This window comes from Henckelia pumila, chromosome 4, assembly GCF_033568475.1.
Source record: "Henckelia pumila isolate YLH828 chromosome 4, ASM3356847v2, whole genome shotgun sequence".
Classification (NCBI taxonomy): domain Eukaryota; kingdom Viridiplantae; phylum Streptophyta; class Magnoliopsida; order Lamiales; family Gesneriaceae; genus Henckelia; species Henckelia pumila.
Genome location: NC_133123.1, coordinates 162,298,644 through 162,370,732, shown reverse-complemented (window position 1 = coordinate 162,370,732; position 72,089 = coordinate 162,298,644). Strand labels below are relative to the sequence as shown.

The 72,089-nt window shown below is 35.3% G+C and overlaps 3 protein-coding genes and 1 pseudogene across 3 annotated transcripts; all 4 read right to left on the bottom strand.

Moving 5' to 3' along the window:
- Positions 1 to 24,875: 24,875 nt before the first annotated feature.
- On the bottom strand, positions 24,876 to 27,707 carry LOC140864082 (putative late blight resistance protein homolog R1A-10; annotated as a pseudogene).
- A 7,910-nt stretch (positions 27,708 to 35,617) lies between these two features.
- On the bottom strand, positions 35,618 to 37,512 carry LOC140864081 (uncharacterized). Its single transcript, XM_073267991.1, has 2 exons — positions 37,339 to 37,512; positions 35,618 to 37,135 (listed from the first exon to the last, which is right to left on the bottom strand). Exons 1-2 carry the CDS (start codon positions 37,447 to 37,449, stop codon positions 36,830 to 36,832), a joined length of 417 nt encoding a protein of 138 aa, XP_073124092.1. The 5' UTR covers positions 37,450 to 37,512; the 3' UTR covers positions 35,618 to 36,829.
- Positions 36,409 to 36,792, bottom strand: LOC140862255 (putative disease resistance RPP13-like protein 3). Its single transcript, XM_073265260.1, has one exon. The coding sequence runs from the start codon at positions 36,790 to 36,792 to the stop codon at positions 36,409 to 36,411; it is 384 nt and encodes a 127-aa protein (XP_073121361.1).
- A 19,688-nt stretch (positions 37,513 to 57,200) lies between the features above and the next one.
- On the bottom strand, positions 57,201 to 59,233 carry LOC140862254 (putative late blight resistance protein homolog R1B-16). Its single transcript, XM_073265259.1, has 3 exons — positions 58,973 to 59,233; positions 58,058 to 58,921; positions 57,201 to 57,641 (listed from the first exon to the last, which is right to left on the bottom strand). Exons 1-3 carry the CDS (start codon positions 59,231 to 59,233, stop codon positions 57,201 to 57,203), a joined length of 1,566 nt encoding a protein of 521 aa, XP_073121360.1.
- Between the last annotated feature and the right edge of the window lie 12,856 nt (positions 59,234 to 72,089).

Sequence of the window (72,089 nt, the reverse complement as noted above, 5' to 3'; positions counted from 1 at the left end):
TAGTTTTTGTCCGATTTTTGAAGGGATTGTTCGATTGACTCATGGCTGGATTTAATATTTTTGTTTTTGCCGTTACTTTTTGTTGGCTTTATTGGTTTTTAATTTTATTATAGGATATGCTCAGTTTGTCGTTATTTTTATTTGTGTGCAATTTATTTTAAACTGCTTTGTGACTATATGTTGATCCGTATGTTTTTTGTTCATCTCTTCTTGAATTTATTTGTCGATTGCATTTGGTGATATATGATTTTGCTCTATTTGTGTATAAATTAGTTGTTTTGTTGAAACAATATTCTTGAATGTTGATCCTTTTGTTTTTTTTTTTTTTTCATACACACTTTGAGTCAAGCAAAGCTTAATTTTAAAGTTTTTATATGATGAGCTCCTGAAAAAAAGATACATCTTCTTGATATGAGTAGTACATATGAAATCTTTTAATCTCTCCTCAACTATGCAGTCTCATACCTACACAATCTCAGAATCCGTCTCATTCCAGCACGGTATCGGTTCATTCATGTCTCCCTCCGCATAGAAGCCTACTAGGAGCCGCTCATTGTCCGTGCAACCTCTTGGCACCGGCGATCACTCTCCTGCCTCATCAGCCCCGTGCATCACAACTACGGTGTTTGTCACTCTTTAATGTAGTGATTGAATTACATAATTTTGATTTGGATATTTTCAATATGTTTGGGAATATTATAATGTAAATTATTTATTTGTATTTCGTAAATTGATGTCTATGTATAAAAGTGTTGATGCATCATTTTTCATTGATGAGCTATATTGTGCATATAAACAAAGACGTGTGTGTCTCTCCGTTACCAATCACCATAGAATCATTTGCACAAATACGTGAAAATTACGATATAAAATGTCAAAATTTAGATAATGTATGCTTTAAATTGCGAAAATAATAGAAATTTAAATAAAAATTTTCGGAGGCTATCAGGCATGGTGTTCAACTGATCTCACGTATATATTTAATTTTAGTAATAAATGTGAAAGAAATTATTGCAATTGTTATATCTATCAATTAAATGTCACGAGAAATAAGATATTTGACAGAAAATAATGTAAAATGATAATGGTAATAAGTTTGATTTCTCAAAATTTATTTATTAAATTTTCATGAGTTAATAATATTTTAATAAGAAAAAAAAAAATTCTACATAGTTATGCTCAAATGCAAATGTTTTTTATGCTTAATTGTAGTCAAATTATACCATATTTGTGAGCTATTATTCCCGAATTATCTTTTTTTGTGCCAATAATATTGGTCATAGGGTCATGTGTTTTGTAGACCAAAATCACAGTAATAAGCCTATTTCTCAACTTTTACTCGTTAAATATTCATATTGGTTTATACAAGACAAATTATCTTACATATTTATGCTCAGGTTCTAATGTTTTATGCTTCATTATAGCCATATTATATAATATTTTCTCTTACGAGATAATATGCTCGAATTATCATATTTTTTATGTCAATAATATTTTTGGCAGGGTCTCGTTGGTAGACAAAAATAATGGTAATAAGTTTTATTTCTCAAATTTTATTAATTAAATTTTCATATGAGTTAATAATATAAGACAAAAAAGTTTTTATACATATTTAAGCTTAAATGCACACAATTTATGCAAAAAATTTATGATATACACTTATTTTCTTATTGCATTTTATCATTTTGTAATTGTGAGGTTGGATCAAAACTACCCCTAGTTTGTCTTTGATACTTAAATATTAACTATTTTACTTAATTGTAGGCGATATAGTACGACGAACTATACCTTAATTTTGATATTTATGCCAATGATCTTATTATGAGTGACATTTATTTGGTAGGTGAAATTATTAGTAAAAAATTGTTTTCTTCTATTCCAGCGTTATGTATTTGATATTTATGCCAATGATCTTATTATGAGCGACAGAATTTTGACGAACTACACCACAAATTTAATATTTTATGTCAATGATCACATTGTTAGTGACATTTACTTAGAATATAAGAATACTTTTAGGTTGTGTTTGGATGAAAATATTTCAAATTCATGGATTTTAAATATATTCAAATGTATTTTTGTTGTTTAGAGAAGTAACAACATAAACTTCAAATCTACTCTTTTCATATTTATATGATATTTCATATTAGTTAGGATAGATTATAGGTCCACCAAATAATTGATTCATTTGAAATGCATCCTACTTTATATAACTAATGTGTAAATAAGTAGTGTATAGATTTAGAATTTGATCTATTCTTTCATTGATAACAATTAAATAGAATCAAAATTCATGGATTTGAAATCCTTTCGTCCAAGTGCAACCTTAAAGAATTATTTTCATATTTCCTTTTATCATTATGTAAATATGATGTTGGATCAAGACTACCACAATCTCCCTCTACTTTTGTACTTAAAACGATCTCAAAATATGAGAACGATGATTATAATTTAGTATAAATCATGTTTACACACATCACAGAATAAAGCAATACCACACATAACTAAACAAAACAAATATACTTCCAAACAACCCGAGACACGCCCCGATATACTTTTAATTAGAATGCAGATATGTATACTAGGATAGACACAACTCAGGTATTGCTCCCTCTAGAAGCATCATCTCTGGTCTCGTGATTACCTTAGGTAGCTGCCATTATCGACACACACAAAATAGTAGCCCTTGGGGGTTAGCAAATGCACCGGATTGTAATTGCAACAAAAAAAAATCTGTTTAGCAATTAACTGGGAAGTTTTATTATCGTACTCAAACTATCAGAACTAATTTACGACAAGGTTAAGCGTTTCATCAAAACCCATAAATTTTTAATCACATGGATTTCTTACGGTCACAAGCCATTTTTGTTTAAATAAGAAAAAAAGTTAAAATAAGAAATTTGCAATAGGGTCTCTTACTTAGATGAATTTAACCAATTCACAATACTCATGTAAGACACAATTTTAGAATATTCTTCAACCTAGTGCACGAATTTAAGGGCAGTTACCAATATTTTTGTTGTAGCTGAAAAATTCAATAACAAATAAAATTTTTCAGCTAAAACCTTTCGGGCCTTCTACCTTTAAAAAAAGAAAAAAAAATTTCCTATTTTCCTTCATTTTTCTTTGTTTTATGATGCTTCCTTTTTCCTTCACTCAAAGGAAGTATCTTATAGTTGTCAAGCTTGCTCCACGCTGAAAGAAATTTTAATTCCTTGAAATTTCTACCTTGAAATTAATTAGATTGCATTTGAATTTTGCCTTCTAGATAAAGATAGGATCTAGTATAAATATTCTATGCTCTCGATATTGATTAGGATAGATATTTATCTAGAATGAATATTATATCTTGATTAGAAAATTAAGTGATTTATGTTTATAAAATATTATCAAGATATGATATGATAGATTAAATATTATATTCTTTTATCGAAAATCTATAGATAAATATTTACCTAGATTCATTAATATCTTGATAAGGAATTAATGGTTATCATTGTTCTCAAATATTATCGAGATATTATTATTTGTGTTCAAAAGAGTCTTATTCCTAACAAAGACTTATTTCCTTAATTGTGTAGGACTCTACAAGGAAATCCTTTTATGCTTGGACTCTCATCTATAAGTAAAGGATTTCTGAGCACAAACAAACGTATACTTCAGAGGAGAATTCATAGAGCTTTCAGAAAAAATCACATTGAAGAATTCGAAGATTCTGAAGATATTTTGTAGTCATCGTTACTAAGTGTCCCCTTGCTGCCGTTCGTGTTGAAGACATCAGAGACAACACTGTGGGAACTGTGTTGTTGAAGATCTTTACTGTCTCTTCAAATTTAGGCTACGGGAGTTGCATCTGATTTTTTTTATACTCTGATTGTATTTTAGGATGCAAATTTGATTTCTCAACTTGTTGAGAAATTTAGGATTTAATGATTTTTCGTAAAATCACTAGGATTATCTTTGTAAGACTGATCTTACGTTTACTGGTGATATTTAGCCCTAAGGCACCCGCACGAGTTTTTATACTAGTGCAAAATTAATTTCTTGTGTTATTTATTTTTGTTTATTTTCCGCTGCCCTGTGTTGTCGTTGATGTTGTGACACCGCGGACAACACTGACTATTTATTTTAACCTACAATTACAATACGATTTCTATCAAGTGGTATCAGAGCCAACTCTTGACCTTACTAAGAGAGATTCTGGTTATTTTTGTTTTGTAGGTTTATTATGGACGTGCCGTTTATTGACGTCAGATTCCGACCACCGGAAGTCAATAAATCAGATTTATGTGATGATTCAATTTCCTTGATCGCACAAAAGTTTGAAGATTATTTGAAGAGAAGAGACAAACAGAAAGTTGGACAACAATTTAAGCACTGTAGTGACCCTTATCCGGATCACCTACTAAACAGAACTTAGACATGAAATTAACTTAATAAAACAGATATCAGAATAAACTGCGGAAACCATAAATATTATACAATCCCAAGTAAAGGAATCTGTAAATACCCAAATATAATACAACCCAATCGAAATAACAACAGAATAAAACCTAGGCAAAGCTCCAGCTGGTCGACAACTGCCTAGCCCCTCTTGGATCCACTCGCCTCGTCCAATCGCAAACCTGCCCCATGGAATAGGGTGTCCAGAAACACAGAGTACGAGACGTGAGCATAAAACGCTCAGTACGAGAGTATGAGTATACATGCATGCAAAGTGAACTCCCTATAAACTCGAGGTCAAGGATCAGATAACAGAGACAGATCGGGCCCTGGTATGTAGCACGCTGTGCCGTCGCTTCAGAAGGTGGCTCCCATACCATAATACCAGTGGATTTACCGGACCCAAAAGTCATGGAAGTTCATCCACTAACAGGATAGGGTACAACCCTACTAACAGACATCTCGAAGGAGATAGATCAGTATGCAAATGAATGCAACATAAATCAATGACATATAAACCATGCAGTCACATAATACATGCATACTCAGTCAGGATATCTCGAACAGTACTTTCGTACCTCAAATACTAGGCAAGTGCTATCAGCCCTAGGTCCACGCCTATAATCCGCGCTACACTGCCAAATGATATTACTATCATTATAGTGCTCTAAAAGCCTTAACTAAGCTAAAGCATACTCCTAAATATTTTTATGAAGCGAAAGCTATACCTTCATCCGTCGTTAGCCTTTTGCTGTCGAGTGCCTCAAAACTAGGCCACAGCTCCGCTACGACGCCTGGATCGCTATGCCACTTCCGGATTCCCCACGGGATGCCTAGAATTCCCTAGATTTGAGCTGGAAGGCTAAGGAATCGAGAGAGAAGAGGTGAATGGTGCTCTTCAAAAATGAGCTCGGCACCCCCTATTTATAGACGGCGATCGGAGCTTCCGAACTGCGATCGAAACGTCCGAACACGATCGGAACGTCCGATCCTGCCATCGGAGCTTCCGATCTTGCATTATCCGCCACGTGTCAAAATATCACTGGTTGACTTCGAATAGGGCGATCGGAGCTTCCGATCCTGCCACACGTCATGCAAGACGTAATATCGATCAAAGCTTCCGATCCTGATCGGAGCTTCCGATCTCACCTTCGGAGCTTCCGATCCGTCCGATACCAAATTGGTTTAATTAACATAATTAATCTCTTAATTACCAATTTCGGGTACGGGGTACTACATTCTCCCCCACTTAAGATATTTCGTCCTCGAAAATAGATCTTAAGTACTGAATGCAATACAAGGTACAGAAACCTTCCTTATTCAAATCAAACGTTTACAACCGAATACAACTCAAAACTGAAATCAAAACAACTCAGAATGGTCTTCATGTTGGAAAACGTGTTCAGATCAATTAAGAATTGATACCCGGTGCAGCGGAAGTTTAAAAATTTTATTTTATTATATGAAACGATTCCATATATGGGTATCAAAACTTTTACGATTAAATTTGTTCAAATAAATAATATAAACACAGTTAAATTTTTACCTCGTCAAGCAAAGGCTTGTTTGTGGACTCCAACAGAATTTAATCTGCTCTTCTTGTAAATCCCGGGAACCGATGACAGTCACGAACTACCTCCGGAATTAGGTCCACGAATGAAAAACAAAAACCCTCTGATTGACTACACTAGAAATCAATCAGAAGTTTTACGTAGAGAATAAACAGATATGATCTGTTAATTCGATTTGTAATTTTTCACAAAAATCACAAGTCGAATTTTCTCCAAAAGGGACAGAGGAATTTTCGAAAATCCTCTTGAAAATTATATGTAGTGTTCGAAATTTCTAGACTGAATTCTCTGATGAATTTCGAACACTTCTTACATATTTATAGATAATTTCTAGACTAGATTAAGTTATAATTATATTAGGACTCTAACTCCTTAGGGCCCACAATCCATAACTTAGTCCAACAAGCCAAGCCCGTTGTTTTAGAAATTAATATAAAATTCATTGTGACTCCGATTGATAAACTGATTTCACCAATATGCACAGAAACCATTTCTGCATCTTTTAAAGTCAAGATAATTTTTCTGAATCCGAATTCAGTGATTTCCAAAAATGCTCATCCCTATGTCATTTTAGGAAATCTCACTCCTTTTTAATTAAGAAGTCCAACTTCTCTTTCATTAAATTTAACTCTTTAAATTTAACTATCTCTACGGGGTTTTAGTAATCCATTACTTGTGTAACCCTCAATGGTTCTGGAATACAGCTAGCCGTGGGCTCACAACTCCTTGTGACTCGGAACAACAATTTTCGACTTACCCATCGAATCATGGTAAGAGCGCCTAGCAACATCTCCCCATGATTCCCTAGGTATTACTGATAGTGCCTGCAAGAACCAGTAGATTTTGGTTAGCGTACAGTACGGTCCCTTCAACCAAATATCCCGATCGAATCAACAACCATTGGTGCATCGTGAGTTGTTCGAGATTCGATAACTATGCATAACATCTTGGAGATCTATTAGTGACATCGCATGTGTTACTAGGAACACCAAGTAACCTAAAACACATCATGTACTCTGGCCAGAGATTCGTCACACTAATATCTCCTCAGATCGCATAGGACATCCACACTCGCGAGTATGTAGTGAATCCTTGACAACAAAGCATCGACTCCTATATGTGTCGTAACTGCACCCAATCCCGACACCTGATGACCCCAATAGAGTCGGTAAACGAGTCAAAGTACAGTACTAGCATATAGAGTCTCAATGATGTTTCAAGTAATAAGGACTAATGGTGTACAACCAAAATCGCGGACTTTATCCACTCGATAAGTGATAACCACTTGGATAGTTCGAATAGGGTAGTTCGATCATTCATCATATGAATATCCATTTGCATACTTTGAACATCTCTATGTTCCATACCAATGAAACGTGGTACTCGGCATCGCAAATGCTAGTCTCAATCTCGAGCGATCCTTATCCTTATTTGCGGACGGCTCAATTGACTAGGAACTGTTTAGAATATACAGTGACTATAAGATGTGTTTCATGATAGCCATCCCCATGTGCTACCACATCTTACATACACTATAGTATATTCAAGGTCTTTATCAAAACAACAATAGTATATCATAATATAACATTATGAAGAAAGATAAAGTCAATGCCATTATAAAAGTGTAAATTATATTAAACAAAATATTGTTTATACATAGAGTCACAAAAGCCCTTAACCACAAGTTGGCTAATCGGGAACCCACTCTTTCAATCTCCCACTTGCCCTAAAGCCAACTAGTCATACTACGTAATCCCATTGCTTCGCGATGTTTGTCAAACAATGGTCCTGGCAAGGGCTTAGTAAGCGGATCAGCGATATTGTCTGTAGAGGCCACTCTCTCGACAATGATGTCTCCTCTTTCCACGATCTCCCGGATGATGTGGTATTTTCTCAGTACGTGTTTGGACTTCTGATGAGACCTTGGTTCCTTTGCCTGAGCAACGGCACCCGTGTTGTCACAGTACACCGGGACTGGACCAACAGCTTCAGGAATTACACCCAACTCTTGGATGAATTTCCTTATCCAAATCGCCTCTTTAGCAGCAGCTGATGCTGCAATGTATTCTGCCTCAGTGGTGGAATCTGTTGTGGTGTCCTGCTTGGAAATCTTCCAAGAGACAGCACCGCCATTGAGCACGAATACAAATCCAGAGGTTGATTTTGAGTCATCCACGTCACATTGGAAGCTAGAGTCGGTATAGTCTTTCAAATTCAATTCTCTCCCTCCATAAACCATGAATAAATTCTTAGTCCTTCGCAAGTACTTAAGAATATCCTTCACGGCTTTCCAATGCATTTGACCGGGATTGGCTTGGTATCTGCTCGTGACGCTCAAAGCATAGGCCACATCCGGTCTGGTAGATATCATCCCATACATGATACTACCTATGGCTGGCGCATATGGCACGTGTGTCATCTTCTCTATCTCTTCGTCAGTCTTGGGACACATAAACTTGGATAGAGAAACTCCATAACACATAGGTAGATGTCCTCTCTTGGACCTATCCATTGAAAACCTTTTCAATATGGTGTCGATGTAGGTTGATTGAGTGAGTCCTATCATTCTTTTAGATCTATCTCTATAGATCTGAATTCCTAGAATATAGGATGTCTCACCTAAATCCTTCATCGAGAATCTACCTGATAACCATATCTTTGTTGACTGCAACATCCCTACATCATTCTCCATGAGTAGGATGTCATCAACATAAAGTACTAAGAATGTTACCGCATTCTTAACTACTTTCTTGTACATGCATGGTTCCTCCGGGTTCTTGATAAAACCAAAATCCTTTATCGTTTCATCAAATTTCTGGTTCCAACTTCTTGATTCTTGTTTGAGACCATAGATTGATCTCTGAAGCTTGCATATCTTATGCTCGCTTTCCATGGATGTGTATCCTTCAGGCTGCATCATATAGATCTCTTCCTTAATGTTTCCATTAAGAAATGCAGTCTTTACATTCATTTGCCATATCTCATAGTCATACCATGCTGCTATGGCAATAAGAATTCTTATGGACTTGAACATTGCGACTGGTGAAAAGGTTTCATCATAGTCAACTCCTTGTCTTTGAGTATAACCTTTTGCCACCAATCGTGCCTTGTAGGTCAATACCTTTCCATCAGGCCCAAGCTTTCTCTTGTAGATCCATTTGCACCCAATTGGAACAATTCCATCGGAAGGATCTACTAAAGACCAAACTTGGTTAGAATGCATCGAGTCTATTTCCGATTGCATAGCTTCAAGCCATAAATTCGAATCCGCATCAGAAATTGCTTCCTTGAAGTTTCTTGGATCACATCCAATGTCGGGTTCACTTTGATCCCCTTCAAGAAGAAGACCATATCTAATAGGAGGCCTAGAAGTCCTCTCGGATCTCCTAGTAATAGGCGTGTCTTGTGATGATTCTTGAGGTGTAGGATCGCTATTTTGTATCTCGGGTTCTTCTCGAATTTCTTCGAGTTCCATCATCTTGCCTTTCTTATCCAATAAGAACTCCTTCTCCAAGAAGGTGGCATTCCTTGAAACAAACACTTTTGTTTCAGCAGGATGATAGAAATAATATCCGATTGAATTCTTCGGATACCCTACAAAATAACATAAGGTGGATCGACTATCCAACTTATCTCCCACTGTCTGCTTCACGTAAGTAGGACATCCCCAAATCCTCAAGTACAAATACTTAGGAGCTTTGCCATTCCATAACTCGTATGGTGTTTTATATACTGCTTTAGTGTGGACGTTGTTTAACAACAATACCGCCGTTTCAAGCGCGTAGCCCCAAAACGAAGGTGGGAGCTCAGTGAAGCTCATCATGGATCGAACCATGTCCAACAAAGTTCGATTGCAACGCTCCGAAACACCATTCAGCTGAGGTGTCATATGAGGAGTCCACTGAGAGAGAATCTCATTCTCTTTTAGATAGTCCAAAAACTCGGTACTTAAGTATTCTCCACCTCGATCCGATCGAAGTGCCTTAATACTTTTATCTAGTTTGTTTTCTACTTCAGCCTTGAATTCTTTGAACCTTTCAAATGTTTCAGACTTATATTTCATTAAATATAAATACCCATACCTAGAATGATCATCAGTAAAGGTAATGAAGTAGGTATTGCCACATTTAGTACCAATCCTAAATGGACCGCAAACATCTGTATGGATCAAATCCAACAGATTTTGACTACGCTCAGGTTTTCCTTTGAAAGGAGATTTAGTCATTTTTCCCTTTAGGCAGGACTCACAAGTAGGTAGAGAGTTAATATCAGACATATCAAACATGCCCTCTCCCACTAGCTTGTTCATCCTCATTGAGGAAAAATGACCTAGCCTAGCATGCCAAAGGTTTGCCGGGTTTTGACTATCGTTTTTCCTTTCAATTGTTGTTACCGGTTTATCAACATAATTAATTGGAACGTCTTTTAATTTTAAGCTATATAGATCGTTTTCAAGTTGTCCATTTCCAATCAAACATTCATTCTTGTAAATATTGCAAATCTCATTCACAAAATTGCAAGAAAAACCATCTCTATCAAGCATAGAAATAGATATAATGTTTTTGACCAAATCCGGAACATATAAAACATCTCTCAAAAATAACTTAAAATTGTTCTGCAAAACTAAATAAATGTCTCCTATAGCTTTGGCTTCGACTCTAGAACCATTCCCGAGCCTTAGCTGGGTCTCACCCATCCTTAGCTTACGACTTCTTGTCATCACCTGCAAATCATTGTAAATATGAGATCCACATCCGGTATCCAATACCCAAGAATAAGTATTAAGCGAAACATTTATTTCAATGTAAAACATACCCTTTGCAGTTCACAACTGTTCGAGGTATTCCTTGCAGTTACGTTTCCAATGACCGGGTTTCTTGCAGTAATGGCAAACGTTTTCATCTTTTATCCCAATTGAAGCCTTGGCCTTTCCCTTCTTATTTGGTACAATCTTCTTGGGCGGGGCAGAACGTTTCTTACCCTTTCCACTTGGTCCTTTCTTAGAGTTAGAAGAGGAGCCAACCAAGAGTACCGGTTTATCCTTCTTTAGTGTGGCTTCATATGTGACAAGCATATTGACCATCTCTTCAAGGGTGGCCTCTATCTTGTTCATATTGAAGTTCATCACAAAACCGTCAAACGATGAAGGAAGTGATAGAAGCAACAAGTCCGCGCTAAGTTCATGCTCCAAAGTCAAGTCGAGTGTTACCAACTTTTCAATGAGCCCAATCATGCGCACCCCATGCTCACGGACCGAAGTCCCATCTCGCATGCGGCTCGTCATGAGCTCTCTGACAGTGGCATACCTCTCCAACCTTAACTGAGCTCCAAAGAGTTCCTTGAGGTTCTTGTGAATGTCAGCAGCATTCACGGCATCCTCGAATCTCCTTTGAAGCTCATCAAACATCGAAGTCTGCATGTAGCATTTGGCCTTGATATCATGGTCCCACCATAAATCAAGTTTGGCCAACTCTTCCGGACTTGTATTAGCCAGGGCTTCCTTTGGAGGCGGCTTCTCTAACACGTAGAAAGCTTTTTCCAAAGTAAGAATAATTTTCAACTTACGGAACCATTCCGTATAGTTTGCGCCAGTCAATTTGTTTTGTTCGAGAATTGAAAACAGTGGATTGCGAGAAGTCATTGTAATAGTACACTGAAAATGAAATAGACAATAATCAATGATTGTTTAATTAATTTACTAAGACATAAAATATGACGAATTTTAATTTTATGAATTACACTCCCACTATTTTAACGATTTCACTACCCTCTAGTGAAAACGGGAAACTGTTTTTCTTAGTGAGAACATGGAGTCCAATTGACAAATCATGATCCCGAATAATATCAGCCAACCATAATTTTCAAAAGGTAGAGCCCAATTACTTCCAAAGTAACCCCCATGTTTTTACCTCATGTCCAATAAGGGCCCAATAATATGATGCCGTTTATTGTGACATGTCAAGATAACCCATCAATATTAAGTTGTGATGGACGGTCGCCATGTGGATCCCCAATAATATGAGCCAATCTCATGGGAGTTCCACCCAACTTACAACATGTGTCGATCCAATGTACAGCTTTCCGACGAACGGGCCCCTCCCAATAATATGAGCCGGACCGTATCCGCGGGTAGCATCTCATACATTGATCGTTGATGGAAGGTAGGAATATTTAAAAAATATTTAAATTCCCTTTTATTAATCTTGATATCAATTTTAAATCATATTTAAAATGAGGGATTTTTAATTTTGAAAATTTGTCTCATCATGCAATTTATGTATGCTTGCGGGATTCATACAATTTAGTCTAAACATGCATACATCAATAATATCATATATTATTTAAGGATGATCGATCCCATTAACTAATCGACCCGTGGTTGCCAATCACGAGTCTAAGTCCAATCCTAGGTGATATGCAAGTATGCAATGAAATCCTATTACATTGTGCTTCCAATTTACATTTCTTCGGTCTTCATTGTCTGCTGGGCCAACCATTTCTTCAAATATTTGTCTCCCACTAAGTTTAATAAATTTACAATAAATTTCGATGACAAATATGGGATACATTTTTAGGGGTGGGAACGGGCCATAAACCAGGCCCACTTTTATTACATATGACAATCATATTGGGCTATAAACCAAGCCCATTAATAAACACCAACAACAATAAGACAAATGTAAATCACCTAACATACACCTAAAACATTTGTCATGGCAATCGATCATCCTTTATCCATTAATTAATTCAATAATTAAATAATTGGATAAACATGCAAAGGCATCATAATTTAAAAGATAAAATCATATTTTATCTTATCCATCCATAAGATCATATCTTATCATCAATTGTACCAAAATAATTAATTTTATAAAATTTAATTTAACGTATAAAATTAATAAATTTTCCAAAAATTCAAATTTATCCAAAAATCAATTTTAAAATTTTTGGACTCGAACAATTCGATCCGATGCCTCGTGAACCAATCAAAAACAATTTTCGATCGGATCAAAAACTAGAATTTCAAAAAAATTAAAATTTTAATTAAAAATTAAAAATAATTTTTCCGGGCTGCCCGGGACAATCCCGGGCAGCCCGCGCCCCAATAAAGGGGCCCGGGCAGGGCAGCCCGTCGCTGCCCTGGGCAGCGATGGACTCGCTGCCCCGGGCAGCGACAATCGCTGCCCGATTTGCCCATTAAAATTCAATTTTAAATTTTCGTTTTGTTTCAAAAATCGAGGCTTAAAAATTTTGTACAATCGATTAATTTAATCGTTTGATCTGAGCAACCTGGCTCTGATACCACTGTTAAAAAACGGTGTTCAGATCAATTAAGAATTGATACCCGGTGCAGCGGAAGTTTAAAATTTTATTTTTATTATATGAAACGATTTCATATATGGGTATCAAAACTTTTACGATTAAATTTGTTCAAGTAAAAATAAAACACAGTTAAATTTTTACCTCGTCAAGCAAAGGCTTGATCGTGGACTCCAACAGAATTTAATCTGCTCTTCTTGTAAATCCCGGGAACCGATGACAGTCACGATCTAACTCCGAAATTAGGTCCACGAACGAAAAACAGAAACCCTCTGATTGACTGCACTAGAAATCAATCAGAAGTTTTACGTAGAGAATAAACAGATATGATCTGTTAATTCGATTTGTAATTTTTCACAAAAATCACAAGTCGAATTTTCTCCAAAAGGGATAGAGGATTTCAAAAATCCCCTTGAAAATTCTAGAGTGTATTTTCAAAAATTGCAATATACAATGTGTCTAATTTTCGAACCCAACACCTTTATTTATAGATAATTTCTAGTTATAATTGTATCAGGACTCTAACTCCTTAAAGCCCACAATCCATAACTTAAGCCCAACAAGCCAAGCCCGTTGTTCTAGAAATTAATATAAAATTCATCGTGACTCCGATTGATAAACTGATTTCACCAATGTGCACAGAAACCATTTCTACATCTTTTAAAGTCAAGATAATTTTTCTGAATCCGAATTCAGTGATTTCCAAAAATGTCCATCCATATGTCATTTTAGGAAATCCCACTCCCTTTTAATTAAGAAGTCCAACTTCTCTTTCATTAAATTTAACTCTTTAAATTTAACTATCTCTACGGGGTTTTAGTAATCCATTACTTGTGTAACCCTCAATGGTTCAGGAATACAGCTAGCCGTGGGCTCTCAACTCTTTGTGACTCGGAACAACAATTTCCGACTTACCCATCGAATCATGGTAAGAGCGCCTAGCAACATCCCCCCATGATTCCCTAGGTATTACTGATAGTGCCTGCAAGAACCAGTAGATTTTAGTTAGCGTACAGTACGGTCCCTTCAACCAAATATCCCGATCGAATCAACAACCATTGGTATATCGAGAGTCGTTCGAGATTCGATAACTATGCATTACATCTTGGAGATCTATTAGTGACATCGCATGTGTTACTAGGAACACCAAGTAACATAAAACACATCATGTACTCTGGCCAGAGATTCGTCACACTAATATCTACTCAGATCGCATAGGATATCCACACTCGCAAGTATGTGGTGAATCCTTGACAACAAAGCATCGACTCCTATATGTGTCGTAATTGTACCCAATCCTGACACCTGATGACCCCAATAGAGTCGGTAAACGAGTCAAAGTTTAGTACAAGCATATAGAGTCTCAATGATGTTTCAAGTAATAAGGACTAATGGTGTACAACCAAAACCGCGGACTTTATCCACTCGATAAGTGATAACCACTTGGAAAGTCCGAATAGGGTAGTTCGATCATTCATCATATGAATATCCATTTGCATGCTTTGAACATCTCTATGTTCTATACCAATGAAACGTGGTACTCGGCATCGCAAATGCTAGTCTCAATCTCGAGCGATCCTTATCCTTATTTGCGGACGGCTCAATTGACTAAGAACTGTTTAGAATATACAGTGACTATAAGATGTGTTTCATGATAGTCATCCCCATGTGCTACCACATCTTACATACACTATAGTATATTCAAGGTCTTTATCAAAACAACAATAGTATATCATAATATAACAATATGAAGAAAGATAAAGTCAATGCCATTATAAAAGTGTAAATTATATTAAACAAAAGATTGTTTTACATAGAGTCATAAAAGCCCTTAGCCACAAGTTGGCTAACCGGGCACCCACTCTTTCATGTTCTCCATATACATTCCAATAGGGATGTTGTATGAATAGTATAAGGCTGAATACTTTGCAGCCTATATTGATTCAGGAGCAAGAATTTGTACAGCAAAAATAGGAGTCTTCCCTACAGATTGTGAAGAAGAATTGCCAAAAATTGCTGGATGAGATTTATCGAAAATAATTCTTATTCTTTTCAGAGGAATAAAATAAGCAGAAATCCTTATGGGAGGCGCAGGTCAGACTCCTTGGTACAAGGTAAAGACACCACCAATATATTTCCATGATACAGGAGCCGATATCTTGTTGGAAAATAACTTTTTACAAATTTTTAAAAAGTACACACAAGATAACGAGTTAAGACGACTTATGTTTACTACCATTTGTGAACATAAGATTATCGTTCAACGACTCAAAATGGCCTTTTATCGACAAATGCCGATAATGTTCCGCAACCAGCGTGGTGATAAGGGACAACGTTTTCACCCAAAAATGAAAGATCCAAGAAGGTTTGGAGAAACCATGTTGAAAATAACAACAGAACAAGAACTCCAAACAGAGGATATGGAGCTTCTCAAGGTAACTCTGAATCACAGAGATATAGAGTTAGAAAATAAGGTATCCCTTGAAGATGTCAAAAGGAGGCTCAAAGAAAGTTATAACGAGCATCCTTTGGCATGGTGGGATAGAAATCAACTCAAAGTCAGCCTTACACTAAAGGAAGGCAAAGAGTATGAATTCGTTAGATATAAGTCTATCCCGATGAACATAACAGATCAAAGGGATATGAGAATGATTATCAAGGAACATTTGGACCTTGGTTTAATCAAAGAAGGAGTTTCACCATATATCAGCCCAGGTTTTCTGGTCAAAAATCATGGTGAAATAAAAAGAAAGAAACCCAGGCTAGTTATTAACTACCAATGTATTAATAAAGTCCTGGATTTCGATGGGTACTTCATATCCAGTAGAAAACATCTAATTAGCTGTGTACAAAATGCTAGAGTGTTCTCGAAATTTGATTGTAAGTCTGAATTTTAACAGATTCATATGGAAGAAGGCAGTAAGAAATTCACGGCCTTCTCCGCACCACAAGGCCGCACCACAAGGACATTATATCTGGGAGGTTATGCCTATGGGATTGGCTAATGCACCCCAAATATTTCAAAGAAAGATGGTTAATCTTTTCAAAGATTATTTCAACTTCATGTTTGTTTATATTGATGATATTCTTATAGCATCAAAAATCATAGATGAACATGTTAAACATTTAGAGATTTTTTCTAAAATTTGTAAACAAGAAGGACTGTTTTTATCTGAAAAGAAAGCCGTCATAGCAGCAAGGAAAATTGAATTCCTTGGTATTAAGATTGATGAATCTGAAATAATTCTACAACCCCATATTGTGGAAAAGGTAAAGAATTTTCCAGATAAACTCAAAGATGTAAAACAACTCCAAAGTTTTCTAGGAGTAGTTAATTTTGCAGGGATGTTCATAAACAATCTGGCAATGTACAGAAAGGTGTTCAGTCCTTTGTTAAAAAAAGATGAAAGGTTTATATGGACCGATGACCATACTAAAGGGGTAAACCAATTAAAGGAGATATGTAAGAATCTCTCAAAAATGGCTATACCCGTGGATGAAGATGATCTGGTGTTATTTACGGATGCCAGTGACGAATGGTGGGTAGCAGTCCTCACTAAGATCACTCCAGATGGAGAAATACCATGCAAATACTGTAGCGGTATTTTCTCAGAATCTGAGGCTATCAGATGGCATATCAACGAGAAGGGATTTTATGCAGTTAAAAGGGCTTTCGAAAAATGGCCATTATTTTTACTTGCTAAAAAATTCACTTTGAAGGTTGATAACACTCAGGTAAAAGCTTTTTTAAGAAATAAGATTGAATCTAAACCTGAGAAAGCTAGGTTATTAAGATGGCAAGCTTTAAGTCAAAATTATATTTTTGATATTGTTATTATTAAATCTCATGGAAATACTCTTGCAGATTTCTTAACAAGAGATGAAAGGCAGTAACGTAGATTCCATCATGAAAATGCAGAGGCATCTCACGGAACACCTTGGGTTGCTTCAAACTGAGTTCAACCAGCTTGTTATAAGTGCCGATATGGCGGGCAGGTTACAACAAGCTGATCGGATCAAAGTATCCAATCGAATCACAGGATTTATGCAAGCTCAAACTCAACTATGGGCTGCTATTCAAGGGCCAATTATGCGTGCCATAGAAAAACCACTGGTTTCTCAGAAACAAGAAATGTTAAAACCATTGGTTTTATAAGAACAAGAAAAACAGCCACCGATTGTAAAACAAGATGTTGAGGATTTTAATACTCAAGAAACAAGCGCTAATATATCATCAGCTTTTGATGATCTAGGTAAAGCAACAATTGATGAAGATAACTCATCAAGTCAAACCTCCGCCTCTGGGGTAAAAGAGGAAGAGATCAATCTTAGGCCCAACACTGACAAGGGAAAATCTAAGATTAATACTAACCCAGCTGTCATTTCTCCATTTCAGGTTTATCAACAAATTGGGAGAAATTAAGTACAAGAAGTGAAATCAACCTGATCACTTGCAGGGTTGATGTTGCAAGAATATATCCAAGGGTTTGGCTAAAAAACAATGTCAATCTAAGGATGTAAAGCTATGGTATGAATTTGGGTCTTTAGCCTCAGTTTATACAACTTCACCAGGCTTCCAGGAAATATCTCAGCTACCAAAATGGATTCAGGAAGCAGTCCAAGAAACATGGGCAAATAATGATCATTTGTCCAGAGGAGATGTGCTCGAATTATACTTCTTTAGTGCAGCTCCAGAACCAACAGGGAAAGGATCACACGAGCCTTTTCATTTCATCAAGCTAAGGAGACCTGACATGAATAATCAAAGATTTATCAAGGATCCTATATCCGAAGAAATACCATTGTTGTCCGCTTTTGAAGAAAATGAAATCTCAACTAGAAGGGCATGGGGTATTTGGGTTTGTCTCATCGAGATGGACAAGGTCAAGTTTCCGTTCAAATTTTATCAGAATTTTGTGAACGGATCATTCCTGTTAAACACAATGACAGGAAAAACTACGGCTTTTGCGGAAGAACTCTTCGAAAAGAAGAGGAACTTTTTGTGGAACAACAAGCTGCCGGAGAGTAAAGAAACTCGCCGAAAATTTTGTAACATGGCTCATATTGGAAGATGGTCAGAGAATATCTGCCCAGAATGTCCAAACCAGAAGGAGCCAGAATTCGGAAAAACCTTCAAACCCCGAACGGATCGAAAAAAAATTTCCAAGACAAGCAAAGGTGGACAGGACCACCAAAAGCAAGTTTTCCCATGGTCCCATTGCAAAAGCAAAAGATGCCCCAACAACAATAAAGAAGGCATGTGAGGAGAATAAATCCAAAAGAAAAAGTCAAGCATGTGACTCCTCCACTAGCAAAAGATGTCATCGGGCATGTGACTCTCCCACTAGCAAAAGATGCCATCAATAATGGCATAAAAAATTCAAGACAGCTATAAGATTCCCTGAAGTTTCTCGGTGAAACGAGTGGAACTTCAGCTATAAATACAGGCGTTTGAGAAAGTTGAAGACATCGATCATTCCCTTCATTTTTCTTACAAATAAAACATTGTAATATTTCTCTTTCTAAGTTTGTATTAAGTTTTAATTTTATGTATTTCAAGAACAAGGCTACTATGAGTAGCTAAACTAGTTATCTCCTCCTCTTCAAAAGAGGTTGATTTATGTAATAATATGTTGTCTGAATAAATTTCCGAAGCTCTTCCCTATCATGTTATTTTTATTTAAAAATTAAGCTTTTACTATACGCCTTAAGGTAGGAAACGAAATAAAGTTGTGCTAGATGCTGCTGAAGGAGTCTGTGTCAGGAACCATTAGTTGTGATCACGTGGTTTGGTTGTGAGGAGCAACCTGTAAAACCCGGTGGACATAACCCAACAACAGTGTGGTCAAAGAGGTAATTTGTTTTAATTTACTTACGGAAGCATGATGGGCTAAAGCTTATTATTAATAAAATTGGGAAATAAAGGGCAGAATAGGTATTATTTAGTTTCAAGGACATGTTCGAGACATTTTTTAATTAATAAAGGATATTTTCAGGATACGAAAAACAAAAGGGATATAATTAGCCCGATAACGAAACTATAAGGATATATTTAGGAATTATCCCTTCCAGAATAGAGTCCGAGCTCGATCCGGCTGTTAGAATTTATTTCTAAAGGCATATTAGCGATCACTGCAGCGAGATCTTCGTACTATCATAAGTTTTTCTCCGATCAGATACATTTTATTTTTCGGATGTTGTTAGAATCGATTGAGTTTCGAGTATGTTGTTCTTGATCGAGTTCGGATCGTTTATTCTTAAGCGATTTTGAAATAGAGCGACGTTCGGAATTATTATGATTTTTGGAAGCCAAATTCAAAAATGAGGATTTTGAGATGTGTTGAATTTGAGTTGTTATTGTTGTATTAGCATTGATAAGAGTTGATATCGATATTGTACTGCTGTCTGCGTTTCCGGTTTGTTCAGTTTATAGTTGTTATGCCGCCGGTTTGAGTTTTTGGGATTTTGAACCGTTTTTGAGATTGTAGAACTTTGGAATTGAGTTTTGATCGTCGTTATTGATCTTATTTGCCTCCGTACAGATTTGTTTGGAGTTTTTCGAGCCCTGAGTTAGCAGCATTCGATCGTCGAAGAGTTGGACGAAGAGCGGTAAAGAGTTTACCTTGAGCGTTGTTGTTGTTTCGGTTGTTTAGATTTTGATATAACATATTTTTTAGCATATCCAGAGTTGGAGCTACTTGCTTTGAAAGGTACAAGCAGTCATCGTTAGCGGGATAGCATACTCGGGACAGTTGGTTCTTGAGTTTTCCCTTAAATATCACATATTTGCATCAATACTTGTTCTAGCATGTGGAACTTGTATTTTGTTGTTAAGTTAGCTTTTGTTATGTGGCTTAATGTTTTATGTTTTCTTATGCATTCATCTTGAGCCAAACCTTTGATTCAGCGGGCAGGACGGCCCTTTTTGTTTAGACGTTTTGGGGGCTATACTGTGAGTGGCCTGGGTTTAGAGGTTCACCTAGAGTCAGCATACTCTTTATAGTGGCACCAAAGTCTAGGGGAGTGGGATACGTGGCACCACCTCAATTGTGAGAGTCGGTGAGTCGTTACGTGATCTCATCCTCGGGATCCCAAAAGCATAGCAGCAATCCCTTGTTTATCAGAATTGATATCCCGATTTAAAGACATGCATATCTTTCGTTTGATTTGATTATATTGTCTTGAAAGCATGTTGTTGATATATTACTTGTATTGCTTGTTATGTTGCTTTTACTGGGAATATCCTTCTCACCGGTTTATCCGGTTGTTACTTTATTTTGTATGTGTACTTGGCGACAGGTGGGGCAGGATCAAGTCAGAGACAGCATGCTAGGGATTGAGTTGAGTAGAAGTGAGGACTCGGTGTTTTAGAAGTCGAATTGTAATTCGAACTTGTTATATTTGGATTGTAATCTAGAACCGATGCATGTTCTACTGGTTTGAATAATGTACAACTCTAGACCTACCTTGTACTCTTTATGCATGTTGTATTGAGTTTTAGCATTGTAGAATGGAAGAATTTGATTTTGTTAGCATGATTTTTGTATCTGTCATGCCTTAAGGTTTTCTGGTGCAGCAGGGCACGGACCTCGTGCCACGTCCGTGCAAGGGTCTGTGTCCCCTCGTAAGCTTTGGAGTTGTTTTTATTTCGAGTGCACGGAACCCGTGCCACCTCTGGGTGAGGGTCCGTGTAGCTGGACAGAAACATAGGTTTTTAGTGCAATGTTTAAGCACGGACCCGGACACGGAGGTGGTGCGGGGTCCGTGTGTTCTTTGATTAAATGCACGGACCCGTGCACGGATGTGTGCACTGGGTCCGGGCATGCTCTTTAAAAAAAAAATTATGCTTCTTCTATTGCTTTTAAATCTTGGATCTTGTATGTTTAATTACTGTTTAATTCGAGATTATATGTTTAGAACCGAGGTCTCACAACTTTAATGAGCGCATGATTTATGGACTTGTAAAAGTACAAATCCATAATTCAAAATAATTAAAGTCTTAAAAGGATTTAATTAATCTTATTCTAGTTGGACTTGGAATAAAAGGGCACATAATACATACATATAAATGCATATACATGTATGTATATATATATATATATATATATATATATAGATATATATATAATATGTTAGCGTGTATATGTATATATATTAATATATTTATATTCATACACGTAAATATATATGTATATTGATATGTATATATATGTAACGTGTGTGTATATATATATATATATATATATATATATATTAATATATATGTATGCACTTATATGTTTGGAATAAGGGTAAATTAGCATCCAGTACCTGAACCCAAACACATATACATGTTCAGTCCCCTGTCAGAAAAATATTTGTTTAAACTCCCTGGGCCCACATCTATTTTTTGGATAAAAATCAGTACAAAACATTGAAAATATGGTACAAATACATGATATTCGAGCACTGATTGTTTAAAATTGGGTAAAAAAAAATAAGATTTTGAGTAATGGGATAGTGGAAAGAGGAGGTGAGAATTTTTTGGATGATAAATTACTTTTGGGAAAACTGCAAATTTGTTCCTGCATATTTGTCACTTTGCGATTTTGGTCCTCTATGTTTTCATATTTCAGTTTTAGTCCTGCATGTTCCGATTTTTGGCAATTTCGGTCATTTTTATTCGAAAATGCTTACGTGGCATTGTACACGTCAGCTCCACATCAGCACTGAATTGGTTCCACGTCAGCGCCACGTCGGAAAAAGGACTAAAATTGCCAAAAAAATAAAGATAGCGGACTAAAATTGAAATATGAAAATATAAAGGATTGAAATCGCAAAATGACAAACATACAGGACCAAAAAAGCAATTTTTCCTTATTTTTTTGTCCCTTAATTATTGAATATGTTGAAAGAATTATAAGGGGTAAATTTGAAAATCTATTAAAATGACCAAAGGTAGTTTCTCTAATGGGTTTAGCTACTATAATAATAATAATAATAATAATAATAATAATAATAATAATAATAATAATAATAAGGATTAGTCAAATAGTGGCAAATTTAAATAGGCTAAACCATTAAATTATGTGATGAATGAAAATTAACATAAATAAAATATTATATTAATGTTATTTAATTATGCTAATGTGAATACATATCAACTAAATTAATTATTTAGTCACAATATAACTTGATTGATGTTTAAATCGATAAAATAGACAAATATGCATATAAATGATTTGAACAATGGATCAATTATAATATATGAAATGAAAATGACATAAATTAAACTTTAAAAATTATACTTTATATTATGAAAATAATAGAATTAAATTAACTCTTAAAATTACACGAGATGAACATAATTCTATGGATATCTGACTTTTTTTCAATAATTTTTTCAAGTAAAATTAGCTCCCCTAAACATAAATTCCTGGTTCAATCCCTGGTTGGAGGTGCTTGGCGAACAACTTGTCCCTTGGCTGGGCGAGGCGGGTCGGCCTGCCTGCCATTTGGGCGGGTTAAAAAATAGCCAACCCAACTCGGCCCGTTTATTTAGCGAAGCGGGATGAGCCAGCCCAGCAGACCTAACCTTCTTTGACAACTCTAGTCAAGATCGCGAAATCATTTAGTCGATTCCAAGTTTGAAACCTAAACTAATTTAGGCTCGATTTTGGCTCAAATTGAAATTTCTAGGGCTTTATTGAACCAATTTTCGAGCTTTATTGAACTAATATTCAAACTACGGTTCGAGTTTCTTAGATTGTTCGATTTTTGAAAAAAAAATAATAAATATTTCAAGCCTATAGTTGCTTACTTGAACTTGTTCCAACTTGACCCGAGTTTGATAATTTTGAGTATAAAGAAAATAATATCCAATCTAACACGATTCGTCTATACTTTTATTGCTCTGGAAAAAAAGAGTAGGTATCTTCTGAGAGGGTTTCACAGTTTATATCTATGAAACTGGTCGACCCGACACATTTAAAATGAAAAATAATACTTTTGATGTAAAAAGTAATATTTTTCATGAGTTGGGTCGAATATGAGATTCGTCTCACAGATTGACTCATGAGACTCTATGTCGGGATCGATTGGGGGAAGCTACTGCTGCTGATTCCTTCTTAATCTGTTGCAGTAGACTGCTGCAGTAATCTTTAATGTGAGTCCAGTTGTGTTAGCAACTGAGCTCTAGTCTTTCTCATGTATCTCTGCCAATTGACCATCAAATATATGTGCGGAAATAAACCAACTAACAGAGTGAATACTTTTCAAATGACTACTGGTTGTGTGTGTGTGCTCAACAGAAAGTAATCGACACAACAATTTGGTTATGGATGTTCGGAAACTCAACTGCTCCTACATCACCCTTTCTTCTGGTTCTGCCAGAAGGTATCACTAGAAAATTTTGAGTATTACAACTTTTTGCATTACATATGAGCGGATGCATAAATAATTAACCCTAAAAAATAAAAACCAAACTATCTTCAATATTTAATCCAAATATAAAAAATCCATAACATTATCTTTTTTTTTTTTTTTGTAAAATTTTGTTAACTTGGATATGGTTTCTTTTTTTATTGGATATTAATATTTTCCACATTCATGATAGAATTCAAATTCGGGAACAAACACCTTCTCTTTCTCTCTATATAATATATGTTAAGATCCAGCGTCAAAACTCAGAAACAAAATTAGTTTGTAAAATCTAGGAGAACGATCGATTGATTCCCTTCAATTTCTTGGATCGAAGAATATGGCAGTGCAGCAGCAACACCCAACCTCCCTCGATATTTCCAAAGATGATAATTATTCCTTTACAATCTTTTGCAGACCACAATTTTCTCACCTTGAGAACAAATCCATGCCGTATACTAGGTTACCCCATGTAGTTACGTTCAAACTCGACGTTCAGATTTTGCTGGTATCATCCTCCAACTCCGAAAATGCCATCCATTATCAGCGGACAGATGAAAAGATAATAGAAACACACGCACATATGTAATGTACATATGTATGATCAAACATTTTTTCGTTTTGCCAAAATATATAGATAATAGTACTTATGATGTACTTAATCATTTAACCAGTATAGAAGTTCAAGTATCGCATTTTAAAATACCAGAAGCATACATATTGTATAATCAAGTACTTGTTGTTTTGTCAAAATGTATAGAGAATAGTAATTATGATTTAACTTGTATAATACTTGTTTTGTCGTCAAAATGTACAGAGAGTAGTAATTATGATTTAACTTCAATTTTTTAAGCAATACGGAAATCTCAAGTACCAAATTTCAATCGCTCTCTTCGTAGCTTCTCCAGACTTAACCACCCTCAATTAAGATTTTTAGTTTGGTTCATATCTCAAAGATGATAAGCATAAATTAAGATTGTAAGAGACAAGCTCATAATGCATTGTGGTTCGATCAATGACATTAAAATGATTGAGTAAGGACAACTTAAAGGACATGAATGTAGTACATTAAATAAGGATCGAGTATTAAATTGTTACGAACCTAAACAATATGCAACAATTATTCTTAAATCATTAAAAAAATATTGTTAAAGACATTATCACTTCTGATAAAAGAGTTAAAATCATAATTTGGATGATTCTCCTTGATTTATTGTAACATAATTACTAAATTATTAACTTCCTAATTTGGATAATTAGCACGTTAATAATCACAAAATACGAAGTTGAAAGGATATCATTACCGAAGCTCCGTTGCTGATCCAGTATCAATTTTGCAGAAGCCATAGCTCGTGAGTGGTGATCCAATTCGATCTTTTTAAGTGTTGGTATGTTTCCAATTTCAATTGGAATCTCCTTCAAGCTGGAGCAATAACTGATTTTAAGACACTCAAGATTGGGAAAGTGGGAATCATCGGCTCTCCATTCCACCAAACCTACCCTGTAAAGATATAGAGATTTTAGCTGGCCAAATTCTCCTTCATTTGGTTCCCACACTTTACCTTCACATGCTCCCATAGTTAGTTCGAGAACTTTAAGATTGGGTAACGAACCAACCATAGCCAAAATTTCCCAACCAAGGTAACATCCAGACAAAGTTAACTTTTTGAGTGCTGCTGGAAACTTCAACTTTGGCGGCAAAGCTATACTTCTCACAGAATAGAGATGTAATGACTCCAGTTCATTCAGGCAAACAATATTACTAAGATGGTAGTGGGACCAATCCTTAATATAAAGCACTTGCAATTTCTTTAGTTTTGGAATTCTTTTGATGATGTTATCCGTAAATTTGAAATTTTGTATCCCCGAGAGAGTTTGAAGGTTGGCCAATATAACTAAATTTGAATTGGGAGGATTTGGTAATTCACAATAATGATCTCTGATTTCTACATGTCTTAAATGTAACATCGTCCATATTTTCATGGGTAAATGAGTAGAACCACCAGCAATATTCCCGTCAATAACTAAGGTTTGAAGCCCCCAAAATGAGGCTATAGATGGAGGAACAATCGCATCATTACAACGAAGAGAAAGGTACCGTAAATGCACTAGTCTCGCTACCTCCCTCGGAAATTCACTCAAGCACTTTCCAGATCTCCTATCCAATACTCTTAGCAGTCAAAAACTAGGCTTGTTTACGATTATATCAACATCTTTATGATACAATAGAAGCGATCGGATTGGTGAAGGTGGTCCATTTGAGTTAAAAGCAAACTCAATGGATTCCAAATGACTCCCTGGCTGAATACTAAGACGACGTTCACTTCTTATGCCTTCAAAATGAATATTGTACTTATTTGTGACATGAAGAAACTTCTCCTTTTGAGCTTCTGTTATGCAAAAGTCTCTCAAAAGATCATGGATTCTATATGTCTCAGCTTTGCCATCACCACCCAGCTCAAGAACCATTATAAGACTTCGATTCAAAAGATCTTCCAAACATTCCCCAGCAGTATCTTCCAAGCTTTTAGATTCATTTGGCTTTATAAATCCCTCAGCAATCCATAACTTGATAAGTTTGGATCTTTGGATTTCATCATCTTCTGGGAAAATCGCAAAATATAGATAACAAGGTTTCAAGTGAGCTGGCAAGTGATTGTAACTCAAGGAGAAGATTGTCGAACATTGGCCTCCATCTGTAGATAGAATTGATTTCAGAGGAGTGGCAATAGACTCCCAGTAACCAACGGTCTTGTCCATGGATAGGAGACCACCAATCACAACTATTGAGAGTGGAAGTCCTCTGCAATTTTTTATAATCTCCAGCCCAATTCCCTCCAAACACTGAGGGCAGCATTCTCCTCCGAATACCTTCCCACGAAACAAGTCCCAACTCTCACCGGAATCAAGAGGCCTCATTTCATGCCGATGGTCGAAAGAGGCTGCATCATCTCCTACATTTTTCAGCCGAGTTGTCAAAACAATTCGACTTCCATTATCTTCATCAGGAAAAAACCTCTTGACCTCATCCCATACCTTAGCATCCCACACGTCATCCATCACAATGATGTACTTCCTACCTTTCAAACTTTTGTACAGACCATCTGCTAATTCTTCATCGCTCACCATTCTCATTTCTGGATTGAGTTTGTTTATTGAATCTACAAGCCCTGCGAAGATCTCACGCATCTGATATTCCTGAGATACAGTTACCCAAGAACGAACATCAAACTGACAAATAATGAGCGAGTCATCGAAAAGTTTCCGGGCTAAAGTAGTTTTCCCAATGCCTCCCATCCCAACGATGGAAATAACTTCACGTGCAGAAGATGAACTCGTAAGCCAATCCTTTATTTTGTCCTTGTCTTTATTCAATCCAACCATAAGGGAGGTTGTATCAGTAAATGTGACTCTTGATCTATCGGCATGCAAAGTACTCTTCCTTTGCTGCACATAGTTTAGCTCCAACATACGCTCCACCTCTTGCTGAATGGAATGTGTTTCTTCTATGACTCTATCCAATTCTTGGCAAAAGGTTACAAATTTTCCTTCACTATTCCATCTGTTAAGAATAGACTTAACACACCACCATCTTTCTCTGTCAAGTCCTGATAAAATTGAAGTGGAGACATAGGATTCGATGATGTCCTCAGCTCTATAAGCTCCATCTCTGATTTTTATCTCCAAATCTTTGACCAGTTTGTCAGTATAAACAGAATAATTCTCCAAAAAATCTAATAGGAAACTCACCTTTTCTTGGAGGGATTGAATCTGTGGCTTTTGATGAAGAACAGGGCTGTGAGGATCCAAGATTTGTTGAAGAATCCGCGTAAGGGATACAACTGCAGCATAAGCCGCCATCGATCTCTGCTACAATCTTGGAAAAGTGTTGTTAAATTAAAGAATGAAAAGGAGCCATTTTGTGGTGCAATCAAAGAGCGGAAATGGATGGAACTCTTCGGGTAGTTGGTGGGAATTCTTGAGTTGTTCTTTAATTAAAAAAAAAAAAAAAAAAGAAAGAGTAAAACTGAGTGGTCCTTTTTCTTTTCATAGCTGTAAGCCTTTCTTGTCGGGTTTTTTTTTCCTAATTATATTTTGAAATCATCTTGTCAAAAATATATTTCTGCATTTTTTTTAAATTTAAAAATTAATATCTTATTTATGAGGGATTGGGAAGTATTTTATGTTAATTTTAGTTGATTTCATTAGATTATTCTGAATTTGTAAATTATAATTTTAATAATTTATTCATTCATTGGATAAATAATGAAATTAATTTTTTGTTAAAATTTCGATCCAACCGTTTGTGCAGATTAATAAACTGTAAAATTAATATATTCATATTTGAGATAAATGTTCAAATAATTATAATTAACAATTAAATTGGGATAAATTATTATCTAAATCCAGTCTAAAGAGTTAAGTCTTCTTTCAGTGATATTCTTTAAAAAGTAGTGGGATTGTTGGAATTAATCTTTATCTTTACCTATCTTTACTTACTATAAAAACATGAATGCAGGGACATGAATGTAGGGGCAAAGTTTTTACATTTTTTATGTACATGTTTACCTTTTTATTCCATATGAATGAAATTTTAATGAGGGTTATATAAGTAAAATTACAAAAACAATGGGGACAAAATTAAAAAATACACAAAACAATTGATTGGATGTAATAATTGATTGAGTGTAATAATATCTCATATAGTACACACAGAAATTAGAGTACCTGGGATTGGGTTTTCGGATGGTTTTTTTTAGACCGAGTAAGCATTTGGTGGGTCGCAGGGGGTAGAGGCGAAAGAGGTTGTGGGTTGCGGCTGGTTCTGTGGCGGCGGCGGCTGTGGATCCATACGAGGGGGCGGGCCAGCAGCCAGCAGGCAAGACCACGACGGATGGCAGAGGGACCACAGGAGGCAGGAGCAATGTACATATGTATATACTAAATTATGAATGTCCTTATTCAATTTTTGAACTATTTCTATGATAATATAAGTTATTAATTTGAACCAAATATTCCAGTGAAATATTTAAAATGCAAATTTTTATTCTGTGAAATTTTAATAGGCATTTTTAACTCTGACCTTTTATAAAATCAGCATATGTGCCCCTTTATATAAGTGATTGTTGCACACGCGCCACTCATGCGACTGAGCAAACATTTTGATTTTTTTGCAATAAGTACCCATATTAAATATTAAAAATACATGTTTGATCCCTTAAAAATATAATTTTTAAATCTATTCAACCCATAATACACAATTTTATTAAGATCCAATTATAAAATATTTACCAAAAAATTTTATTTTATTTTTATTTTAAATTGATTATTTTTAATTAATTTGTTTCTGTTATAAATCATAAGAGAATAAGAGAGATGAGTAGAGAGAATTCATGAGAAAAGAGAGAGTTCATATGAGTCAATATTCAGGTGCAAATTTTATTGAACTCCATCACCTCTATTTATAGAAAAAATAATAGAATACAAATATTTACAAATATTATATTGACATATTTATCAAGATTACAAATCTTCCAATCTACCTAGATAAAGATAATAATCTATCTATAATAAAAATTTATTAATAACACTCCCCCTTAGATGATTATTTGCACAAGCAACCAATTCTCCAAAATCTCCATTTGGCAAGATTGATGTTCGGGAACTTCATCGGGACTCAAGTACTGCCTCGTTAAAACCTTGACAGTAAAACCCCGTGGGAAAAATCTGAACGAAAAAAAAAGAGTACCGCAACATATACTTTCTTTGGATGTCTTTTCGACGATAGATGCGCCTCGTTAAAACCTTATCAGGAAAAACCCAGCGGGACAAAATCCTAATGAAGGAAAAAGAGTACGACATCTCGCGATACTTGTTAATTGCTTCATTAAAAACCTTGTTATGAAAAACCACGTGAAAAAAATCATAGACAAGGGAAAAAGAGTACAACTTTGATTGTTCCCCCTCTTGCAAGGATCACTTGAAATTATTAACTCGTCTTATTCCAATCTTGTGAACTTATTTGCCAAAAATTGACTCACATGCTGCTTTTGCCATATATATGGTACTTTAAGACCAAATATCTTTTTTTCTTCAAGTTTGGCAAAAATAATATTTTGAGCATCAAATTCTTTGATGATGTTTCTATATATTGCACCGTCAAAACAATGCATCCATGATAAGTGCAAATATTTTCTCATAATCCGCTTGAAATATTTTGAGAAACTTTGCTAAAATTTGCTCATATTGTCACATATCATTGTTATTGAAACTTTCAACAAATTGTAGTTCAAAATAATCATCATTTTGCATAATAGCAAAATACACGAATGATTATATCATTTCGATCCCAAATAATTTGTGAAATCTCATATTTTAATATATTTGTTATTCTTTAACATAATCCAAATTGGATTCATTAAAATAATTGGTCGTTCACGCTTCTAGCGTCCTTTTTCATTTACTTGCAAGTAATATAAGATATGGTTCTGCAGGACAATAATTTCTTTTCACAACGACCAGCCTCCATTATTCATTTTACATTGAGATATTCACTCATTTTCTTTAAAAGGTTCTTCGTCACTAAAGACGATTTAAATTGTTCAACTTGAACATAAATGAAGCTAAACGATCTTATACAATACAAGATCAAATAATACATTTTGAGATTTAAACTTTGAACATCATGTTCACTTTATATTTCATTGGGATCGATCTCAAATATTTTTGTAGCTTCTATTCTCTCCCCCTCAATGTTAGAAACATTGTTTTACAAGAATAATAAATGAGAATTTCACGTCATAAAATCTCATTTCTCAAGATAATTGATCATAAGATTCAATTTATTTTCAACATATTTACAATCCCTTCAAGATATTTATTGTAGTGCATTTTTCGCACAAACATTAACTTTCAGTACATGAGCATTTGGCATAATATTTATAATATATCTTTCAGATATCCCCAAATATGACGCATTTATTTTCATGGTTTAATAGTTGATTGGAGGCAAAATAAATCTATTAAACCAGCGTATTTATAATCATAAAATTGATATGCATATCCTCTTTTTTATCAAGCTTGTCTTGATTACTTATTCTGGAAGTTTTTCTCATTACGTATTTTTGCAAACATCATGTTGCGCTTCATGGGCCCACGTTATTTATTCATTCCAGACAATATGGGGATTCTCTACCAATTTGAACTAATGATAGTTATATTAAATTTGATAAGCCAATAAGAATTCATAAAATCTTCTGGATTTTTTATTCAAAAATCTTCATATTTATCGATCTAAAAACTTTTGGCTTATTCATCAACATCTTTGTGCACTATCAAAAGTTTTTCAACTATTTATATAATTTGAATGCTCAATTCAATCCATTATGTCAAAATCTGAAAGTATTTGTATCAATGATACTTCTGGAGCTCTCTAGCTCTTCTAAAAATATTGATTTGTAATATACTATTTAAACCAAATCAATATCTACTAGATTCAAAAATTCATATACGTCCTTATTGTGTATCACTATTTTATAATATCAAGCACATCATCTTTTTTCATCGTCAATCAAGCGATTTTATATATCTTTCATACATTCATATCAACATACGATGAAACATATAATTTCGGTAAACATCAACGGTCTTCACAAACTTTTATATCTTGCTTGATAGATATCAATAAAATCTCTTTACGTACTTCAGGTACAATAGTGATACGAGATACCGATATACATTTAGTACAATACTTGATTGTGACGTATATCTCAATATTTTGTGCCAAATTCATAATTCATATCTTGCTGCATACGAGATGACATATTCTTCCTTGAAGAATTAAACTACAGTGTATCAACTGTGTTCATTGGCACTGTCACATTCTCTTAAAAGAACGGACAACATTAATCAGACAACTTTCATAATTGTCTTTCCTTGAACAAATTACTATAAATAAGATATTATAATAAAAAAAATTGAAATTGAAAAATCAGACGTACCTTTTCAAATTCATGAATGCATCAAGTAGATCTTTTACCTTCAACGGTGATATTCGATCTATCACGAATATAATTTCACATTAAATTCATGTTCCTACATGTAAGATAATAACATGTGATAAAAATATTTTATTATTCATTTAAAAAGTGATAGCTTAATCAAATGATTTTGAAAAATTCAAAATTTATATCCACAATAAAAATTGAGGAATTTAAAATGCATAACAAATTTTATGGAATAAATGTTTAACAACCCAATATATCTTTAATCTTTAAAATATAAAAATTCTCAAATCATAAAAATTATCATCAAATTGCATAATCAATATCTCATGCAATATGTTGACCAACAAATAGAATATATTTTATATCATCAAAATAATTTATGTGAATCAAAACACAAGCTAGAGTTTTCCAAAATTTAGTTTAAATAGAAATAAAAACTTAATTTACAAAAAATAAATTAGTTCAATAAATAAAATGACTTGAAGTTAGTCATAAATCAATTTATTGCCATCATCGTGAATTGGTATATGGTTGAATATCAAGTCACTTTTCATAAAAACAATGACAAATAATATATCATTTTTCTTCTAGAGCATTCACAACAAATATATGATTTGAATCGATATCAAGTCAATATCTTTTGATATATATCGCATATATTTTATAACATTCTCTTATGGATATTGACAATTTTAGATCATATGTCGATATTCTTTGAGAAATTGTACTAAATTTCTAAATTTATAAGATTCTCGACAACCAAAAGGGCATTAAATTATATTTTTCGAGAATATTTCCAAATCTTGGATCTTATATTAATATTCTTCATGAATATTATCAAATCTTGCATCTGTTTATCAATATTTCAATATTGATACAATCTTGCATCATTTTATCAATATGTCAATATTGATATATTTTGAGATTAATTTCTTCAATGATATTTATAGATATTTGATATCATATAAGATATCAATCATTATTTCTTCACTTTCTCAATATACGAAATCATATATCACATCTTTATCATGAATCTATTCAGATTCTCAATATATTATATTATAACTAGGAATCTCTTTAGATTCTCAATATATTTGATCTTATATCATATATTAATCTTGAATATCTCAATATTCAATATATTATATCATGAATTCATGAATATCTTTCGATATATCAAAATTGTAATCACGAATCTCTCAAAATTCTCGATATATTATATCATGATCATGAATTTCTACAAATTCTGAATGTAAAGTCATGTTGTGCTATTCTAATAGCATCAATAAAATTAGAATTATTTTCATTCTCAGTTGGTTACAACATCATGCTGATCATAAGAGATCATAAGAAAATAAGAGAAATGAGTAGAGAGAATTCATGAGAGAAGAGAGAGTTCATATGAGTCAATACTCAGGTGCAAATTTTATTGAACTTCATCACCTCTATTAAGAAAATAATAAAATACAAATCTTTACAGATATTATATTGACATATTTATCTAGATTACAAATCTTTCAATCTACCTAGATAAAGATAATCATCTATAATAAAAATATATTTATAACAGTTTCTACAATCTTGGAGTTTTTTTTATTATTGTTAAACGAAAAATCAAATGTAATAATATTAGACAAAGACAAATCAGTCATTACAAGATTTACCAACCAGAAAATCTCCACGTTCCCAAACAAACTGGAAGGGGGAGGAAATAGCAAAATACGCCATAGAGTGTTTTGTGCTGCAGAAATTGATGGAAGTAAAGTGGTGGGAATTCTTGAGTGATCCTTTTCTTTTCATAGCTGTAAGCCATTCTTGTCGAATTTTGTTTTTTTTTTTTAATTTAAAGTCTGATTTTTTGTTTTCGCATGGGGACGAGACTCGGGCTGGGGCGGGTGAGTGTTTGCAGTTTAAAATATAGATAAAAATAATTGAATTAAAAAATATAGATAAAGATAGTATTAAATATTCAAAAATAATTGATGTTTTAGAAAGTTCTTATGATATTTTACTTCTTTGTATTATTTTATTTATTAAATTCTCAACATATCCTCTACATGTTTTTTTGTACATAATTTTTTTTTTCTGAACTAAAATTAAAAATATTTTTATTTTAATATATGTTTAACATTTATGATAAATTTAAAAAAAAATTTGTATATATATTAATATTTACATTACTTTCGTAATATTATACTTTTTTGTTAATTTTGATAATAAAAAAATTTTATAATCCCTACCAATTAAATGAAAAAATATAAACGAATCTTCGAATCAACTTGACTTGTAATAATATAATTTTTTAAATCAAAAATATTAATTTTCAATCCAAATATTCAAGTTAACTCATTTCAAAGATATAAGATATATCTGACTAGATATTTACTCATAAAGTATAATAGATATTAATCACATAATAAAGTGGTGTATTCGGTATCCTTTTGTGTCGTTTCATAAAAAATGACTAAAATTATTTTTAAAAAACAAAAATAACGAACTAAAATTAAAATATGATAACATAGAATATTGAAATTGAACATAGAGAAACTTATAGAATTAAAAAACAATTTTCCCTAAAATAAATGTCAAAATATAATCCACATTTAATCTAAATAAATTTAAGACTCATTCGAAAGAACTTATAAACTATTAGAAATTTAATAGATCTAAAAAAAATAAAACAAATAGATTATTCAAAATTCTAATCATTACTTATTTTAAGTTTATTAATATTAGAAAAATTTAAATTTAAATTTAAATTTTATTTTATATTATATCTAATTCTTTCTTACTAGTAGACTTACCTAAAAATGGGATAAATATCCCTAATTGTTAAAAACACACATTCGCGATGGAGATTTAATTTAACACTAGTAATGGTACACACGCAAATGCGTGTGTGAAATAATAACTACAATGTATATGGATTTTGATGCTTAATAGGATAGGTTAATTAGGAAAAAAAAATGGAATTGACAAAGAGAGTTATTGGAGATGTGGGGATAATGAGTAAGAAACATGGAGAAAACAAAAAAATTGAAAAGGATGGTATTTTGAGTATATTTAAAAATAGATCATGACACCAAGTTAGTTATTCTAATATGCCTACACTTAATAAATATTAAAATATAGGGGTTTATAAATTTTTTGGCATAGTTATTATTTCTCCTTTTTATAGATTAACCAACTCGTGTTATGTCTATAAATTTTTGTAGCAAGTTTTTTGCGAAAAAACTAAAGATAAAAGTTGGGATAAATTTTGATCTAAAATCAAATTTAAAAGATTAACGTAAGATATAATTTTTCTAGAACTCGCATAAAAAGTTACATTGAATTTTTGACAGGACAAACACTAAATCAATATTAAAAATAATAAAAAAAAAGTTTACGACGATTATGGTTTCACATTAGCTTACATAAAAAAAATACCTTGAATCATAATTATACCGAATAAATAATCAAAACTAGTAATTGGAGAATTAAATTGCAATTACTCGAGAAGGAGTTGAAAAACATCATTACCGAGGCTCCGTTGCTGATCAAGAATCAGTTTTGCAGAAGCCTCAACTGAGCGGCTTCCATGTTTCAATTTGATCTTTTCAAGCGTTGGTATGTTTCCAATTTCAGTTGGGATCTCTTTTAACTTCCAGCAACCACTGATTTTAAGGCACTCAAGCTTGGAAAAGTGGGAATAATCGGCTCTCCAATGTACCAAATCTAAATGATCAAGTTGTAGGGATTTTAGCTGGCGAATTTCTCCCTCATTTGGTTCCCACACGTCACCTATGCAGGTATCCCATTTGAGTATGAGAACTTCAAGATTGGGTAACGAACCAACCATCGTCAAATCTTCCCAAACAAGATAACAACCAGACAAAATATATTTTTTATGCCTTTAGAATGAATACTGTACTTCTTGGTGACATGAAGGAACTTCCCTTTTTGAGCTTCTATTATGCAAAAGTCTCTCAAAAGATCATGAATTCTATATTTCTCAACTTTGTCTTCACACTCCATCTCAAGAGCCATAATGAGACTTCTATTTGAAAGATTTTCCAAACAATCCGCAATGTCTTCCAAGATTTTAGACTAATTTGGCTTTATAAATCCTTCAGCAATCCATAACTTGATAACGTCAGACCTTCGGATGATGTAATCTTCTGGAAAAATTGCAAAATATAGGTAACAATGTTTTAAGTGAGCTGGCAAGTGATTGTAACGCAATGAGAAGATGGTCGAACATTGGCCTCCATCTATAGACATAATTGATTTCAGAGTAGCGACAATTGTCTCAAAGTAACCAACGGTCTTGTCCATGGATAGAAGACCACCAATCACAATTATTGAGAGTGGAAGTCCTCTGCAATTCTTTATAATCTCCTGCTCAATTCCCTCCAAACATGGAATACAGGATTCTCCTCTGAATACTTTCTCACGAAGCAAGTCCCAACTCTCACTGGAATCAAGAGTCCTCATGTCATGCTGATGGTCAAAAGAGGCTGCATCATCTCCCATATTTTTTAGACGAGTTGTCAAAACGACCCGACTTCCATTCTTGTCATCAGGAAAGAACCTCTTGATCTCATCCCATACCTTAGAGTCCCACACGTCATCCATCACAATGATATACTTTCTACCTTTCAAACTTTTGTATAGACATTCTGCTAATTCTACATCTCTTTCCTCTCAACGCTTTCCTCTTTCATTTCTCGACTGAGTTGTTTTGTTGAATCTAGAAGCCTTGCGAAGATATCACACATCGGGTATTCCTGAGATACTGTTGCCCAACCACGAACATCAAACTGACATACAACGCGTGAGTCATCAAATAGTTTTCGCGCTAAAGTAGTTTTTCCAATGCCTCCCATCCCAACAATCGAAATGACTTCAAGTTTCGACGATGAGCTCGTAAGCCAATCCTTTATTTTGTCCTTGTCTTCATTCAATCCAACCATAGAGGGGGTTGTATCAGTAAATGTGAGTCTTGATCTATCCACAGGTAAACTCTTCCTTTGTTGCACATAGTTTGGCTCCAACATACCCTTGACATACATCGCCTCTTGGTGAATGGAATGTGTTTGTTCTATGAGTCTATCCAAGTCTCCGCAAAAGGCCGGTTTCGAATTCTCCTATACTACTTTCTCCATCAAGTCGTGATAAAATTGAAGTGGATACGTAGGACTCAATGATGTACTCAGCTTCATAAGTTGCGTCTCTAATTTCTATTTCCAAATCTTTGACCACTTTTTCAGTATAAACAGAATAATTCTCTAGAAAATCTAATAGGGAACCGACCATTTCTTGGAAACACTCAATCTGTTGCTTTGCATGACGATCCATGATTTGTTGAAGAAACCGCGTAAGGAATAGAACAGCAGCATAAGCCATTGATCTCTTCTACAATCATGGAACAGTGTATATACTAATTCACTCGTGCTGTTAAAATTAAAGAATCAAAAGCAGTAATTTTCTGCTACAATCAAAGAGCATGTTTAAGAGAGTTCTAATAGGTGTGAAGTACTAATTTTTATTTCCAAATCTTTAACCACTTTGTCAGTATAAACAGAATAATTCTCCAAAAAATCTAATAGGAAACTCACCTTTTCTTGGAGGGATTGAATCTGTTGCTTCTCATTAAGAACAGGGCCATGAGGATCCATGAGTTCTTGAAGAATTCGCGTAAGGGATACAACTGCAGCATAAGCCGCCATCGATCACTGCTACAATCTTGGAAAAATTCAATCGTGTTGTTAAACTGAAGAATCAAAAGGAGTAATTAATTGGGAAAATTGCATATATCACCCCAGTGAAATCGCGTGTTTGCTGATAACCCCCTATGAAATAATTTTGAGCTAGAAGACCCTTATGATTCTAAATCTGTAGCATACACCCCCTTCTGGCTAAAAAAAAGACTAAAATGCCCTTAATGTTATAATACAATTTAATATTAAAATATATTTCGTGTATGACAAATATTATGATAAAATAATTATATATAATTTTCATAGTTATTTAAATAAAATTTGATTATTTTACTCAATTAAATATAGAATTATAAAACAAAATTAATTTAATTATTTATTTAAGTAAGGGTATTTTTGTCAATTTTTAACTAAAAAAGGTGTGTATGCTATAAATTTTGAATCACATGGGGTTATTAGCTTAAAAAAATTTCATAGGGAGTTATTAGCAAACTCGGGATTTCACGGGGGTGATATATGCAATTTTCCCTAATTAATTTTGTGCTGCAGAAATTGATGGAAGTTTTAAAGTAGTCGGTGGGAATTTTTTTTTTTTTTTTTTGAGAAGTCGGATTTTGGTTTTCGCATGGGGTGAGCGTTTGCAGTTTAATTTATATTTATAGATAATGGTAAATGTAGAGATTTTTTATTTTGATCTCATAATTTTATTGTAGTAAATCTTTAATTACAAGATCAATCATCTAGAATGGAAAACACCCGCGCACCCAAACAAAGGGTGTGAGTGAGGAAGCAGCAAAAGACGCAACCGAATGAGCAACTCTATTCGCAGATCTAGACACATGACAAATAGAATGTAGAGATATTACTTCAGGGAAGTAGACCTGGCCAAGGGCCGGGTTGGGCCCAGAACCGGCGCGTGGTCAACGGGCCGGTTAATCAGGTCAACGGGCCCAACCCGGAACCGGGACCAGACCGGCCACTAGGCGGTCCGGTCCCGGTTTTCCATTTGGAAAACCGTCAACCCGGCGGGTTGGACCCGCCGGGTTGGAACCGTCCAACCCGTCGGGTTGGACACGTGGAGCCCATTGGGGCGCCCAGATCCAACGGCCACTAGCAAGTGGCCGTTGGATCTCTCTCAACGGCCACAATTTTGTGGCCGTTGAGATCAACGGCCACGATTTCGTGGCCATTGAAAACCCGACCGACCGGCGGGTCGGACCGCCAGACCCGCCGGGTCTACCGGTTTTTTTTAAAAAAAAAAACCTACTTTTTTTTCTATAAATACCCCCAACCTCCTTTCATTTTGTTTACACAATTCTCTCTTCATTCACTCTATTCTCAATTCCTTTTAATTTCTTGAATTATCAAAAATATCAAGTTTCGATTATTGGTTTATTGTCAATTGTTGATTTATTTCCATATTTATACAATTACAAATGTCCGGAGCGAGATCAAGTCGTAGGGGTGACAAAGGAAAAAGGAAAGGAAAAGAGCATCATACCACCCGAGGTCGAGTATCCTCAATTCAATGTCGATGGTTTTTATCTTGAATATTTCGATGATGAAATTCAAGAAAATCGACATAAGGCGCAACAAAGACAACAAGTTGAACAACCACCACCACCACGTCATAATGCAAGTCAAGAAAGTATGAACGATCCGGCGGCCTCTCTAAGACAAACTCGAGCGGTGTCTCGCCCGACATCCGATATCTTCACCAAACATTTCGACAAGGTGACGCTTCCCTCCGGTGATTTTCAAGCCAAATGCAAATATTGTTCAAAATGTTACAAATTTAAACAAGGAAGTGGTTATGGAACTTTGACGCGGCATATCGAGAAAAATTATCCGGTGGAAATTGGGATTGATCGTGCTCAAACTCAAATTCCGGCATTCTCTTCTCAATCGGGTAATGAATCTCAACTATTTAAATATAACGAAGCTAGATTTAGAGAAGAAACGACTAAATTTTGTGCGGTTGAACAACTTTCTTTTAGTTTTAGCGATAAATTATCTTTTGAAAATTGGATTTCTACAAGAGAAAATCCTTCTATTAGACGTATTCCAAGAAATAGTCTCAAACGCACAATGAAAAAGTTAGTCGTTGATCAAAAGAAAGAATTAATTAAGGAATTTTATAGTTTGAATAATAAAGTTTCTTTATGTTCCGATATTTGGAGTGATCATTGGCAAAGTTGTTCATATATGGGTATTACATGCCATTGGATTGATAATAATTGGAACATTCAAAAAAGGTTGCTTGCATATAGATGTTTCAACGAATCACACACGGCACAAAATATTTCGCAACTTATATTTGTTATTTTATAAGAATATGGTCTAACTACTAAAGTTTTTTCAATGTCTTTTGATAATGCTAGTGCAAATACTTCTAGTATTAGTGAGCTTATTAAAATATGTAAACCATCACTAGGTGGCAAATTTTTTTCATATTAGATGCACATGTCATATTTTAAATTTGTGTGTTCAAGATGGGCTAAGGAGTTTAGGCATACATATTCAACCAATTAGGAACGCTATTCATTATTTATGGACGCATCCTCAAGTTTTGAAGCAATGGGAAAAATTTTGTAGAGTAAATGGTATGAAGCCTAAGCGGTTTGCACGAGATGTTCCAACTCGTTGGAATTTAACATATAAATTGTTATTATCCTATTTTGAATATAAAGATTTATTATGTATATTTTTTCATCAATTTGTTCAAGCTCGTGATATTTATTTGTTTTCAAATCAATGGAGCATATGCACTAATATTTGTGAAATTTTAAAAGTTTTTAATGATGCTAGTGACCAATTATCCGATGTTTATTATCCTACTTCATATTTAGTTTTAACACATTGTTGCAACATTGCTTGTATTTTTCATGAACATGTTAAATCTAATGATAGTGTTTTATCTCAATGTATTGTCGTCATGAAAGCAAAATGGGAAAAATATTTTTTGCTCATTCCTGAAATTTTTTTATGTGCTTTTGTTTTAGATCCTAGACTTAAATTAGATGGCTTAAGCGACATGTTAACATTATATTATGAATCTTTAGAGCCTATTGCGGAAACGATTCATTCTATCTCATTGATTTTGTTTAATATTAAAACTCATTTACTTGATATTTATAATGAATATAACATCAAATATGGTGGACAAATTGTTTCACATGAAACACAATCCAATGCAACTAGTAATGTGACTTCTAAACTTACTAAAGCACAACTTTTATTAAGGGAACGGACGAAACGTCCACGAGAATCCTCAAGTTCCAGTCAAGAACTTGAGAATTATTTTATCACTATTTTTGATTTTAGTGATACAGATTAGGAAAATTTCGATATTTTGAGATGGTGGTCGCAAAAAACACAAATATATTCAATTTTGGCTATAATGGCAAAAGAAATTCTAGCTTGTCCGGTTTCAACAGTTGCAGTGGAGCAAGCATTTAGTATTGGAGGAAATACATTGGACGAGAGACGTTCTAGCTTAAGGCCAGAAAATTTGGAAGCCCAATGTTTGCTCAATTATTGGTCAAAAGCCGCTACTCGAACACTGTTGGAACATGGTCGTTCTCCGTATCGAAAAAGAAAGTGATACCCGGTGCAGCGGAAGTTTTAAAATTTTATATGGAACGATTCCATATGGATATCAAATTTCTACGATTAAAATTGATAACATAAAATTTAAACAATATAAATTTTACCTTAAAATCTCGAAGAGAGATTATGGACACCAACAGATTAAACTGCTCTTGTTGTATATCCCAAGAACTGATGAACGAACAATTCTTCAATCAGGTCCACGAACAGAAATTTAATCCCTCTAATAGACTGCACTAGAAAGTCTATCAGAAGTTTCTACGAAGAGATAGAACAGATATGATCTGTTAAATCAGTCTGCAAATTCAAAAATTCACAGACTGAATTTTCGAACACTGTGAGGAGAGGGGAGGGGTCGGCCGAATTTCAAAGAGAGGAGGCTCTCTAGGTTTTCGAAATTATGACCTGTGTTGTCTAATTTCTGTACTGCAATAACTTATTTATAATGTGGGCTGCTAACAGCTTAGGGCTCATTAGTCATAAGTTCAAGCTTGACAAGCAAAGCCCGCATGTTCAGAAATTAATATAAAATTCATCGTGACTCAGATTGATAAACCAATTTCACCAATGTGTACAGAAACCATTTCTGCATCTTTTAAAATCAAGATAAATTTTCTGAATCCGAATTCAGTGATTTCCAAAAATGTCCATCACTATGTCATTTTAGGAAATCTTACTCCCTCTACTTTTAAATAAGAAGTCCCACTTCTTTATTCACTAAATTTAACTCTTTAAATTTAATTATCTCAACGGGGATTAGAAATCCATTACTTGTGTGACCCTCAATGGTTCAGGGATACAGCTAGCCGTGGGCTCACAACTCCTTGTGACTTGGAACAACAATTTCCGACTTGCCCATCGAATCATGGTAAGAGCGCCTAGCAAAATCGCCCCATGATTCCCTAGGTATCACTGATAGTGCCTGCAAGAACCAATAGATTTTGGTTAGCGTACAGTACGGTCCCTTCATCCATATATTCCGATCGAATCAACAACCATTGGTAAATCGAGAGTCGTTCGAGATTCGATAACTATGCATTACATCTTGGAGATCAAATAGTGACATCGCATGTGTTACTAGGAACACCAAATAACCTAAAACACATCATGTACTCTGGCCAAAGATTCGTCACACTAATATCTTCTCATATCGCATAGGATATCCATACTTGCAAGTATGTGGTGAATCCTTGACAACAAAGCATCGACTCATATATGTGTCATAACTGTACCCAATCCCGACACCTGATGACCCCAATAGAGTCGGTAAACGAGTCAAAGTACAGTACTAGCATATAGAGTCTCAATGATGTTTCAAGTAGTAAGGACTAATGGTGTACAACCAAAACCGCAGACTTTATCCACTCGATAAGTGATAACCATTTGGAAAGTCCGGATAGGGTAGTTCGATCATTCATCATATGAATATCCATTTTCATGCTTTGATCATCTCTATGTTCCATACCAATGAAACGTGGTACTCGGCATCTCAAATGCTAGTCTCAATCTCGAGCGATCCTTATCCTTATTAACGGATGGCTCAATCGACTAGGAACTGTTTAGAATATACAGTGACTATAAGATGTGTTTCATGATAGCCATCCCCATGTGCTACCACATCTTACATACACTATAGTATATTCAAGGTCTTCATCTAAACATCTTATAGTATGTCACAACATAATAATATGATAAAAGATAAAGTAAATGTCATTATAAAACTGTAAATTATATTAAACAAAAGATTGTTTATACATCGAGTCATAAAAGCCCTTAGCCACAAGTTGGCTCACCGGGCACCCACTCTTTCAATCTCCCACTTGCCCTAAAGCCAACTAGTCATACTACGTAGTCCCATTGCTTCGCGATGTTTGTCAAATAATGGTCCTGGCAAGGGCTTAGTAAGTGGATCAGCGATATTGTCTGCAGAGGCCACTCTCTCGACAGTGATGTCTCCTCTTTCCACGATCTCCCGGATGATGTGGTATTTTCTCAGTACGTGTTTGGATCTTTGATGAGACCTTGGTTCCTTTGCCTGAGCAACGGCACCCGTGTTGTCATAGTACACCGGGACTGGACCAACAGCTTCAGGAATAATGCCCAACTCATGGACGAAATTCCTCATCCAAACGGCCTCTTTAGCAGCAGCTGATGCCGCAATGTATTCTGCCTCAGTGGTGGAATCCGATGTGGTGTCCTGCTTGGAACTCTTCCAAGAGACATCACCGCCATTGAGCATGAACACAAATCCAGAGGTTGACTTCGAGTCATCCACGTCACTTTGGAAGCTAGAGTCGGTATAGCCTTCCAATTTCAGATCTCTTCCTCCATAAACCATGAATACATTCTTAGTTCTTCTCAAGTACTTAAGAATATCCTTCACGGCTTTCCAATGCATTTGACCGGGATTGGCTTGATATCTGCTCGTGACACTCAGAGCAAATGCCACATCCGGTCTGGAAGATATCATCCCATACATGATACTCCATATGGCTGACGCATATGGTATGTGTGTCATTTTCTCTATCTCTTCGTCAGTCTTGGGACACATAGACTTGGATAGAGAGACTCCATGACACATAGGTAGATGTCCTCTCTTGGACTCATCCATTGAAAACCTTTTCAATATAGTGTCGATGTAGGTAGCTTGAGTAAGTCCTATCATTCTCTTAGATCTATCTCTATAGATCTGTATCCCTAGAATATAGGACGCCTCACCCAAATCCTTCATCGAGAATCTACCTGATAACCATATCTTTGTTGACTGCAACATCCCTACATCATTCCCAATGAGTAAGATGTCATCAACATAAAGTACTAAGAATGTCACAGCATCCTTAACTACTTTCTTGTACACGCACGGTTCCTCCGGGTTCTTGATGAAACCAAAATCCTTTATTGTTTTATCAAATTTCTGGTTCCAACTTCTTGATGCTTGTTTGAGACCATAGATCGATCTCTGAAGCTTGCATACCTTATGCTCGCTTCCCATGGATGTGAATCCCTCGGGCTGCATCATATAGATTTCTTCCTTAATGTTTCCATTAAGAAATGCAGTCTTCACATCCATTTGTCATATCTCATAGTCATACCATGCTGCTATGGCAATAAAAATTCTTATGGAATTGAACATTGCGACTGGTGAAAAAGTTTCATCATAGTCAACTCCTTGTCTTTGAGTATAACCTTTTGCCACCAATCGTGTCTTGTAGGTCAGTACCTTTCCATCAGGCCCAAGTTTTCTCTTATAGATCCATTTACACCCTATTGGAACAATTCCATCGGGAGGATCTACTAAAGACCAAACTTGGTTTGTATGCATCGAATCTATTTCCGACTGCATAGCTTCAAGCCATAAATTCGAATCCGCATCAGAAATTGCGCGCTTCCTTGAAGTTTCTTGGATCACATCCAATGTCGGGTTCACTTTGATCCCCTTCAAGAAGAAGACCATATCTAATAGGAGGCCTAGAAGTCCTCTCGGATCTTCTAGTAATAGGCGTGTCAATCAATGGTTCCTGAGGTGTAGGATCATTATTTTGTATCTCGGGTTCTTCTCGAATTTCTTCGAGTTCCATCATCTTGCCTTTCTTATCCAATAAGAACTCCTTCTCCAAGAAGGTGGCATTCATTGAAACAAACACTTTTGTTTCAGCAGGATGATAGAAATAATATCCGATTGAATTCTTCGGATACCCTACAAAATAACATAAGGTGGATCGACTATTCAACTTATCTCCCACTGTCTGCTTCACGTAAGCAAGACATCCCCAAATCCTCAAGTACGAATACTTAGGAGCTTTGCCATTCCATAACTCGTATGGTGTATTGTTCACTGCTTTAGTGTGGACGTTGTTCAACAACAATACCGCCGTTTCAAGAGTATAGCCCCAAAACGAAGGTGGGAGCTCAGTGAAGCTCATCATAGATCGAACCATGTCCAACAATGTTCGATTGCGACGCTCCGAAACTCCATTCAGCTGAGGTGTCATAGGAGGAGTCCACTGAGAGAGAATCCCATTCTCTTTTAGATAGCTCAAAAACTCGGTACTCAAGTATTCTCCGCCTCGATCCGATCGAAGTGCTTTAATACTCTTACCTAGTTTGTTTTCTACTTCAGCCTTGAATTCTTTGAACTTTTCAAATGATTCAGACTTATATTCATCAAATACAAGTACCCATACCTAGAATAATCATCAGTAAAGGTAATGAAGTAAGTGTGACCAAATTTTGTACCAATACTAAATGGTCCGCAAACATCTGTATGGATCAAATCCAATAGATTTTGACTACGCTCAGGTTTTTCTTTGAAAGGAGATTTAGTCATTTTTCCTTTCAGGCAGGACTCACAAGTAGGTAGAGAGTTAATATCAGACATATTAAACATGCCCTCTCCCACTAGCTTGTTCATCCTCCTTGAGGAAATATGACCTAGCCTAGCATGCCAAAGGTTTGCCGGGTTTTGACTATCGATTTTCCTTTTGTTCGTTGTTACCGGTTTATCAACATAATTTATTGGAACGTCTTTTAATTTTAAGTTATATAGATCGTTTTCAAGTTGTCCATTTCCAATCAAACATTCATTCTTGTAAATATTGCAAATCCCATTCACAAAATTTCAAAAAAAACCATCTCTATCAAGCATAGAAATAGAAATAATGTTTTTAATCAAGTCTGAAACAAATAAAACATCTCTCAAAAGTAACTTAAAATCATTCTGCAATATTAAATAAACGTCTCCCACAGCTTTGGCTTCAACTCTAGAACCATTTCCGAGCCTCAGTTGGGTCTCACCCATCCTAAGCTTATGACTTCTTGTTATCACCTGCAAATCATTGCAAATGTGAGATCCACATCCGGTATCCAATACCCAAGAAGTAGTATTAAGTGAAACATTTATTTCAATGTAAAACATACCCTTTGCAGTTCGCAACTGCTCGAGATATTCCTTGCAGTTACGTTTCCAATGACCGAGTTTCTTGCAGTAATGGCAAGTATCATCATCTTTGTTCCCGTTAGAAGCCTTTGTCTTGCCCTTCTTCTTCGGTACTGTTTTTTTTGGTGGGGCAGAACGTTTCTTATCCTTTCCACTTGGCCCCTTCTTAGAGTTAGAAGAGGAGCCAACCAAGAGTACCGGTTTATCCTTCTTTAATGTGGCTTCATAAGTTACAAGCATATTGACCATCTCTTCAAGGGAGGCCTCTATCTTGTTCATATTGAAATTCACCACAAAACCGTCAAACGATGAAGGAAGAGAGAGAAGTAACAAGTCCACATTGAGTTCATGCTCCAATACCAATTCAAGCGTTACCAACTTCTGAATGAGCCAAATCACGCGTACCCCATGATCACGGACCGAAGTCCCTTCACGCATGCGACACGTCATTAACTCTTTTACAGTAGCGAACCTATCAGCTCTCGATTGAGCCCCAAAAAGTTCCTTGAGTTGTGCGTGAATGTCAGCAGCATTCCCGGTATCCTCAAATCGCCTCTGGAGTTCATCAGACATCGAAGCTTGCATATAGCATTTGGCCTTGATATCATGGTCCCACCATTTATCAAGTTTTGCCAACTCTTCCGGACTTATATCAGCTGGTGCTTCCTTCGGAGGAGATTTTTCTAACACGTAGAACATCTTCTCCGAGGTCAAGACAATCTTCAACTTACGGAACCATTCCGTATAGTTTGCGCCAGTCAGTTTGTTTTGTTCGAGAATAGAGAATAGTGGATTGCGTGAATTCATTTTAATGAAATACTGAAAAGAAACAGACAATAATCAGTGATTGTTTAATTAATTTACTAAGACATAAAATAAGGCAAAATTTATTTTATGAATCTCACTCCCACTATTTTAACGATTTCACTACCCTCTAGTGAAAACGAGAAACATTTTCTGTAGTGGGAACATGGAGTCCAATTGACAAACTATAGTCCCGAATAATATCAGCCAACCATAATTTTCAAATGGTAGAGCCCAATTGCTTCCAAAGCAACCTCCATGTTTTTACCTCATGTCCAATAAGGGCCCAATAATATGACGCCGTTTATTGTGACATGTCAAGATGACCCATCAATATTAAGTTGTGATGGACGGTCGTCATGTGGATCCCCAATAATATGAGCCAATCTCATGGGAGTTCCATCCAACTTACAACATGTGTCGATCCAATGTACAGCTTTCCGACGAACGGGCCCCCCCAATAATATGAGCCGGACCGTATCCGCGGGTAGCATCTCATACATTGATCGTTGATGGAAGGTAGGAACATTTAAACAATATTTAAATTTCCTTTATTTATCTTGATATCAATTTTAAATCATATTTAAAATAAGGGATTTTTAATTTTGAAAATTTGTCTCATCATTTAAAATTTGTATGCTTGCGAGATTCATACAATTTAGTCTAAACATGCATACAACGATAATATCGTATATTATATTTTAGGATGATCGATTCCATTACTAATCGACCCGTGGTTGCCAATCACGAGTCTAAGTCCAATCCTAGGTGATATGCAAGTATGCAATGCAATCCTATTACATTGTGCTTCCAATTTACATTTCTTCAGTCTTTATCATTGCTTGCTGGTCCCACCTCCATCTTCAAAATCTCCCACTATTTCTAGTGAATTTACAATAAATTACTATGACAAATAAAGGGATACATTATAGGGGTGGGAACGGGCCATAAACCAGGCCCACTTTTATTACAAATGATAAAATCAAATTTGGGCCTATAAACCAGGCCCATTAATAAAATCCAACAATCAATAATAAAGCTAAATGTAAACAACCTAACATACACCTATAATATTGGTCATGGCAATCGATCATCCTTATCCAATAATATTTAATTCAAAAATTAATTTATTGGATATCATGCAATGGAAATAAATATAAATAGATAAAATCATATTTCATACATAAAATCTTATTTTATATATAAAATCATATTTTATCTAGTTTATCCATAAAATCATATTTTACATATAAAATCCAATTTTATACATAAAATCATATTTTATTATCAATTGTACCAAAATTAATAATTAAAGATTAAATTTATTGGATTAAATTTATAAATTTCCAAAATTCAAAATTTATCCAAAAATTAATTTTTTTAAAAATTTTGGGCTCAAACAATTTTGACTCATTGCCTCGTGGACCAACTGAAACAATTTTCAATCGGGCCAAAAACTGGGCCCAAAACCATTTTGGGCTAGAATTTATAATTCAAGGAAAAATTTATTTTTAATAAAAAAAAATTCTGGGCAGCCCGGGACAATCCCGGGCTGCACGCCCGTCGTTGGGCTGGACTCGTCCAGCCTAGCCGCTGGGCTAGGGCAACGCTTGCCCTAGCTCGCGCAGGGCTGCACGCGGCGCTGCTCGCTGCCTTCGGGCAGCGGGCAGCCCCAAAAATATATTTTTTTTTCTTTTCCGTTTTATTTTTTTGAAAAATCGAGGCTTTGTACAATCGATAAAATTTTAATCGTAAAATCCGAGAACCACCTGGCTTTGATACCACTGTTGGAACACGGTCGTTCTCCGGATCGAAAAAGAAAGTGATACCCGGTGCAGCGGAAGTTTTAAAATTTTATATGGAACGATTCCATATGGATATCAAATTCCTACGATTAAAATTGATAACATAAAATTTAAACAATATAAATTTTACCTTAAAATCTCGAAGCAAGATTATGGACACCAACAGATTAAACTAGTCTTGTTGTATATCTCAGGAACTGATGAACGAACAATTCCTCAATCAGGTCCACGAACAGAAATTTAATCCCTCTGATAGACTGCACTAGAAAGTCTATCAGAAGTTTCTACGAAGAGATAGAACAGATATGATCTGTTAAATCAGTCTGCAAATTCAAAAATTCACAGACTGAATTTTCGAACACTGTGAGGAGAGGGGAGGGGTCGGCCGAATTTCAAAGAGAGGAGGCTCTCTAGGTTTTCGAAATTATGACCTGTGTTGTCTAATTTCTGTACTGCAATAACTTATTTATAATGTGGGCTGCTAACAGCTTAGGGCCCATTAGTCATAAGTTCAAGCCTGACAAGCAAAGCCCGCATGTTCAGAAATTAATATAAAATTCATCGTGACTCAGATTGATAAACCAATTTCACCAATGTGCACAGAAACCATTTCTGCATCTTTTAAAATCAAGATAAATTTTCTGAATCCGAATTCAGTGATTTCCAAAAATGTCCATCACTATGTCTTTTTAGGAAATCTTACTCCCTCTACTTTTAAATAAGAAGTCCCACTTCTTTATTCACTAAATTTAACTCTTTAAATTTAATTATCTCAACGGGGATTAGAAATTTATTACTTGTTTGACCCTCAATGGTTCAGGGATACAGCTAGCCGTGGGCTCACAACTCCTTGTGACTTGGAACAACAATTTCCGACTTGCCCATCGAATCATGGTAAGAGCGCCTAGCAACATCGCCTCATGATTCCCTAGGTATCACTGATAGTGCCTGCAAGAACCAATAGATTTTGGTTAGCGTACAGTACGGTCCCTTCATCCATATATCCCGATCAAATCAACAACCATTGGTAAATCGAGAGTCGTTCGAGATTCGATAACTATGCATTACATCTTGGAGATCAAATAGTGACATCGCATGTGTTACTAGGAACACCAAGTAACCTAAAACACATCATGTACTCTGGCCAGAGATTCGTCACATTAATATCTCCTCATATCGCATAGGATATCCATACTTGCAAGTATGTGGTGAATCCTTGACAACAAAGTATCGACTCCAATATGTGTCGTAACTGTACCCAATCCCGATACCTGATGACCCCAATAGAGTCGGTAAACGAGTCAAAGTACAGTACTAGCATATAGAGTCTCAATGATGTTTCAAGTAGTAAGGACTAATGGTGTACAACCAAAACCGCGGACTTTATCTACTCGATAAGTGATAACCACTTGGAAAGTCCGGATAGGGTAGTTCGATCATTCATCATATGAATATCCATTTTCATGCTTTGATCATCTCTATGTTCCATACCAATGAAACGTGGTACTCGGCATCGCAAATGCTAGTATCAATCTCGAGCGATCCTTATCCTTATTAACGGACGGCTCAATCGACTAGGAACTGTTTAGAATATACAGTGACTATAAGATGTGTTTCATGATAGCCATCCCCATGTGCTACCACATCTTACATACACTATAGTATATTCAAGGTCTTCATCTAAACATCTTATAGTATGTCACAACATAATAATATGATAAAAGATAAAGTAAATGCCATTATAAAAGTGTAAATTATTTTAAACAAAAGATTGTTTATACATAAAGTCATAAAAGCCCTTAGCCACAAGTTGGCTCACCGGGCACCCACTCTTTCAAACACAACATATTCAAAGTGATGAAGAATACCAAGATGATACCGAAGGAACATCCGGAACTACGACGGGAGGAAATGCGAGTGAAGTAGAATAAAATGTAATGGATTTATAATATAAGTCATAAGATGTTGAAATTCTAATATATTGTTTATTTAATAAATGTAATAGATTTTTATTATAGAGATATGAAATATTTAATTGAGATTATTTAAAGAATATGTCTTATTAAAAATTTGTTTAAAAATTAAAAAAAAAATTGAAGTTGCTCACTTGCCCGGTTGCCCCTTTGGGCTTTGAATTTAATTCAAAGGTTAAGCGCCCCAGCACTGATTTTGCAGCGCTGGGGCGCTGCCCCTTCGAATTGAATTCGAAGGCTCAGCGCTTCAAAATCAGCGCTGGGGCGCTGCAATTTTTTTTTTAAAAAAAAATGCACGGGTTAGCCCGGACCCTGAACCGGCAGTTAACCGGACCCGAACCCGGACCGAAACCGGCCATGGGCGAGCCGGTTAAGGGTTGGCTAAATGCCGGCCCGGACTCGGACCGAACCCGGCCCGTGGCCAGGTCTACAGGGAAGATATAAAAGTAGTGAGTGCATACACTCCTTGAAATCATCTTGTCGAAAATATATTTTTGCAACTTTCTGCAACTTTTTTTTTTTTTCCTTTTTTTTCCCTTCATATAGTTCAATTTAATTAATGGTTTTCCAATTGATGAGTAAAATGAATTTAGGTTATATATTTGCTTAATTCCTAATTTAACTAAAACTATAATTTTATATGACCTCTTTTTATTATTCATTTGATATGTTCTTGCTCACCAAAATAACTTTCACATTTGTGTTCTTTGATGTTAACCAAAACTTGCTATATTTCTTGAAAGATGGTCTCACGGACGAGTCTATATTTTAAATAAAAAAATAATACTTTTGATATAAAAATTAAATATTTTTCATTTGTGATCCAAATAGAAAGATGTATTTTATGTTAAATTTTCGGTGATTTCATTAGATTATTCTGTGAATTAATCTTTAAAACCATATTTTTCATAATGCATTCAGTATTCATTCGATAAATAATGAAATTAATTATTTGCTAAAATTAATTGACTGATATCTCAAAAAATGTGTAAATAAATTTTTTTTTAGCAAAATTATCATTTCTCCACATTATAGACTATTTTCTGTATTAATATACTCTTCTCAATATCAACTAATAACCCGTGTTATGTTAAAAAAAAATTGTAGCAAGTATTTTGGGAAATAATTAAAGATAAAAGTTGGGATAAATTTTGATCTAAATCAAATTTAAGATATTAATGTAAAGATATAATAATTCCATCATACTCTACTAAAAAGTAATGGGGGTGTTGAATGAATTATTGGTAAAGAAAACAAAAAACGTGGTTTTAAAACAAGTTATTGTTGTAAAAAAATAAAAATTTCAGGTAAAAAATAAAATTCTCAATAACTTAAAACATATCAAAACTTCACAGTTTATATATTTTTCTTCACTCAATTGTGTTTTTCTTCACAAATGGAGAGGCCAATTTATAAAATCTCATTTGAGAATAGTCCAAAAATACACATTTAATAATTTTACTATTTACACATCAACACATACTTATTTTCAACACTCCCAACTATTATTTTCAACACTCCCCCTTGTGATGATGATTGTAATACAAAGACTGTTTTCATTACGTGTTTTTATAATGACTCGTTAAAAACCTTATTAGAAAAAACTTATTGGGATAAAAACCAATGTAAGGAAAAATAAGTACAGTCACGTAAACTCCCCTCATGTTAACACGAACTATTTTTCATATATTTCGTAGATTGCGCATCTCAATGCTATATATATGCTTTCTGAATATTGTCGTAGAGAGTGCCTTTTGTCAAGAGATTTGATGAGTTTTCACTTGATTGAATGTAAAAAATATCATTATCTTTATTCTTCTCAAGCTCTTGGGTGAATGCGAAGAACTTAGGGGGAATATGTTTAGTATTGTCGCTTTCTATGTATCTTTCTTTCATTTGTGTAACACATGCAACATTATCTTCATATAATATCACATGCTCCTTGTTGAATGATAATCCACACGTGATTTGGATATGTTGGGTTATTGATTTTAGCCACAAACATTCACAGCTTGCTTTTGTTGTTCAATAATTTTGATGTGATTTGATGAAGTTATTACGAGTGTTTGTTTCCGTGAACGCCAAGAAATTGCAGTTCCTCCACGAGTAAATACATATCCGATTTGAGAACGTGTCTTGTGTGGATCAGATAAGTATCCAGCATCAGCATAACCAATTATACTTTGATTGGTATCTTTTGAATATAAAAATCTCAAATCTGTCGTTCCACGTAGATAACGGAATATATGTTTAATTCTGTTTCAGTGTCTCTTTGTTGGATATTAGCTAAATCATGTCAATAAATTTACAACAAAAGATATATCATGTCTAGTACCATTTGCAAGATACATTATAAGGACACCAATAGCACTTAAATATGGTACTTCTGAATCAAGAATAATTTTATCATCTTTACGTGGGAAGAATGGATCATTTTCAATGATCTAACAACCATTAGAGTACTTACAATAATTTGATTTATCCACTTTAAAACGTTTAAGGACTTTTTCTATATAATTTTACTGGTGAACAAATATTCCATATTCTTTTTGTTCAATTTGCAAACCCAGACAATACTTGGTTTTTCCAATGTCTTTCATTATAAATTCTTCCTTCAAGTACAACACTTTCTTGAATTTTTTATTCTTTCCAATGATGTATAAATCATCAACATATACTACAATAATTACGCATCTGGATTTTGATTTCTTGATGAAAGCGCAAGGGCATGTTGGATTGTTTACATATCCATTTTTATCAAGTGTTCACTTAGCCGATTATATATACCACATTCGATCAGATTGTTTTAACTCATATAATGATCTTTGCAATTTTATAGAATAGAATTCTTTGGATTTTGAACTTTGTGCTTCAGACATCTTAAATCCTTCAGTGATTTTCATATATATATATTACTATCAAGTGATCTGTATAAGTAAGCTGTAACAACATTCATAAGTCGCATTTCTAAATTTTCAGACACCGCCAAACTAATCAAATACCAAAATGTAATTGCATCCATAACGGAAGAATACGTTTCTTCATAATCAATTACAAGCACTTGGGAAGAACCTTGTATCGCAATTCGAGCTTTATATCTTTCTATTTCCTTTTTATCATTTTGATTTCGAAAAAATACTCATTTGTATCCAACAAGTTTTACACCTTCTGGTGTAAGGACTATAGGTCCAAAAACGTTACTTTATTTAGCGAATCCAACTCAACCTGGATGACATCTTTCCATTTTATCTAATCCTACCGATTTTTATATTCACCAAAAGATTTTAGTTCACTAAATTTTTAATAGTACTAGTTATATATTATAAAGCCCATATGAGATTTAATTAGCTAGTCTATTAAACAATGTATAATCATAATAAAGTCCAATCAAGCCTATTAAAAATTTACGTAGCTCACTAAAAAATTTTATACTAATAATATAAAACTCAAATTAGTCAATTATTATATTTAAAAAACATAAGATATTTATTAGCAATTTACATCATATTATGCTTTCATCCTTTAGATATTTCAATATATGTAAATACCAAAAGTCGTACACATAAATCTATATCATTAGGAATAATATAAATCACTTGTTATTATGATCTAATTTTGTTTTTAATTTCAAAACTCACATTTAAATTTCACAAAATTTTGATGATAAAATTTCTTATATATTGTCGTATTCCATCATTTTTTAATTTGCATTAAATTTAAAGTTTTATTTTACTATATTTATGTCTTGTAGTGACAAGAAATGAAATTTTTCATTGAAAAATTACATAGATTATTCGAAATAGTTTATTATCCTTTAAAACAAACTCTTGTTTCGATCGTTTTAAAATATTTTTTTATATTTTTCCAATTATATATTAAATTTATTATATACTTATTAATTTTATATCAATATTTTTTTTCTCAAAAATAAATTTATGATCTAAATTTAGTTTAGCCCCCCATGTTCGAATTCCAAGTTCCGTCCCTGGTTTCATATTTTTTTAGTATTAATATAATTGATAAAAATTTCACGATTCTTGTCAGTTTGTACTAACAGAGCATTTTTATCATCCTGCGTTTTCGTTATACCTTCATTCTCTATTTTGTGATTATCATGTTTCTCTAAGCCTTTTCTTTTCTGGAGATTTTTATCTTTGGAACCGATTGATCTTCCATGTTTCAAGCATTTTATGACTTCATTAGTCTATTCAATTTGTTTCTTTAGAATTTTAATACGAGCATGAGTATTTACAGCACATATATGTATATGAGTTAGTTACCTCTTTTGTATCTGCAAACGCGCATCTGGTATTTGATTTGTTATCCTTTCAATCTGATCCATGAAAAATATTATTTTTTACTTTAAGTATAGACCAGGTCAACTTGTCTCCCTAAACCAAACTACAATTTTCGATTTGGACATTTTTTTAAGAAATATTGTGAAGGAAAAGCTAAAATACGTAAAATTTTGTGAAGAAAAAACTGAGGAATGTTTCATAAAAATAATTTCAAATATTACCTAAGTACTTAAAATCAACCCGAGAAAAAAAAACGGTTTTGATTAAAATTTTCCGTGATGTTTTGAAAAAATAACCCATCTTACTATCTTAGTAAAATCTTTGGATAGAAATTACTTGAATCTTTCAAAGTGTGATAAAACAAAGAAGAGAAAAACATATATATGTATATGCTAAAATATGAATGTCCTTGTTAGATTTTTGAACTAATTTTATGATAATCTATCATTTCATTATTAAAGTTGAGGCATAGATATTAACGATTTTTTATCTACTCTTTTTTTTTTTGTCCTCTCCTAACAGGGGCGGAGCCAGGATCACGCAAGAGGGGGGCCAACGAAGAAGAACTGAAAGCGTAAACATGATAGATTTTTGATTTTTTTTTTAAAAAATAGAGATATTATTAGAAATCAAAAAAAAAAAAAAAAAAACAAGAGAGGGGGAGTAAGCTCAAACCTCTCTCAAGATCTAAACAATTAAATAAGTTTCGAGTGAGTTCTAATATAAGGAAGTTGTCGAACATGATCAAAATGCTCAAATTGGATTTTTAATTGCAGCATCTCATGTTCTGCAAAGTTTTTTGGATAAAACTTAGTAGATAAAACGAGATTCATTGCATTCAATTTTCTGCTAGTTTATTTAACACTATCTATTCTATCTATATCAATTAAATTACATTATGATTCATGAATATAGTAAAAATACGTTGTTATCCACAAATATTTTCGACCAATTATTCAACATATAGAAATAGTCAAACAAAAATAATCAAAAACGCAAAAATTAACAATGCTAATTTCATTTTTTACAATAAATTTTAGTATTTCTAACATTGATATCGAATGTGTTGTCCCATAATTAAATGAAACAAAGATTTAAAATAAGAAAAAAATAAATAGAAGAATTAAGAAATATATGCTCTCAAGAAACCAAAACCTAATTTTTTGAGAAAAAAATGATTTAAAATACACGATATGAAAAAAAAATACACAAAAAAACCTGAAATCATTTACGAAATGCCCTTATATTTTTTTTAAAGCAAAACGACTTTAAATCTTAATTGAGTGTTTTATGTCACTGTGTTGGTCGTCCATTCGAAAGAGTCGAATAGAAAAAATAAATCAAATATCCCATAAAAAAAAAAGAGTTTGATCGTCACTTAAAATAAATTATTTTATTTTATTTGAGAAGTCAATTTATTATATATTAAAAAAAATGGGGCACAACCCATTAAAATTTATTAAAAAGAATATCAAACAAAACCAATATATATATATATATATATATATATATATATATATATATATATATATATATATATATACTAATTTTTTTTGGGGGGGTTATGTGCCTCCGCCCCTGTCTCCTAAAATACCCCTTCCTCGTATACCAAACATAATAAATTAGTAAATAATTTATTCATGTACTAGTTTTAGGTAGTGCAATTTCTTCTAATAATCAATTTTCAGTTTTTCCAAATTTTATGAAGGAAAAACTGAAAAATGCGTAAAATTTTGTGAAAAAAAAATGAAAAGTGTTTCTTAAAAATAATTTCAAATACTACTTAAGTACTTGATATCAACCCGGGAAAAAAAAAATCAGTTTCAATTAAAATTTTCCCCAACGTTTTGAAAAAATTAATAACCCATCTTAGTAAAATCTTTGGATAGAAAATTCTTGAAGCTTTTAAAGTGTGATAAACAAAGAAGAGAAAAACATATATATGAACGTCCTTGTTAGATTTTTGAAATAATTTCATGATAATCTATTATTTCATTATTAAAGTTGAGGCAATGATAGTAACGATTTTTGGCCTACACCCTTTTTTTTTCCTCTCCTTAAATACCCCTTCCTCGTAAACACTACTATTTTAAAATAAAACCAAACATAATAAATTAATTAGTAACTAAATGAGAACTTAAAACATTAACTTTAAATAAAAAATTTACTTTTAATTTCACGATATTTCATATATATAAAATTTGATTACATATTATTAAAGTGAGTTTTGCAATTACAGTCTGCAATTTACAGATTTATAGTCGCACAACAAATAAATTAAGAAGAAACATCAAATGTAGCAATAGACATTATGGTACACTGTAAAAAAAAAAATTCAGAAAATACGAACTTGAAGGACATCATTACCCAAGCTTAGTTGTTGATCCAAAATCAGTTTAGCAAAAGCCACAGCTGATGAGGAGCATTCCCCTTCCAATTCGATCTTTTCAAGCGTTGGTATGTTTTCAATTTCAGTTAGGATCTCTTTCAACTTCCAGCAATCCCTAATTTTAAGGCACTCAAGTTGGGGAAAGTGGGAATCATCGGCTCTCCATTCCACCAAATCTAAATAGTTAAGCTCCAGGGATTTTAGCATGCGAAATTCTCCCTCATTTGGTTCCCACACTCCACCTTCACATGCTTCATCATTTAGTTTGAGAACTTCAAGATTGGGTAACGAACCAACCATCGTCAAATCTTTCCAACCAAGGCCACAATGAGACAAAGTTAACTTTTTGAGTGCTGCTAGGAACTTGAAGTTTGGCGGCAAAGCTATCTTGCAATTACAATAGAGATTTAATGATTCCAATTCATTCAAGCACACAATATTACTAAGATGGTAGTGAGACCATTCTTTAATATTGTTATAATACACTTTCAATTTCTTTAGTTTTGAAAGTCTTTCGATGATCTTATCCGTAAATCTCATATTTTGTATCCCCAAGAGAGTTTGAAGGTTGGCCACAATAACTAAATTTGAATGGGAGGATCTGGTAAATCACAATAATTATATATGATTTCTATATGCCTTAAATGTAGCATCGTCCATATTTTTTGGGGTAATTGAATAAAATCAGCCAAATGACCGTTGATGACTAAAGTTCGAAGCCCCCAAAGTCAGGATATAGAAGCAGGAACTCTATCTTCTAAACAACAAAGAGAAAGGTACCGTAAATGCACTAGTCTAACTACCTCCTTCGGAAATTCAATCAACAGCTTTCCACCTTTCATATCCAATACTCTCAGCAGTCCAAAACTAGGCTCGCTTACGATTATCTCAGCATCTTCATCATACAATACAAGTGAGCGGGTTGTTGAAGGTGGACCATTTGAGTTAAAAGCATGCTCAATGGATTCCAAATGACTCACTGGATTAATACTAACACGACGTTCACTTCTTATGCCTTCATAAGGAATACTGTACTTATTGGTGACATGAAAGAACTTCTCTTTTTTAGCTTCTGTTATGCAAAAGTCTCTCAAAAGATCATGGATTCTGTATGTCTTAACTTTGCCATCACGCCCTAGCTTAAGAACCATAATAAGACTTCTGTTCAAAAGATCTTCCAAACATTCCTCTGCAATGTCTTCCAAACTCTTGGACCCATTTGGTTTTATAAATCCCTCGGCAACCCATAAGTGGATAAGATTAGATCTTCGGATGGCGTGGTCTTTTGGAAAAATCGCAAAATATAGAAAACAAGGTTTTAAGTGAGCTGGCAAGTAATTGTAACTCAAGGAGAAGATGGTCGAACATTGGCCTCCATCTGTAGACAGAATTGATTTCAGAGCAGTGACAATAGTCTCCCAATAACCAACAGTCTTGTCCATGGATAGGAGACTACCAATCACAACTATTGAGAGTGGAAGTCCTCTACATTTTTTTACAATCTCAAGCCCAATTCCCTCCAAACGCGGAGGGCAGTATCCTCCTCGGAATACCTTTGCACGAAACAAGTCCCAACTCTCACCGGAATCAAGAGGCCTCATGTCATGACGATGGTCAAAAGAGGCTGCATCATCTCCCACAATTTTGTGCCGAGTTGTCAAAACAATCTGACTGCCATTATGATCATCAGGAAAAAACCTCTTGATCTCATCTCACACCTTAGTATCCCAAACGTCATCCATCACAATGATGTACTTCCTACCTTTCAAACTTTTGTATAGACGATCTGCTAATTCTCCACCGCTTAACTTTCTAATTTCTGAACTGAGTTGGTTAGTTGAATCTAGAAGCCCTGCGAAGATCTCACGCATCTGATATTCCTGAGATACAGTTACCCAAGCACGAATGTCATATTGACAAACAATGAGTGAGTCATCGAATAGTTTCCACGCAAAAGTAGTTTTTCCAATGCCTCTCATCCCAACAATCGAAACGACTTCACGGTTAGACGATTAACTTGTCAACCAGTCCTTTATTTTCTCCGAGTCTTCATCCAATCCAACCACATGGGATTTTTTGTCACTAAACGTGAGTCGTGGTCCATTGACTGGTAAATGATTCCTCGGTGGCATTTCTAGTGTAATCATAATCACCATCACCTCTTGCTGAATGGAATGCATTTCTTCTATGACTCTATCCAAGTTCTTGCAAAAAGTTCGGTATGTACCATTCCTGTATTTTCTTTTATATAAAATGAAAGTGGAAACATGGGACTCAATGATGTCTTCAGCCCTATAAGCTGCATCTCTAATTTTTATTACCAATTTTTTTACTGCCTTGCTAGTAATAGATGAATACTTCTCCAAGAAATCATGCAGGAAACTGACCTTTTCTTGGAGTGATTGAATCTGTTGTTTCTCGTGCGGAACACATCGACCAGGATCCCCGATTTGTTGAAGAATCTGCATAAGAGATACAACTGCAGCATAAGACATCTTGCAACTGAACAGTGTGCAATTGTGGTGTTGCTGTTGAAAGAATCAAAAGGAGAAACTTTGTGATGCTAACAACTTTAAGATTTGCGTAAAACTGTCTTCTTTCACATTGTTTAAACATGGACATGGTAATGAAAATGGCAACTTCAGTTTCTTTATTACAAATTCGCACAACTTGAGATTTAAAATGAGCAATCCATTAATATATTTTAATATAATTTTTTGTGATCGGTCGATTTATTTATTAAAATGAATAGGTATTTATCAATAATCTCTAATTAATTTTTATAATGTTTTTATATAATGAGTACAGTTTCTTTATTATAATATAAACTAGTATCTCACCCGTGCGATGCACGGATTGTATTGTGTATATAACGATTAAAAATTACATAGTATGAAAATTTGAGTTTCTAATTAAATAGTAAATACAAAATCTAATTTAACACTCACTAAAATAAATTTTAAAAATAAAGTGAAAAAGTATTATTACAAATTTTGAAAATATCCTTAAACACAACATTTGTAGTCGAGTTTATTTCATTGTCGTTTTCATTACATATTAAAATTTTAAGACACTTTCGATTTGTAATCCTAGATACATCGATATACAGTTGACCATGACAGAAAACATGTTTTCTAAAATAAAATTAAAAAAAAAACCCTACATGTGATAATGATTGTCTTTGATTTTTGTTAATTGTTATTGCATATGAAACAATTAAGGGAAATTCTCTTCGTTGAAACTTGAAAGGAAGCCTTGAATCAAATGGAGTTAATGACATTCTTGGAATAAGCACTTTATGACCCGCATTACATCCGTTAAGAATTTTTCCTTCCAAAACATGGTTTTCGAGATTCGTGATAATCAATCTAGTATCATTGTATAATCCAAGAGAATTATCTATATTCCGTAATAACATAACATGAGTGTCAATCATCAAATTTAGCTAGTGGTTCAAAACTCCGGAGCATCTATTTCCATTTAAGAATTTTGGAGTGTGCAAATCATACAACATATCAACATTTTTCTATGAATGACACGCCGAACCATAATTTAAATACAATCTTCCATCCGAATTTTTCAGTGATATCATGTATACATTTATGAACTGGACAAAATCAAAGTCGGTGCCAATATAGTTCTCTGGTGGAAGTATGACGTATCACTTATCGTGCTACCAAACAACATATATGTACTCTCGACGATTGTTGTGATAGGGTCCTTGATTAAGCAACAATTCATCTGAAATATCAATCATCGTGCAACCGTCATTGGTTCTTTAATTTTTCTGTCTCCTGTATTTGCAATCCAATCCAAATATCTTCTAATTTCATCGCCTTTCTCATCAGAGACCAAATTACAAAGATGCATATTCTTAGTCAATCTCAAAACTGTGCAATGTCTCCACATATACGACGAATTAATAGTAACATGAACAATGTCTTGCCTACCGCCCTTCGGAATAACAGGAAAAATCTGTCGAAAATCTCGCCAAATACAACTATTTTGCCTCCAAAAAGGAAGTGAAAGCTTGAAGTATTTTCAAATCTTATTATGTCGCGTATGCTTATGTCTAATAATTCAAAATAAAACTTGTGCATCATTGGAGCTTCATCTCATTTGATAAGTTTGGATTTCACGATAAGCTCCGCGATAGGACTCCCTTGTTTGATATTGCATGTTGAATTTTCGTTAGGATTGAAGGGAATTTCTCAACGAGGGGATGAACATTTCCACCATGCAGAAAAAAAAGATGTAATATCATTGGATGTCACGTTTAACACAATCTCTCCATTCGATCTCAAGGCTACCGATAGAGTCTTTCATATGAATGTTTTTTCAGTACCTCCATAACCCTATACAAGGATACTCCACTCTGGTTTCAATTAATTGCAGTCATTATCGTGTCATATACTTGAGGTTGGTCACTGTTTAAATTTGTTTGGAGACGATAAATTCTTGTAAGAAAACTCTTCTATTAGAAAAAAATGTCTTCTATTATTTTTAACAACAATTCTGTTTTACACACATATATCTCTGTGTGTATGAAGACAAAAAAAATATCTGAAATTAAAAAGTAGTGATAAAATATGATCAAATTTCAAATTTTACACGAAAAATTGTACAGTATCATATATAACATTTATGGAAATTTTCACATATATGTCAAATTTAAAATTTCAACTGAAAATTGATAAATTATTATATATATAATTTATTAAAATTTTTACATATATATGGACGCAAAAAATTTAACTAAAATTTAAAATATTGATAACTTCCGATTAAATTTCACATTTTGAACGAATAAGTGGTATGATGTCATATATAAAAATATGAAAACTTTAACGCACATACACACACACACAAATATATATATATATATTAAATGTAGACTGAAATTAAAAACTAATGATAACATTGTATCAAATTTCAAAATTTGAACCAAAAATTAGAATATTATCCAAATATATATTTTATGAAAATGTTCGATATGTATTGTTGGGATCGGTTCAGAGGGTAGAGGGGGGGTGAATACACTCTGAAACTTTTCTTCTTCTTCTTTAAAATGATCAAGTGAGGTTTAGTTCACTTAATCTGTTTTCTCAACTTCTAAAACGTTTTGAACAACTTAAATAGTGCGGAAATAGTTCAGAGGTTTTAGTGATGCAAAGTTTATAATGCAATGTATGAGCAGGATGTAAGATAAAAGGCAGTAAAGATTAAAGCACGATCTTTATGGAAGTTCGAAGGCTTAATCCTTCTACGTCTCCCCTTCTTCCACTTAGGAAGGAATTCACTAGAAGACTTTGATTATTACAACGTCTTGTAATACACCCACTTCAGACTTAGGACTTATCCAATGCCTAATCCAAAACTCCTAGATTTACACAGATAAGATTCTCAGTTCTTATCAGACTGGTGGAAGCTTTCAGAGCAGCTTCAAGTCTCTTCAACACTGAGTATAGTTGAGTTGAGCTTCTCAGACTGCAGAGCGGTCGAGAGGCTTGGAAAACCTAGTATGATCCTTGATGATCAGATACGTGAACTGTAGGCGAGGGTTTATTTGAGCAGCAGATGAATAATCTTGTAAGTGTGCTCAAGTATATCAGATGAGGACTTCTGATATTGCTCAAGTGATTGAGGTTTTTCTGAATTGCTTGTCTCTCTTCGTTGTCTCGAATCACTTGTTGTTATTCTCTTTTTTTTTGTTCGTCGTTATTCACTTCTTGAGCAATCCTCCCTTTATATAGGTCAATCATCAACGTCTTTATTTTGAACGTTCTGATGCTGCATTGAATGCACATTTAATGCTCATAAATGCATTGATGATTCTGCATGAAGATCGTACACTGCAGACAACTTCCAGGGTCCAAAACTGGAATAAACGGTCGAATGCTTTATCTGCAGTCATTCTGTGTTTTTGCCATTTTGATACAACCTGTTGTCTTGATTTGCAGGAGTCAACAAATCTTCTGATACGCCGGTTCTGCTTTTAATAAAGAATCCTGCAAAGGACATTTTGTCACAGGTACTTGTCTCGAGATATCTTGATAGGCAGTTGGCATTCTACCGGTAGAGATATTTGTCCTCTGCTGGTTTGAATGACCAGTCGATAGGCTTGAGACTTCAACCGATCGAGAGACATAGGCGGTTGACAAGCTTCCGGTAGATAGATTTATCCTTGTGTCTTCAGCCGGTCGAGAGCAAGGGCGGTTGACAAGCTTTGGTAGAGGTTGTAGTAGATTCCTGAAATACAATGGTTGGCAACCCATTCCAATACAATGAGTTGTTGTTTGTTATCACCAAAATATCGGATTCAACAATTTCCCTCTTTTTGGTGATGACAAAACTTAAGTGCCTCAAGAACAATATGAAAGCAGTAAAATGAACTTCATTGAGAGAATGAATTTCATTAAGTACAATAGACATTTTTATTACACCTACAGAAGAAAGACAAAATGAGATGCAGCTGAGACAAGTGAAGAAGAGACAAGTTGTTCATCTTTTGAACCAACTGGCTCCTCCCGACCTATCGTCTTCTCTTCTTCTTCTGTCGGCTTCTTCCTTTCTTCTGGACTCTTCTTCTCGTCTTCTTGCCTCTGCTGCTCTACGTTGCTCTTCTTCCCCCTTTTTGGCATCACCTTGGTTGAGTCGAACGAGGATCTCAGTAAGTTGAGTGCCAAGGCAGGCTTGCATGTTGTCAATCTTTGCATCGAGTTGAGCAAGTAGAGTAGCTTGCATAGTGTCCATCCGATCATTCAACTGCTTGTGAAGGCGGTTTCCAGATCGGACAACTTGTTCGGAGACGGTAGAGAGCGTGTTGATTTGAGTGCGATGATGATTAGTGATCTCTGTGGTCAGTCGAGCAAGGTCTTGAGACACGGTCTCGAAATGACGAATCATCGACTGGTGTGAATTATCAACAGAGAAGGAGGATTTAGTGATGTCTTGAGAGAAGGACCTAACCGTTTGCGTGAGCTCATGTAGCCTATTAATCAAGGTATGATCGAGAGCTGCGGCCATGGCGTCAATCAAAGACTCATCAGTCTGAAGCATTTGCCCTTGTTGGTCATTCCTCGGTGAGACCGGGCTAGACTCAGGAAGGCGTGGTGATGGTGATCTGGCTGGAGAGCTAACTGATGGACCCTCCAATAATGGTACAGTTGGAGATGTAATAGTCTCGGCTGCAGCCAATATGGTTGGTGGAGTATCAGGATCAACACTTGGCTCATCCATTAAGAGATCTTCCATAACCTTTGCAGTAGATGGAGACGGTTGATGTACTTGATCAGCATCAGTCACCTGTTGTTCTGGAGATGCAGGTGATACAATAGTGCTTGGAATCTCCGTTGGGGGCACTATTGCTTCACTACTGCAGGGAACCTCTGTCACAGAGGTGACAGGAATCTCTTGTGCAACCACTTGTGGATGACTTGGAGAGGTTGGAGCGGTCGTCACTGGAGAGGAGTGAACAATCACAACTGCTTCCGGTCGAGTGACTGCTTGGACTGCGGTGGAGAAGGGGTTGACCGATGAAGAGGCTGCCACATTCGATCTTAAAGCAGATGATTGAAAGAGGTCGGCAGTGATGAGATCGGTCAGAATCCCATCTGAAGAAGGAAAAACACAGACGTCTTCTTCATCCTGATCTTGAGTGAGAAAAGTCTTCATCATCACTTGTCCTTCCAGCACATAAGCTTGTAAACAGGCTGCTGAAGCTGGTGTGTTGACAGAGTTGAGAGTTTGGTAGTGCTGAAGTAGTTGAGTGATTTGACGTAGACTATCCTGTAGTCCAGTCAAAATCATAAAGTCATTGGTAGCGGTAGAACTTTTGGATTTGAAATTCTTGACACGCTCATTAATTAGCATAGATAGCAGGCTTCCTCGAAGCTTCAAGTCTATGAGCTGTCTTCTTCCCAAAGCCTCCACGATGTCTTCAGTATCAGCAAATAGAAGCATCTTCTTCTCAATGACGTTTAGAGATTTCCATTTAGGAAATATTTGAGCCAGAGTCAAGTGAGTGCGGGAGTGATGTCATCTGTCAAAGCGTTGTAGGTGACGTTTGACAGTGCGGAGGATGTGTGAGATGATCAAATTGAGTTCTACCGTAGCTGCTGGTTGAGCCTTGGGTGTGTAGATCATCACACCTTTCCCTTTGTCTTTGGGATCAGCTAGAGTGTCCTTAGGAGCTGATGAGGCACCTTCCTGGATTATCACACCCTTGGCAGGATGAGGAGCAGTAGAAGCGACAGTAGTAGTGGTCTCGACCGTTGACAGGGTAGGAGCAAGGCCAGACAGAGACTTTAGCTTCTTGTGTTGCCTCTTCTTCTCGCCTGCAGGCGTGGATGACATAGTTGCTTTGGATAGAGAAGGAGATGATTTGCTGAAAGCTTGAATCAGTGGAACATTCTCACGTGATTCGCCTTCAGAGTCAGATTCGATGATCAGTTGGCGCTTGGCAGATTTTTTGGTGTCGACTGGTTTGGCCACGACCGGAACCGTTGAAAGCGGTTGTGGGATAGCAATAACCTTTGCGGTAGAGGGCAAGGTGTCGACCGCAGTCTCCTTTTTGTTCAGGAATTTGAGAATCGTGGACTTGTTGAGCCATTTGGTGGGATGCAGAGGCTCAGTTTTGGAGAAGTCCACTCCAAGGACGCTCAAAATGTGGCAAATTTGCAGAGCAAATCCCTCGGATTGCCCTTTGCCCCTGATCATTTCACAAAGAATATTGAATAGAATGTCTGACCAGTTTATGTTGATCTTGGAGGCAATACACGCCATGTATTGAAATTTCTCCAGTGTCACTTTGTCGTAAGAACCAGCCTTGGCCAGAAGATTCTTGGCCACGATGTTGGTCAAGAGCCTGAATGGAGCTTTGAGAGATGTCTTCTGGGCCGGCAGTTTGATTGAAGCAGCAGTGGTTGAGAACTCCTTCAACCAGTAAGAGCAATTACCGTCTGGAAGATCCGTGCATTTTGTCAAACCCCTGGAGGGCAGATCAAAGGTGCTAGCGAAGAACTTCTGATTGAAAGAGTAGGCCTCTGTCTTGATCACGCATTTGATAGTTCTATGCTCGATTTGAGCAGTGGCGAAGAACTCCTTCAAAACAGGTAAATCGCAGATGGCACTGCATTCCAGAAATTTCTTCAATCCTGAGGCTTCAAGCATGGTGAAGACCTCTGTTATTCCTGCGTTGTTTGCCTTAGCAACGGATTCAAAGTTGATTGCGAGGCAAGTCTTCTGGATCGACATGATATCTGTAGATGAGAGCTTGAACAGAGAGTAAGCAAAATCTAGAGAGTAATTCGATGGAGCGTTTAATACAATATGAGAGCTGTAGCAATGGTGAGAGGTTGATATACGAGTGTAAAGACGTATATATATATAGGAACCTATGGGCCATAGGGTGACGTCATGAACAATATTTTTTGAATTTCAAAAAACTTTCAAGAGAATAATCACCGCGCCCAATTAATGTCAACTGGTTCAAAGCACAAGGCTGCTAGTACTAAGCCTGTCAGACACTAGTTTAAGGCGGATGATATGTCAATATTTATGGCAATATAAAAGCTACGCTATTAATGGCATAATGGCAATTATTCCCCCTAAACACATGCATACTAACTCAGATCTACTAAGCCAAGAATATTTCGAAAATAAGAAAACTTAGCGTTCGGTAAAGGCTTGGTGAATAGGTCTGCTGCTTGCTGATCGGTAGAGATGTATTCCAGCTTGATTTCCTTCTTTAAGACATGATCTCGGATAAAATGATGCCTGACATCAATGTGCTTTGTCCTAGAGTGCATCACGGGATTGTGAGTGATGGCTATGGCACTTGTATTGTCACAGTAGATTGGAGCTTCACTCGACCGGATTCCATAATCCTTAAGCTGCTGTTGAATCCAGAGTATTTGAGCACAACAGCTGCCAGCAGCAAGGTATTCTGCTTCGGCGGTCGAGGTAGCAATTGATGTCTGCTTCTTACTTGACCACGAAATCAGTCTATCTCCAAGGAATTGACATGTGCCGCTTGTACTTTTGCGATCAATTCTACATCCTGCATAATCTGCATCTGAATAGCCAATAAGATTAAGATTTGAATCTTTGGGATACCAAAGACCCGCATTAGTAGTTCCTTTAATATATTTAATTATTCGTTTGGCGGCAATGAAATGAGATTGCTTTGGTGCTGCTTGAAATCTAGCACATAGACAGACTGAATACATGATATCCGGTCGACTGGCAGTCAAATAAAGCAATGAGCCAATAAGCCCTCGATACATGGTTACCTCGACCGGAATTCCCTCTTCATCTTTATCAAGCTTGATTGATGTACTCATGGGGGTAGATGCAGTTGAGCATTGTTCCATTCCAAACTTCTTTACCAATTCCTTGGCATACTTGGACTGATTGATAAATGTTCCAGTTTCGAGTTGCTTCACTTGAAGTCCAAGAAAGAAGTTTAGCTCGCCCATCATGCTCATTTCAAACTTCTCCTGCATTAACTTAGAGAATTTTGAGCATAACTTGGGGTTAGTTGACCCAAATATTATATCATCAACATAAATTTGTACTAGTAACACATGATCACCTTTTACAAATTTAAACAGGGTCTTATCGACCGTTCCGATTTGGAAATCATGTTCCAGTAAAAATTTTAGTAGTGTGTCATACCAAGCACATGGTGCTTGTTTTAATCCATAAAGAGCTTTGTCAAGTTTATAGATATATTGAGGATGAGTAGGATTGACAAAACCTGGTGGTTGTTCAACGTACACCTCTTCTTGAAGTAGACCATTGAGGAATGCAGACTTGACATCCATTTGATAAACTTTAAAATTCTTAAAAGCTGCATAGGCAAGAAAGATGCGGATTGCTTCTAGTCTTGCAACTGGCGCGAAAGATTCCTCAAAGTCTATGCCTTCTTCTTGTCTGAATCCTTGAGCAACAAGTCGAGCTTTGTTACACACAACAGTGCCATGTTCATCGAGCTTGTTACGAAACACCCATCTAGTTCCAATCACATTTTGATTTTCTGGTCGAGGAACTAGATGCCAAACATTGTTGCGGGTGAATTGATTCAGTTCTTCTTGCATTGCCTCGATCCAGTTGGCATCTGATAGGGCTTCATCTATCTTCTTGGGCTCTACCTGAGATATGAAAGCTGCATGCAAGAATTCATTAATCATTTGACCACGTGTTTTTCGAGGTGCAGAAGGGTCACCTATGACCAACCCAGGTGGATGATTTTTGTTCCACCTAAAATAATTCCCTAAAGGGTTATTATCAATTGATTGATGAACGTCCTCGTTTACTGGATCATCATTGGCAGGAGGATCGTTATCAACCGGTGGATCCACTTCTGGCCTTGTTTGATCACGAACGGTAGAGGGAGCTGGATCATCCTTCTTTGGAGGATATAGATCACTGTCACTCTCTTCTTGTAGATTTGTGTTTTTCAATCTGTGACTCAGATCATTTATGCTCCCTTGAGTTTGTTCTGAACAAAGAGTAGATTCATCAAAAACAACATGAATGGTTTCCTCGACGGTTAGTGATCGTTGATTGAGCACTCGATAAGCTCTGCTAACGGCTGAGTAACCAATAAAAGTTCCTTCGTCTGCTTTGGCATCGAAGGCTGTCAAATGGTTTTTGCCATTGTTGTGGATAAAGCATTTGCACCCAAAAATTTTGAAGTATGAAATATCAGGTTTTGTGCCATTCCAGATCTCATATGGAGTTTTGTTAAATCGTTTATTAATCATAGATCTGTTTTGAGTATAGCAAGTTGTGTTGACTGCTTCTGCCCAAAGCCTTTGAGAAACATTTGAATCAGCAATCATAGTTCTGGCTGCTTATTTTAAAGTACGGTTCCTTCTTTCAGCCACCCCATTTTGCTGTGGGGATCTAGCAGCTGACAACTCATGCTTGATTCCCTGATCATCTAGATAGGTCATAAGAGTGGTGTTTAAAAATTCAGTCCCTCTATCACTCCTGATCCTATCTATCACAGTAGATTGTTCATTTTGCAAGCGTTTAAAAAGCTTAATCAGGTGAGGTGCAGTTTGATCTTTTGAAGAGAGAAAGATGACCCAAGTAAATCGAGAAAAGTCATCTATAACAACAAGAGCATATCTCATTCCCCCTAAGCTTCTTACTGGTATAGGACCAAATAGGTCCATGTGAAGTAAGTCTAAACATTTGGAAGAAGACATACACCCTTTATTTTTAAAAGTTGCTCTCACCTGCTTTCCTAGTTGACAAGAAGGACAGACTTTGTCTTTTATAAAATCTCCTTCGGGCAGTCCAGAAACCAAATCATGCTTCCTCAAGTTAGAAATGGACTTAAAATTTAGATGATTTAATCGCTTATGCCACAACCAATGTTTATCATGATGAGCAGTAAGACAAGTAGGTGAGGAAATATGTGAGCAAGACCAGTTTACCTTGTAGGTGTTTAGGTCTCGTACACCGGTCATAAGAGTCTCTCCTTTGTCATTTTTTATGAGGCAAGTGTGTTTGTGAAACTCGACCGAATGATCATTGTCACATAGTTGACTAATACTTATCAAATTATAGCATAGTTTGTCAACAAGTAACACATCTTTAATAATGATGTTACCATGGATAATCTTACCCTTACCCACGGTTTTACCTTTGGAGTTGTCTCCAAAGCTGATCTTTGGTCCTTTGCACAACACCACTTCTGTTAGAAGTTCTGGATTCCCTGTCATGTGTCGTGAACAACCGCTATCTAAATACCATGTAGTGTCCTTGATAGAGGAGGTTTTCCCGCCAGTTTGGACTTTTAGTACCTGCAAAGAGTGAAGAACTTTTGGTACCCATATCTAGTAGGGTCCAGGTCGGATTAGCCCTTTCGGGACCCACACCTGGAACACCCTTACAGGTTTGCCCGTGTGTGTGTCCAGAAGTCTGTGCGGTCGATAGGCAGTAAATGTGTGTGCTTGTGAGGTTGCTGTGTGCTGCTTGCCTTTTTGATTTTTATCAGTTAGCATGTACCTCTTTTGAACTGGCCTGCAATTAAAGTACTGGTAAGGCTTCTCCTTTGACCATCTTTTCTTAGAGTAGTTAAGCTCATTCCATGGCCTTTTGAAATTAGATTGGTTTCCCTTTCTTCTTTCATTAGGTTTAGGTTTGATCCAAGTTCCTCTTTGATTAGAGATCTGGGGATCCACATATCCCAGCCCTCTATGCTTAGAACTTCGTTCGTTAGGTACTTTCTGATTTCTGTCAAAGTTGCACTTATCGTGTTCATATATCGTGCTGGACCTGACAAATCTTATTTTGTTAAGATTGCCTTTGTCCAGGCTTGACTGAATACAGGACTCCATAGACTGTTCATTTGTTCCAAACCCTAGACCGGTCTTATCATGTGCCGGTCTTTGGATTTTTTGAATCTTGTCGATGGTTACAGAAGATTTATTCCAAGCCTTAATGGTTTCAAGTAGTTTTTTATTCTCAATCAAGGTAGCTTGGAATACTCTTTTCAAGGTGTCGTTCTCAGTAGCCAGCAGACTTAGCTTGACCTTAAGACCATCAAGCTCTTTTTGCTGCATGCAGCTTGATTCGCTTGACTTATTTTTTAGGTCGGCTCTTTCTGCCTTTACTTCCTCGAACTCCTTGGATAGTGCTTTGTATTCATTAGCCATTTCGTGTAAAGCAGTAACCAAATCACTGTGAGTAAATTCAGGTGAGCCAAAGTCAAATACCTCCTCAGCTTCTTCTTCGATGTCAGCCATAAGGCATTCCACCTTTTCATCATCGTTGTCATCTGAAGAGCTTCCGGTATTGGAGTTGTCAGAGTCAGACTCAGCCCACTTGCTTTTGCTTTCATCTGCTACTAGAACCCTTTGGTCTCTTCCTTTTCTAAAGGTCCTCTTGTCCTCCTTGCCCCTTCTTCTTTCAGAAAATTGCTTCTGATCATTGCTCTTAGGCTTGGTGCACTCTGCAATGAAGTGGCCTGGCTTGCCACAGTTAAAACAAGTAGGACCATCGTTTGTGTGGTCCGATTTATGATAATTTTTAAATTTAGAATTGTTTTTACGCATAAATTTACCAAATTTCTTGACAAAGAGTGTCATGGCTTCATTGCTGATTTGCTCAGCTGATCTCTTTGGAGCTTCCTCGACCGGTGGACGTATCACGGTTGAGGTTAAGGCCTTGGTTGGTTGAGAGGTAGATGGTTCATCTTCTGTCCTCATGTTGAGCTCGAACTCGTAGGCTTTGAGATCTGCAAAGAGATCATGCAGTTCAACCTTGCTCAAGTCTTTTGACTCTCTCATGGCCACTGTCTTGATCTCCCATTCTTTGGGCAAAGCTCTCATAACCTTCACAGCAATTTCACGGTTAGTATAAGTTTTACCTAGAGCAATAAGATCACAAATGATACTACTGAACCGTTCATCAAATTCAGCCATGGTTTCCCCTGGCTTCATTTTGGCGTTGTCATATTTTTGAATGGCCAAGGTGAGCTTGTTTTCCTTTGTCTGGTCATTCCCTTCACACAGCTGAGTGAGCTTCTCCCAAATCTCCTTTGCTATGGAACATGACTTGATTTTGCTGAACATATTCTTGTCCAGTGTTTTGTATAGGATGTCCCGGGCCACATTGTCAAGATTGGCCTTCTTTTTGTCCTCAGTGGTCCACTCAGCTCTTGGTTTCTCAATCATTTGTCCTGCACCATCGGCTAGAGCTGGGTTGACCTTCATTATTTTGATAGGACCGTCTGTTATGACATATAGCATGTCATCATCCTGTGCTGCAAGATGTGCCTGCATGCGAATTTTCCAATCATCATATTCTTCTTTAGAA

What these genes read in the sequence shown, in the direction of transcription:
- LOC140864081 (XM_073267991.1), bottom strand. Translation starts at nt 37,449, where the DNA reads ATGGCGGCTTATGCTGCAGTTGTATCCCTTACGCGAATTCTTCAAGAA. An exon ending in TTCAATCCCTCCAAGAAAAG is followed by an intron (nt 37,136 to 37,338) that starts GTGAGTTTCCTA and finishes CCATGATTGTAG; the next exon opens with AAGAGATCAATGGCTTATGC.
- LOC140862255 (XM_073265260.1), bottom strand. Translation starts at nt 36,792, where the DNA reads ATGTATGTCAAGGGTATGTTGGAGCCAAACTATGTGCAACAAAGGAAG.
- LOC140862254 (XM_073265259.1), bottom strand. Translation starts at nt 59,233, where the DNA reads ATGAGAGGCATTGGAAAAACTACTTTTGCGTGGAAACTATTCGATGAC. An exon ending in ATGACGTTTGGGATACTAAG is followed by an intron (nt 58,922 to 58,972) that starts GTGTGAGATGAG and finishes AATGGCAGTCAG; the next exon opens with ATTGTTTTGACAACTCGGCA. An exon ending in TGATTGAATTTCCGAAGGAG is followed by an intron (nt 57,642 to 58,057) that starts GTAGTTAGACTA and finishes TGTAATTGCAAG; the next exon opens with ATAGCTTTGCCGCCAAACTT.